Source organism: Aethalodelphis obliquidens, unplaced genomic scaffold, assembly GCF_003676395.1.
Source record: "Aethalodelphis obliquidens isolate GAN/ISIS:26980383/991018 unplaced genomic scaffold, ASM367639v1 scaffold3, whole genome shotgun sequence".
NCBI classification, from domain to species: domain Eukaryota; kingdom Metazoa; phylum Chordata; class Mammalia; order Artiodactyla; family Delphinidae; genus Aethalodelphis; species Aethalodelphis obliquidens.
The window spans coordinates 1,015,911-1,087,999 of NW_020837947.1; the positions used below are offsets into that span (position 1 = coordinate 1,015,911).

The 72,089-nt window shown below is 40.9% G+C and overlaps 1 long non-coding RNA gene across 3 annotated transcripts; it reads left to right on the forward strand.

The window, feature by feature from the left end:
- Positions 1–17,845: 17,845 nt before the first annotated feature.
- LOC113606597 (uncharacterized) lies at positions 17,846–47,736 on the forward strand. Of its 3 annotated transcripts, none has more exons than XR_003427624.1 (4): positions 17,846–18,988; positions 33,061–33,174; positions 45,908–46,012; positions 46,148–47,736. It is a non-coding gene; the product is annotated as an uncharacterized LOC113606597 (long non-coding RNA). The 3 variants fall into 3 exon arrangements; XR_003427622.1 differs by lacking the exons at positions 45,908–46,012; positions 46,148–47,736 and adding exons at positions 33,660–33,804; positions 33,982–35,826 and having other exon boundaries at positions 17,851–18,988; XR_003427621.1 differs by lacking the exons at positions 45,908–46,012; positions 46,148–47,736 and adding an exon at positions 33,982–35,826 and having other exon boundaries at positions 17,872–18,988.
- Positions 47,737–72,089: the final 24,353 nt, after the last annotated feature.

The window sequence follows — 72,089 nt, forward strand, 5'->3', positions numbered from 1 at the left end:
GTGTCTTTGGAAAATTACACAACATGGAAACAATACTGTTAATCACCTAAACTTAATTGACATTTATAGGACATTCCAGCCAAAACTGCAGAATAGATGCTCAATTCTGTTATACATAACATATTCATCAGGCAGTATGGTCACATTCTGGGTTATGAAACAAACCTCAAGACGTAAAAAATGCTTAAAATTGTGCAGAGTACATTCTCTCACTATAATGACGTTGAGTATAAATCAATCACAGAAAGATATCTGAAATTTTTCTAAAAATTTGGAACTAATCCAACATACTTTTAAGTAATTCATGAGCTAAAGAAGCTATGAGAGAAGTTAGAACATATTTTCCAATAAATGGATATAAAACACAAAATTTCAAAAATTGTGAGATACTGCTGAAGAGACACTTACAGGGAAATGTAGAATTTTAAATGATTATAATAAAACCAATGCTTTCCTAAGAAATGATAAAAAGTAGATCAAAGTAAAATCAAATTAAGTAGAACAAAGGAAAAATAAAAGAAAGAGTGGAAAATCAGTTCAATAAAAAATAGATAAACAATAGAAAAATCCATGGAACCAAAAATCTTTGAAAATATCAATAAAATCTATGAAACTCTAGCCAGGCTGAATAAGAAAAAAACAGGAAAAGATACTATTTACTAACATGAGGAGTGAAAACTGAAACATTTCTAAGATCTTACAGACATTAAAAAAATAATAAAGACATTTCAAGTACTATTTTATGGCAACACATTTGGCAAATTATATGAAATAAACATATTCCTTGAAAGCTACAAATTACCAAAACTGACTTAGGAAGAAATAGAAAACCTGTAAAGTCCTTTATACATTAAAAAAAAAAAATATTGTAAACTTTCCACCAAAGTCCATATATATCCTAGCCCATGTAATAAGGTAATAAAAAGGGGGCATATAGATTGGAAAAGAAGTAAAACCATCTTTATTTATAAATGAAATGATCATGCAAATAAAAAATTCTAAAGACTACAAAATAGCTACTAGAATTGATAAGTGAGTTTAGTGGGGTCATAACACACATAGTAGAAGCGCAAAGATCAATTGTATTTCTATATACTACTATGAAAAATAGGAATTTGAAATTGAAGTACTATTTACAACAGGATTCAATATGACATACTTAGGAATGAACTTAAAATATGAACAAGATCTATACACTGAAAAGTACATAGGACTGCCGAGGGGATTAAAGAAGACCGGAATAAATGGAGAGAGAGATGCTGTCCTTGGATGGAAAGACTCAATATTGTTAGAGTGTTAACTTTGCCCATTTTGGTCTATAGACTCAAAGCAATCCTAGTCAAAATTCTGAGAAGATGTTTTTTTTAGAAAACAGCAAGTTGATTTAAAATTTAGGTGTAAATGAAAAGAATCTAGAGTCAATCCTAAAAGAAAAACAAATCTGTGTGCCTCACTCCATCTGAGTTTGAAATTTACTGTAATGACAGTGTAATCAAGATAGTGGAGGGTTAGAAAGAGAATCGCCTCACCAATCAAAGGAGCAGATAGGGTCAGAAAAAGCAATAGACACAAATGGCCATTTGATTTTTAACATGTTTAGCAATACCAGTTGGGAGAAATGACAGTCGTTTCAACAAACGGTTCCAGGACAACTGGATAGAGATATAAGGGAAAAACACCTCGACATCCACTTCATGCCATAAATGAAAGTAAATTAAAAATGGACTGTGGACTTAAGTGCAAAAGCTAAAAGTATAAAACTTCTAGGAGGAATCATAGGAGAAAATATTTGAGACTTTGTGGCAACTTCTTATATAGGAAACAAAAGGTATGTATAGTAGAAGAGAATTTTCATAAACTGGACTTTATAAAATTTAAAAACACTGCTCTTAAAAAAATGAAAAAGAAGCAAAAGGCAAGCCACATACTGGGAAAAAATATATGACAAAGAGTGTGTATTCAGAATATAAAGAGAACACATAACTCAATAATGTGATGAACAAACCAACTTTAAAAGGGGCAAAATATTTGAATAAATACTTTCAAACAAATTGTTAACAAGCACATGCGAATATGTTTAACATCTATGGTTAACAATGAAACTTAGAGCCTCCGTGACCACTGCAGACACAGTAGAACCTATTAGTCTTAAATTTGAAAGACAAATATCTTTTCCGAATATTTTCGGTAATCTAGGTGTGAACCAAGTCTGAAGACAAAGAAGGAGAGGAAATAAGGTAGAAACCAATGTTCATTGCTGCCCACTAGTAGCGGGGCTGGACTAGAGGTCCGCTGTCCCGAATTCAATTCTCACATTCCTCAGTGAAGACTGTTATCCCACTTCACACGTGAGGTGATGTAGGGTTAAGGCCAGCTCTCTTTGGCCAAAAATCCTTGTTTTATCTGTGGTATTGCATGGTCAGTGGGACACACAGCAAGATCACCTGCCACGGGATTCCTGGGTTTCCCTTTCTGGGATCAGGCATCATCCCCACGTTTGTGAGTGGTACTACTAACAGTTCAAGTTTGAAGGGAGGCAGACAAATCCCTACACATCTTTGCGTTCATACGTCTTCTTCAGAAGGAATTCCTTGGAGCGAACATACCTTCAAGCTATGGAAAAGCAATTACCTTCAAGGCAGTGTATTATCTCTCAATCTTTGACAATTTTTGTTTGAACTCTGCTTGTTTGAGGAAAAATACACCATTAATTTTAGCCTGAGCATATAAACCCCAAGATAGTCCAGGGAACTGACAAAGTATCCAGGAAGCTATCAAATATGTTAAAAGAATTGAGTTAAAAATTACTACAGTTTAAAATATGTTGAGAGAAACAGCACATTCCTTTTGCTCTATATTACGTTTAAATCTTTCACACATGGCTTAGTCACAGAATTCTCAGGGCATGTGGGACTAGCCTTATTTTCATGCTGAGGGATTGATGGAGAATTTTTATGTTCAGTTAGGGACCTGAGGTCATGCACTTTCCTGACTCACAAATAATATTTCAATTTGTCATCTAAATGATTACATCTCATATGAACTTGGTAAAGTGGAGCCAACTGAAAACAAGCAATTACTAAAAATAGCTTCTAGTTCCTCACCTAGACAATCTCCTACTTGGAATTAGGGCAATCCTTCCAAACAGCTGGCAGATTGACAAGTGAGGATGCTGTGTCCACCTGAGACCTCCAGAAAGAGAGAGAGAACACCGGAGGTGGTTCTGACAGGTCTATAATTTGCTGACAAAGAAAACTGTAAAGTTTGCGTATTTTCTTTTTGTCCATATTTCTGACCACATCACGCTTCCCCTTGGAAGCTGCCTCCTTCACCTGCTGCAGGCCGTACTATTTCCCCTCTGCTCTCCCAGCCGTGTTGGTAATTACCTTCTTTCATACCGTCCATCCCTCTATTCTTCCTTCCTCCTTTCCTGCCATACTTTGGAGTAACTAGGTATTTCCTTAGGATTACATTTTATCTCCTCTATCGTTGGGTTGTTTTGGCTATAACTCTTCATATTATATTTTAGTATTAGTATAGGATTTATAAATACCAATCCTTAATTTAATAAAATCTACTCTGAATTAATATAATACCACTTTGTTCTCTTATCTTTGTGCTACTGTACATTTTATATATATATATATAATATATATATATTATTGAAGTATACTTGATTTACAATACTGCCTTAGTTTCAGGTGTATAGCAAAGTGATATATAGATACATATATGTGTGTGTGTGTGTGTGTGTGTGTATATATATATATATATATAAAAAACATATATATAAAACCGAATTCAGATTCTTTTCCATTAATACGTATATATAAAACTGAATTCAGATGTTTTTCCCATTTTTTATTATTATATTAATAATAAAATTATCCCTTTGTTTTGTATTATATTATATATATAAAACTGAATTCAGATTCTTAACCATTATAGGTTATTACAAGTTATTGAATATAGTTCCCTGTGCTATAGTAAGTTGTATATTTTAATTCAACATATATCATAAGTTCTACAATGCATTATTATATCACTTTAAAGAATCAGTTTACTTTTAAAGATATTTAGTAAATAAAAGTATTTTATACTTATCCACATTTTTGTAATTTCTAACACTCCTATAAATCCAAATTTCCATTTTCCTTTAGTCTGAAAAAGTTTCTTTAGCAATCATGGCATGCTGGCAGCACATCCTTTCAGCACTTGATCCTGGGAAAATGCCTTTATTCTGCCTTCATTTTGAGGGACATAGAAATCCAGATAGGCGCTTTTCATTTATATCACTTTAAAGATGTCATTCCATTTTCTTGTGGTCTCCACTGTTTCTGATGTAACAGACTCTCAATCTTATCATTATTCATCTCCAGGAAATGGGTTTTTTAAAAAAGATATACTTGCTTTGAACAATTCCTTTTTAAAATAAACCTTTTATTTTAGAAGAGTTATAGATTTACAGAAAAAAGATAACAAAGATAACACAGAGTTCCCATATGCCCCTCACGCAGTTTGTTATTAAAACCTTACATTGGCACGATCAATTTGTCACATCTAACGAATCAGTCTTGATATATTAATATTATTATTAGCTGAAGTCCATCCTTACTTGAGATTTTCTTAGTTTTCCCCTAATATCCTTATTGTTTTCTTGGATCCTATCCAGGAACCATATGACAGGTGGTGGTCGCCTCTCCTTAGCCTTCCTTGGTTATGGCATTTTTCTCTTCCCCTGCCCTGGTGGCCTCTGTCTCAGGTGGGATTTGTTGGGTGTTTTCCTCATGACTGGGGTCAGATGGTGGGGGAGGAGGAAGCCAGGAGTACAGTGCTGTTTCCATCACCAGCATCTGGGTGTACCTCCTCACTGCTGACGTTACCCTTGACAACCTGTCTGAGGTGGTGTCTGTCAGGTGTCTCTACTGTACAGTTACACTTTTTTACCCCCTTTGCATGCTGTGATCTTTGGAAGGATTTCACTGTGTGTAGCCCACACTGAAGGAGTGATGCTACACCTCTTAAAGGGCAGAGTATCTGCATTAAATATTTGATGTTCTGTGCACGTGAGAGGTGCATTTTCCCCCCATTTTAAATTCATTTCATCATTTATTTATCTAAGTATGGTACTTTGGGTTATGATGCAATACCTTTATTTGTTCCTCCAGTTGTTCCAGTTTTAGCCATTGGATGCTCTTCAAGATGGAGCCAATGTCCCTTTAACAGACCTATCTTTGTGCATTTCTGTGACTCACTTCCGTACTCTCTGTCATGACAAGATGCAGCAACCTCCTATGTGTGCTTCTTGCCTCATTCTCAGAAACAGCCATTTCTCCACGGAGACATGGTAGGATTTCCTTGTATCTTCAGTTTGATGGAATTGACCATGGGGTGGCCGGGTTTGGTTTTCTTTGTGTTTCTCCTCTTGTTGTAACAGTTTCTTGTATCTGTGGGTTTATACCTTTTATCACATGTGGGAAAAACTCATGACCAAACCCATATAGGTTATATAGATTTTTATCCTATGTTATCTTCTATGAGTTTTATGGTTTGTGGAGAGTGTAAGGTCTTTGTCAAGATTCATTTTTTTGCAGTTGTTCCAGCACCATTTATTGAAAACTCGATCTTTGCTCCATTGTATTGTCTTTGCTCCTTTGTCAAAGATGAGTTAATTGTATTTGTGTGGCTCTCTGTTCTGTTCATTGTCCTGTTTGTCTGTTCTTCTGCCCACGTCACCTGCCTTGATTACAGGAGATTTAGAGTGAGTCTTGGAGTTGGGTAGCATCAGTCTTCTTAGTTCTTCTCCTTCGACATTGTGTTCTGGGTCTTTAGCCTCCATATACGGAAGGTAGAAGCGGAGATCAAGAACGCAGCTAGAAAGAGCCAGCAGGGCTAGATTTGAGAAAAAGACAGGAAAACAAATGGTGATTTAAAATCTTGTCTGTGGTCTCTCTTTGGTAATTTTGAAAATTTTTAGGAAAGATTTTGATGATCCATCAATTAATTTTTGGTTTTATAACTGTTACATTTTGAATGATACACTTTGGGGAGATTGGGTTTTAGGAGAAATCAGGAAAGCTCTGCTTTATATGAAAACACAAAGATAGAGATGTCCCAGCAACTTATCAAATGAAGACCACGGAACTCTGAAGAATGATGGCTCACCCAGCTTGCCTAACATCACTGGGTGATTGTGTAAGCTAGAAACTGGGTCATCCAGTACAAGGCAAAAGGCACGTAACGTCGACAACATATTCTGCCATGTTTTATCCTAAGGACTGTTATTAGCTGATGTCACTCAATGCTGCCATTTCCATGATTTGTACCAATCCCTTTTTATTTTATGACATTTCTCAGAATAAACAGTATTACCTGCCTTTATTCTTGTTCCAGAAACGTCTCTTCAACATAGTTTTCAGTATGCGATTTCTAAAACACAGATTTGATTATGTCAAATTTTCTCCAGCTTAAAACTCTTAATCAGCAAGTACCCCATTGTGTATAGAAAGTCAGCGTGGCTCTGTGGTCAGGGAGACACGTAGCTTGTTTGAGTCCAAATCCCAGCTCCAACCCTGGGAAACTCAGTCTGGCATGGATTGCCACACTCTTGTCAAAGATTCTTCATCTGCATGATCGTATATTATTGTGAAAATTAAATAAATATATAATATTGGTTTTATTTATAAAATATTCATGATTTATATAAATATAAAAACATACTATCATACATAGATATAAAATGCAAATAAAATATAGATAATATGGACATGAACTATACAGCAATACATATTATGAACATGTGTTTAACATACACGTCACACTATAGTGTCTGATGCATAACACATGCCCAAGGCATGGTAGTGATTACAATTATTAGCATCAAAAGATCTCATCTGCATTACATCTGAGGTCCTAAGTGATCTGGGAACCAATCTCCTTTCCATCAAAATTTTACTGACTTCATTTCCTTTATTTGTGCTCTTCTTACCCTAATCACAACTTGGTTTTGCGCACAGAGCTTCTGTAGAAACGGCGTCCCAGAAGGGAGCTTGGTTCTGCCATCCACGTTGCGCCCCTGTGGGCCTTTCTCTCATTGACTGAACATTCTTACAGGTGAGAAGAGTGGCCACCCAGGGCCCTCCTGTTCCCACGGAGGGTGGCTTTTTCATCTGCCAAATATCAAGTTTTTAAATGGAAGCAAGCTTTTCAGTAGAATATCAATAAAATCCTGCCTCTATCATTATAAGATTGATTTTCTAATGCTTTTCTCATTCTATCTTCAGTCACATCTCCAACCCTAAGCTTTTAGAGATGACTTTATGATGTTGTCTTGGAAAGCCCTTGAGTTCACTTTGAGGTTACATTTCTTATGAAAATGATAATACTGCTGATTGGGGCGGCATTGAGATGATAGTACAACAGAATTTCTGAATCCTGATTTAACTGGGACTTTTGTTCTCCATGACATCTTAGAAGGAGTTGTTTAAAAAAGAGAAAAAATGAATCACAACCCCTCTTTATTTTGAATGGGGTTGGGTGAGAGATCCCAATGGCCTCAGATCCCAGTATTTAGTACTTGCAATCGACCACGTAGAGGGCAGATCTGAATACTCTCAGCTCCAAGCAGGCACATATACAGGTTTGCTCCCATATATTTCCCTTTACTACCTAAACCGTGGTATTAGCGATCACCAGCGATCACCATTGAAAGGATCCAGGTTTGCCAAGGGCCAGGACAGATGCAGACGGAGAGAAGCCTAGGGCTGCTTTCAGCCACCTTGCCTAGAGTTCCAGGGACCACAGCTTTGCACCGAAGCTTAGAGCCCCTGCCCCGGCCAACTCCACTCTGCCCACACCCCCCATGACATCCTGTGGAAGAAGAGAAGGCTCTGAAGAGGAAAAAAGAGAGAATTAGGGTCTCAGAGCATCGTCCTATCCAGAGCACATTCTTGTAATTTTCTAAGGAAAGGGGTGGGGGGAGATCTTCTGTTTTATATATAAAAGAAAAACATAAACATTCTGGATCCCCAGGGAAGGTAAGACAAGAGCGCATGATCTTGGACAGCCTGTTTTGTAGTTCTCTTCACATTTTGGAGTAAAGAAGAGGAGATGGTGATGGGCCAACACTAGGGTCCCTCCCAGCCGTCCACAGACAAGAGTCTCTTGCAGCCAGCACTTTAAACCATGTCTAGGTGCCTTGCCCACGAAGGTATCAAGATGGCCCCATACACGTTCAAATGATAATATAAAAACTGGTTACTTTATAAAACATAGTAGGTGTCTCCTTCCATTATGGAATCACTTATCCCCACAGAGAAATCAGACTTCCACTGGAACACAGCTTCCTCCGTTCTGCTCCCCAGAGGAAATCTCAATATATGGCCCTTTCACTTTTCATTCTGTTCATGCTGAAACCAAAGGCTGAAAGAACAGCCCTTATCTGGTGACTGACTTGTGTAAACTTCCGTTTTAGCCTATGGAACCATTCGTAGGAACCCAGAGAGGGATTTTCTCAACCCCAATGCACTCCCATTTCTCATATTTCCATGGTTCTAGGATCACTCAGTACGGATAAGTATAGCACAGCAATGACCTCACACCCACAGAACTGAGGACACATAAATAACAGAAGTAAATGTGAAGACTGCAGCAACTTTAACCCTAAGCACCGTCCTTGGCTGGCGTCACCAGCGATGCAGCCAGAAACCTCCACCATCCCTCAGCCCTGCCCACTGGATCGTCATGATGTGAATCATTGCTCCCCTTTCTCTGCCATTTCACAGTTCTTTCAAATACACCACAGCATCTTCAAGCCTCCATGCATCAGACATCACAAAGAACAGAGAAACCAGAGACACATTGCCCTTGAAGTGTACCTTCACGTCCACACACTTTTCTGCACCCTGTGCATGCTTTGTCTTCCCTCCTTCCTAGAGGTTAATCTCACTGCGTGGTCTGTGGACCTCATCTCCTCAGTATTCCCTTCCCCTCTGTCTCTCTCTCTCCTCTCTCTTAGTTTCTTTATTTTTTTAATTTTCTAAAAATTTATTTTATTGAAGTACAGTTGATTTACAGTGTTAGGTTAATTTCTGCGGTACAGCAAACTGCTTCAGTTTTACACATATATACGTCCTTTTTCATATTCTTTTCCATTATGGTTTATGCCAGGATATGGAATACAGGTCCCCGTGCTCTACAGTAGGACTTTGTTGTTTATCCATTCTGTATATAATAGTTTGCACCTGCTGACCCCAACCTACCACTCAAACCTTCCCCCCCCCCCCCCCTTGGCAACCACAAGTCTGTTCTCTATGTCTGTGAATCTGTTTCTGTTTCATAGATAAGTTCCTTTGTGTCATATTTTAGATTCCACATATTAGTGATATCATATATTTGTCTTTCTCTGACTGACTTACTTCACTTAGTATGATAATCTCTAGGTCCATCCATGTTGCTGCAAATGGCATGACTTTGTTCTTTTTGATGGCTGTCTCTCACCTTCTCTATATTTATAAAGGCCACATGCAGATGCTGAAATGCCTCCCCTCAGCCCACATCTCCAGTTATCACTCTCCTCCATGCCACCCACCTATCAAGATTTTAAATGGCTTTCAACCTATTAATTTTTTCTTTACTTCTTTGTTTTGTTGTTATTTTACACTGTGGTGAGACACACACAAGACAAAATTTACATCTTAACTATTCTTAAGAGTGTAGTTCAGTGGCATTAAGTACATTCACACTGTTGTGCCCCTATCACCACCATCCGTCTCCAGAATGCTTTCATCTTGTAAAACTGAAACTCTGTCCCCGTTAGACAGGAACTCCCCTTCTCCCCCTCCCCAGATGCTGGCAACCACCGTCTACTTTCTGTCTCTGTTATTTTTACTACTCCAGGGATCGCACGCAAATGGAATCATACAGAATTTGTCTTTTGTGACGGGCTTATTTCACTGAGACTAACGCTCTCACGGCTGATCCGTGTGGTACCGGGTACCAGAATATCCTTCTTCCCACCGCGGAGCAGAGGCTCCGGACGCGCAGGCTCAGCGGCCATGGCGCACGGGCCCAGCCGCTCCGCGGCATGTGGGATCTTCCCGGACTGGGGCCCGAACCCGCGTCCCCTGAATCGGCAGGCGGACTCCCAACCACTGCGCCACCAGGGAAGCCCTATCCTCCTTTTTAAAGTTAAAGAATGTTCCGTTGTATGTACCCACTGCATTCTGTTTATCCATTTCTCTGCTGACGGACACCTAGGTACTTCCACAGTTTAGCTTTTGTGAGTAAAGTCGCTGAGAACATGGGGGCACACATATCTCTTCAAGACGAAGCTTTCAGTGCTTTTGGGTATGTACTCGAAGTGGAATTGCTGGATCATGTGGTAATTCTCTGTAATTTTTGAGAAATCACCATAGTGTTTCCCACACAGTTGTACCATTTTACATCCCCACCAGCAGAGCACAGAGTTCCTCCCACTTCCGTTTCAGTCATTCTGAGCTTGTTTCATACCAGCTACTTAATTGAAACTATCTTGACAGGATTACTTTTCCTACCACTAAATCCAGTTGTCCCTGTTCAGTCCCTGTTTGTCATAATTTCTCACGAATTTTCATTCATTTATAAATATTTATTGAAGGCTTAGTATATGCCAGCCCGTATCTACTTTCTGGGGAAGTAGTAATAAATGAGACAGACAGAAAGAACAAACAAACAAAAAAGAACAAAAAAATAAACCTTGATCTCATTGAGCTGTGTTGATTAAAAATAAAAAAAGTGAAATAGAAAGCATGTATGTTAATTATAAGTGGTAAGAGGAAAATGCAAGGCAGAGACAATGTATAGAAATTGTTGATGAAAAGATATTGAAAGCTTAAATAACTGGTCATGGAGAAATCACTGAAATGACGGCATTTGTGTAAAGACAAAAAGGAAATGTGTGTTAGACTGTACACTTAAGGATGAATTTGTGGAATGCAGCTGATACCTCAATTAAGCTGTTTGAAACAAGTAAGATATAGAAATTTATAGCTGTTATCAGTAGGAAAATAAACAGAAGAATCTTATTTGAGAACAGGGGACATTTTGCCTTATTAGACAAGTTGGTTTTGAGGCCATGGCAGAAAATTAAGGGGAAGGTGCCCAGTGGGGTGCTGGACCCAGGAGAAACCCCTAGACGTGAACAGTATGTGGACACTGCCTGAGACCAGCAGACCACACCCTACTTAACAGCTGCTCTTCTCCCAACATTCAAGATACACATCTCTGAAAGTTTTATTGACTCCTTCAAATCACTAGTTTTTGGTTATCTTATTTATAGTTTACATACTGAAAGATTATAACTTACACTACAAGACTACAATTCTATACTTACAGTGCATTGTTAAATTTAAAGGTAATTTAATTTTCATGAGATGTATAGTCACAGTTACTTAAGTAAATGTCATTCAGGAAGCAACAATGGTAGAGTGTTATTTTGAAAGAAGAACATAGAACACATTCTATATAATTCAAGTTGCTTACGGAGTTTTCAATCTTTTTTACATTTAGTCAAATAGAGCCAACTGTAGAATCAAATTCAAGGCACCGATTTCAGAAATTCAAGTTTCATTTCATTTTAACAAAAATGGGAAGATTTGGTTCAAAGAAAGAGATTTCCAAGGATTTCTGGTCATTAAACATTTCTTATAAAGAGCTTTTTCAAAGACTTAAGAGTAACTTAATCAAGTGCACATGGTTTAACGTTTCTTTGCAAATCCAGTGATTGAAGGAAAAACAATTTTGTGCAGAATGTATTTGCCAGAAACTTTCAAAACCAGGTAAAGATGTATTTTGTTGAAAATGAGAGGGTGCTGGTTTCGTCCATCCCTATCAACAGATACCATTGTTGAAAATAAGTGAGCCAAAGCCCTGGAGGATCTGACACTAGAGCCAGATGTGGATCCTCACACAGGAAGATTTTTTTATGATGTTCCAAAAAACTAACAGTACCACTTTGGTTGCCATCAAACGGAAGCTTTGCAGCTGATGGAGCTCCAGGCCTTTGGAAAGTGGTCCTGGGGTTTGTTCCAGGAGGGATTTGTCTCCTGTGCCCAGGCCCGAAGGCTTGCTGTCATTCGTCTCTAAACTAATATCCTTCCATATTAGCCCAAATCTTTAATCCATCTCTCTCTCTCTCTCTCTCTCTTACACACACACACACACACACACACACACACACACACACGTATTGCCTTTTCTAAATTAAACAAAACTCTGCTTTATTGCATGAACTTATTACATAAACTTGCATGAGCCTAGGATTCTTTAGTAAAATGGGAATAACATCACCGTCCTTCTCTTTTGTTGTGACAGTCGGATCTGTGATGCACCCAGTTCAGAAGAGCAGCTGGAACGAGGTGCCCTCTTTGTAAGTGGCAGGAACCCAAGGGTCTTCAGGGTCACTGCAACCAGCCATGTTTTGGACTCTTTCACGGCATCACCACACTTCTGTGTCTAGTTTATGTGGCAATCCATATTTTTTTCAGTTGTAACAGAAATCCAACCTGAACTAGAATAATAAAAGTAGGATTACAGGACAAGTACAAAGGTAGACGACAGAATTATCGAAAAACCTGAAAGAGTCGGCGCATCTGGCAGCACCGCTGTCAGCAAACTCTCTCCCTGTCTGCCCCACCCCCACCGACAATGTCTCCATATTTTGTCTTTGCTTTTTGCTTTTCTCCCTGTGTCAGCTTCATGCTCTTGTTTATTTCATGGCCACACAGATGCTGGGAGCTCAGGAATATCTTCCTTAGAGAGTTGGGAGGAACATAAAGGAGACTCCTCCCCCGAGAGTCAGACAGGAAGCTCCTGGAAAGAGCTGCCTGGCCTGATGGGGTCACCGTTTCTTCTGGACCAAACATTGTTCTGGGGGACGGAGCACGCGATTCACCCAGACAGTCAGGGTAGACCTAGGCCGGAGCGGGTGGGGGCTGTGAGGGAAGCAGTGCGAGAACCAGGTTGTCAGGAAGGAGCTTAATGTTTTACCAAAGGAAGAAAGGATGTGGTTTCTGGCAAAGTGAGTTTTGTTCACTATGGAAGCACCCCCCCACCAAGAAAAACCCACTAAGCTCCAATTAATACCACTGGGTGTGTGAGTGTGTGTATGTGATTTCACGTAGCCATCCTGTCTTCAAGGCTTTCCAAGCATACTGAGATATGAAAATATTTAAACAAATCATTAGAGTATTTTTAAAAATTAAGATAAATAAATCTTTGTCCAAATGAGGATGATAGTCTGTTCCCAGCTGTAAATGAGCAAAGAGAAAATGTAAAGCTGCCATGGGTTATTCAGATGTTTTTTCAACAAAGAGGTACATTTGCAGACCCCTTGTCCTCAATCATGACCTTCGATTCTTTCCTTAGGGTGCCCAAGTGCGTCAGATTTCACCCCAATCTCGTTTGTTAAAAATGAGATCTCCTCCATCTTCAACCTCCTCTCTCGTTCACTTAGTGATTAAAAATATTTATTTAGCACCCACTGGGTTCTGAGTAGGATTCCAGGAATTGGTACATAGCAAGTAATATTACTCACAGTTTATTCCTTATGGAACAAGGTTGATGGCATGCCTTCTACATGCTGGAAATTACTCCTTCATTGTCCTACAGGCACTATTACATCCTTCATCATTTTCTTTGTTGCGGTTAACGAGGCATTTTTATACTACACTATTAAATTGTTTAAATATTATCTTCCACGGTCAGAATGTTTTCAAACTTCTATTTCCTTTTGGTTGAATATAGTTTTGCTCAATAACGTTTGAGTAGTGCTGGGGATTCTCCGGGCTGCCGTTCTCTGCTTTACTTCATCGCCACAGCACTCCTTACTTCCTAAAATACTATAAACTGTACTTATTCATTACACTGAATGCCCATCTCTTCCACCAGAAAGCGATTTCCATGAGGCAAGGGCTTTGCCTCTCTGTTTGCTTCTCTATCCCCACACCAAGAAAAGTACGTGGCATCCAGCAGGCCCTCAGAGTATATTTGCTGAATTGGGCACAAATAGGACAGGATGTCAGTCTTTGAAGGGCTTCTGCCTAGTTGTGAAAGCAGGACTCTACAGGGTAACAGCAGATGCAAACGCTGCCAGCAGAGGGGTCTCTACTCACACTGGGACCAGAGAGACATGATCATCTCAGCTATTTTCTACATGAAACAGATGGGAGTAAGGTCACGGATTTTGAGTGCCTCATGTCGAAAGTATGTTTTCCTAATAACCACGCTGTCTTTGAAAAGGAAATTGGTTAACTGGCTTTCGTGATTTAACAGAAAGCTGCCTTTCATTATGAACTTAGAAGAGAATAATCAGAAAATGGCCAAATAGGATATTTTTAAAACTCAACCTGTATTGAACAGAAAAATACAGATTTTACTAATGGAAATGCCTTGATTCTGAGGAAGTCTTAGCCTTTTCCCCTTTGCAAGTTTAGGAATGTAGGGCAGGTGGCCAGAGGCAACCTGATTTAAAAGGGTACAGACACGGGGCCCCTGGCACCCAGGTCTGACGAGGTGGATGCTAGAATAAGCTGGTGGAACTGGCAATGAAGCCACATCATCTGCTGGGCCGTGGAGACTGAGGGCCGCCTGCAGACGGCAGGTGAACAAAGGGATAAATTGTAAGTCAGCAAATATTGAGACTAAACTGAGAAGCTTGAGGGCAAGACCTTGACCTCATGCCACACTGCTGGCCCATGGTAAGCGGTCAGCGATGGTTTGCTCATTTGAGTTGAGGTTACCACCTATAGGTGGCTTAGCTTTGTGTTTCTATGAAAGAGTCATCTTGAAAAATGTATCTTGGGATCAGCCTTTCTCACTGAGACAGTTACTAAATTCACTTTGAATTGGATGTTATCTGGCAGGTGTAGAGAGGACACGGGGAAAGTGCCAGCTGGATGGTGAATTTGAAGATCTTGGGTATCCACTGCAGGAAAGTCACCATCACTTCTCCGAAAAACACCAAATTACTCACCAAATACAATTCATGAAGTCCCAAATGAAATATCAAATATTTCATAGTGGTTCTCAAATGCGAATGTGTCAAAAGAATATCCAACAACATTTTAAAAACGCATGTTTCCAAGCACCATTCTAAACACACATGCATTTGCACATCTGCGTGCATGACACACACACGTGCACATGGTCACTTACACATGCATACACACATGCACGTACATGCATGTGGACACACATACGTTTACCTAAACACATATACCCAGATACATACCTAGACATGCGTACGCATGTATGGACACACATATGCACGTATACAAGCATATGTATTTTGTTCTAGTAGGTTCCAAATGGAAATACTTACATCTGTGCGGTCATCCTTAGGCATCCACAGCTGGCGGTCTTAGGAGGCCTGCACCATGAGAAGTGCTGCGGAGGTGGCCCTTGCCCAGTCCTCGGGTTTTGGTGACGGCAAACACAGCAGGAAGCAGTAACATTGTGGACGGTGCAGAGCGTGTCGGCAGCCACCTCGCTGCAGTTTCCTGGCTGCAGGGTGGGCGGTGAGTGTGGAGAAGGGAACCAGCCCTGATGTGTCAGACACAGAGAAGAGATTTACATCCACAAGCTCCGAGATTCACACGGTGACCCTGACGCTGGACACATCCTCTTTGCAGTACAGCCAGGAGAACTGAGGTCCAGGGTGATCAATAGCTCACTCAAGGCCTCACCATCTGCTGGTGGTGGGACTCCTGAGGCTCCAGGCACCGGCCTGCCCAGCCCCTGGCCGCACCCTGGACTGTGCGGGGCTCTGAGCTCAGGCGTTGATTCCAAGCGGGTGGTGCCATCTGGGGATGGGGGGGGGGGGGGGGGGGGGGGGGTGTGGCCCGATCCCAGAAGTGGCTGTACATGTGCATGTGCTTATTTGTCTAGCAGTAAAGTCTAGATTTGTGTCTCCTCTGCACTGCGTATGTCTATCTCAATGATTAAACAAACAAACAGATTTTCCTCAGAATTACACCTGGGAGTTAGAACAAACCAGTTCATTCCTGACAACAAGGCTCCTGGACCACGACCCAGCTTTCGGGCAGAAGCAGCAGTGGACGTCCTGGGGACATGAATGCGGCCCCCAGAGACCCAGTGACTTCACCCTCGTGAAACGCTGGGACATGTGAGCAACCTCTAGCTCCATAAAAACTACACTGAAATGATAACTTCCTAGCTAACGGAGAAGGCCACAACTGGTCGTGAACTGATGATGGGATAAACTGAGAAACAGGCACACAGCAGGAAATGAATTTTCAAAGAAAATTGACAGGAAATGAGAATTGATGGGAAATGAAATCAGTGGATTCTTCTAAAAGTCCATAAAACCTACAGTAGGAAACTGCCGTTCTAATAGTTTTTGAACCAAACCCTAACCCTAACCCTAACCCTAACCTAACCCTAACCCTAACCCTAACCCTAACCCTAACCCTAACCCTAACCCTGTGTAATTCTGTGGTGATTACGTACTTGGGGAATCCCGTGTAATTGTGAGTTCACATTGTCAGACAGGATCTGAGGCACTTTCTTAAGGCAGAAGTCACCATGTTTCTTCCGAGCAGGATCTGGGCAGAGGAGCACAAAACATGACTTGTTATCGAACTTACTAACAAAAATTGCCCTGGAAAAATCACTTCGATAGGATGGTGGCAGCGGCAGGGTCAGTCCCTTCGTCGCCGTAGCTGGAGATTAACTTACATTTATTCCATCCCTCAGTTGCATCTTATATATACAGACAGACTTTGAAAGCAATTCAAGTATGTGTTTATCCTTAGCTCAATCTTGGATGAGTTCTACAATTGTATAGAAAGGAGTTTCTGTGTGTAGATATGAAAAAAATGAAACCAGTTGAAATCCCCTCTGTAAATAAATCCCTCACCAATGTTATTAACAAAAAAAATAAGATCTCCTGTTTCTGGGAAAAACATGATTTGAAATAAGTTGCAGGGGTTTTCAGTGTCCTGGCCATACTCCCTTCTGCTTTCCCCTCCGTAGGAGCATTTTCAGAGTTTGTAATCAATGACTTAGTTTTGTGATCCTTTATCAATGTCCTCTCCACCGCCACAGGTAAGTTCCAGGGATGATGCCTCTCTTGTTCACTGATCATCTCCAAGCCTGGGACAGCACAGGGGCTGTAACAGGAAGTTATCAAATGCTAATTACGGTGCTAAATGAGAGCTTCCTGAGAAGGGTGGATGGCAGTACCCTGGGTGTTATTCAGACCTCCAAGACACAGTGGCCCTGGATCCCAAAGAGCATTTAATTGAGTTAGAAAGAAAAGGTTACTGTGTAGAAGAATAATATACAATACAGAAGAGACTGTGAGTGGGCCTCCACAACGGGGTAGGATGTGGATAGATAGTGGAGAATCCAGGGAAATTTCCAACAAGGGAGCAGCAAAAACAGAAGCAGAACTGGCTTTCTGGAGACAGTGAGATTCCTGTGTGGATTTGGGATGGAAAGTTGACTGCGGTGTGTGTGGTTATGGACAGGTGGGGAAAGGGGGTGGAACAAAACAATGAGCCTACCCTGATGTGGGCGGGTGGGAGACCCCTGGAGGTTTAGGACGAGAGGGTGTCATGACAGATCCAGGGTGGATTTTAGGAAGAAAGTCTCAAATCTGGGAAGTCAAGGTCAGAAACTATGGTGGAAGCGAGGCAAGATCATCTGTTTGGATGACAGCAATCTGAACTGAGAAAAGGAAGTGATGTGAGAGACATTTTAATGGAAGAACTCATATAGTTTGCCATCTGGTGTGGATACTAAAGGAATGAGTACAACCAAGCTGACCTGTAGAACCTTGTGATTTTGAGAATGCTGCTTCCATCCACAGGAGTCTTTGGGCAGGTATCACAGAATGGGTGAACAGCAGGGAAACTCGTGGGCTTGGCTTTAAGGCTATTAGATTTGTGTGAGAATAAAGCTTCCTAGTGAGCTGTTTGGCTGTAAAAAGTCATCTATCTGCTTATCGTCATTATTTTTATTTAGACACATTGCCTGTCAGCTCAGATTTATGTGGCTTAAAGTGTTGTGATCCCATGACACATCAATATACATTTGGGGGAGAAGCTTGTGGGGCTGGTCAGAGCCCTGAGAGTGGACGAGCTTTCGTGGGGAGAACAGATGAGCAGAGAGAAAGAGACCCAAGCTAGAGCCTGAGGGATTCGCGCAGCTCACAAATGGAGAAGTGGGAAATGTGCAGTAAACACACGGTGCTTGTAAAAGCAGACTGAGTTTATATTTGGAAGGATTTACAACAAGAGGATAGAAGTGCTGGACAACTTCACCCAACAACTGGAAACTTGAGAAGGGCTATATTGAGCATGAATTTAGCCCGTGGAAGAGCCATTTGTACACATCTGTGTTAATAGAAAGGAAAGAAAAGGGAAGACATGCTGATTCCAAAAATGTGCAAATAAGCAAAATGTCTAGCTTTGTAGCCCAAGTCTCTCTGTCTCTCTCAGAAGCCAAGGAATGATTAAAGTGTACCGGCAAGTGCATTCAGATGCTGCTAGGAGGATATGGCCTTATTCTTGGTACTGCTGACTTACTAAGAATACCCACTTCAGGGAGCTTTGCCAGTGTGAAGCCAAAGTTTTCTTGGAGCCCAAGATCTGTGTTCACAGCTTGTGACTCAGGAATTGCATTTGCCCCAGAGGAAACACTCATCTGACTCTCTGAAAAAACTCCAATTCACTGGGTGTCATCTGGCCTGAGAGAAGGGGCCCCTCTCCAGATCCAGGTGGCAGCATCTGTCTCACTGTCTCCCCTGGAATGGCCACACCACCCGTGTGAACGTGGATCTAGGAGGGAAATTGTGAGGGAGCATTGCGACTGCCACTTGGTGAGAACAGAAGCCACCGCCCTGAGGCTACTTGGAACTCTGAACCTCAGAATCCGTGATCACGCTTGGCGACTCGTGTTGGGGCCACCCTCACATATGGTCTACCTGGTAAGTTTCCTGGATTGCTGACACATATATTTATGCTGCCCCCACCAGGGGTCCAGAGAGCCAGGACTCAGAGTCCAAACACCAAGCACCTGGATGTTGTGGCCCTTCTCTATGCACCCAGACATATCAGAGATATGTCTAATAATACGAATAACATGACAAAAATGATGTAAATTACAGCTGTGTAATCTCCATTTATAGTACTAGCTTGTCATATTAATGTAAAATTCACCATTTTGTTAAATTTACCACATTCAAATTCACTGATTTGTTTAATTTTCAAAGTGTTCCATGAACTAAGTATTATTTTCTCTATTAAATGAGCAAGTGCCTAGAACAGGGCTTGGCCTCCATAGTTATTAGTATTCATTATATCCTGGCCTGGAGAAATTTGAGTGTTTTCCAAGGAAATTTAGAGTTTAGGTTATTGGAGAAACTTGAGTCTACAGACCCTGGTGTTGACGAGAAGTAAGTCCTAACCACGAGTCTTACTTGCTTTAAGCATAGCAGCAACTCTTTCTGAGACTAATTTTCTGTAATACAGAGATTAAAGATGTTAATCACCTCACTTTGTTGTAAAACTGTAACATAAATGCTTGCAAAACAAAGGCTTTCCTCATTTTCTTTTGCCTCTTACATCAAGATGTTGCACTTGCAACAATTAATGAGCCAATGTTGACACATTTTTCTTAACGGAAGGCCATACTTGATTCAAATGTCAAGCTTTTGCCTGTGGGCTTTCTCTGTCCCAGTTCCCATCTAGGATAGCACATGACACCTGGGGGTGAGAGGCACTCTTGTTTTGATGACTTTGAGAGTTCTGAGATGTATTGTCAGGTGTTTTGCAGAATGCCCTTTTTTGGAATTTGTCCCGTGTTTTTCTCATTGTTGGACAGGGATCACAGTGTTTTGAGAGAAAGCCCTGAGAGGGAAAGTGCTGTTTCCAACACATTTTATCAGAGTTGCATACTTTCAAGGTGATTTATTATTAGTGATGTAAACCTTGATCACCTGACTAAGGGAGTGTCTGTCTGTCAGGTTTCTCACTGGAAGCCTACTAATTTTTGTCTCTCTTTAATGTACTCTTCACGAGAAAGTCCACACTTAAGGAGTGAGGAATGATTTCCTCCTCATTTGAAATTCTTCTGCAGGGAGATTGGCCTCTTCTCTCACCTCTATTTACTTACCCAATCATTGATATCAGCTTGTAGTCATGAACATGTATGCTATGCTTTTAGTTATAATCCGTTACTACTTTCTCTTCTTGCTCAAGTTGTTCTAGATTTATCCACAGGGGTGGAGGGGGTGCTTTCAGCTGTCTCCTGTGCCTGTTCAATGTATTCCTACCAGTGGGGGCTGAGAGACATTGGCCTGTAGTTTCCCTTTCTTGTCATGTCTTAATCTGGCTTTGGTATGAGTGTAGTGCTGACTACAAAGATTGAGTTAGAAAGTAATTCTTCTTTTCCTATTTTTTGGAAAAGAGTGTAGAGAATTGATATAATTTCTTACTCAAAGGATTGGTAGAATTCACCTGTAAAGTTGTCTGGACCTAGGACTTTCTCTGTTGGAAAGTTATTAATTATCAGTTCAGTTTCCTTAATGGATGTGGGTGTATTCAGAACATTTTCCCTTGAAGGTGTTTTGGTAGCTTGTGTCTTTCAAAGTATGGGTCCATTTCATCAAAGTTATAAATGCATAGAATTGCTCACGGTATTCCTCTGCCATCCTCTAATGTCCGTGAGATCTGGTGGTGATGACTACTCTTTCATTTTTGAGATTTGTAATATGTATCCTATCTTTGTTCTTTTTATCTTGGTTAGCCTGGCTAGAATTATATCAATTTTATTGGTCTTTTCAAAGAACCAGTTTTGGCTTATTTGGTTTTCTTTATTTTTATGTTTTCGATTCATTGATTTCTGCATTAATTTCTAAAATTTTGTTTCTTCTGTTTTCTTTATGTCTAAATTGCCTGCCTTTCTCTAATTTTCTAAGATGGAAGTTTAAATTATTGATGTTAGATCTTTCTTTTTTAATAATATACACAGGCAACACTATACATTTTCCTCAAAGTACTGCATTTGCTGAATCCCACAACATTTTATGAAGTGTATATTCATCTTCATTGTTCAAAATTTGTCCTAATATTTCTTGAGACTTCTCATGTAACATATTTATTTAGTAGCATGTTGTTTAATCTCCAGATATTTTCAGACTTCCCAGCTATCTTTCTGTTATTGATTTCTAGGTTAATTCCATATGGTCTGAGAACATGCTTTGCGTAATTGTTATTCTTTTAAATTGGTTTGTGTGTTTATCTTTGTGACTTTACATATGCACTTGAGAAGAATGTATATTCTGCTGTTGTTGGATAAAATATTTTATAAATGTCGATTAGATCAAGTTGAATTATGGTGCTGTTTGGGTCAAATATATCCCACCAATATTCTGCCTGCTTGATCTAATGTAATGGATTGTTATGTCTTCTTGAAAACTTGACCCCTTTATCATTATGTAATGCCCTTTTTTATCCTTGGTAAATGTCCTTGTTCTGAGCTTTGTCTGAATATGATGTAATTACTCCAGCTTTCTTTTGATTATTGTTAGCATGGCATATCTTTCTCCATCCCTTTATCTTAATCTATCTAAGTCTTTATATTTAAAGTTGCATTTCTTGTATACAACATAGAATTGAATTTTGTTTTATTAATCCATTTTAATAATCTCTGTCTTTTAATTAGTGTATTTAGAGCTTTTTTTTAACATCTTTATTGGGGTATAGTTGCTTTACAATGGTGTGTTAGTTTCTGCTTTATAACAAAGAGAATCAGTTATACATATACATATGTTCCCATATCTCTTCCCTCTTGCATCTCCCTCCCTCCCACCCTCCCCATTCCACCCCTCCAGGCGGTCACAAAGCACCGAGCTGATCTCCCTGTGCTATGCGGCTGCTTCCCACTAGCTATCTACCTTATGTTTGGTAGTGTATATATGTCCATGCCTCTCTCTCGCTTTGTCACAGCTCACCCTTCCCCCTCCCCATATCCTCAAGTCCGTTCTCTAGTAGATCTGTGGCTTTATTCCTGTCTTACCCCTAGGTTCTTCATGACATTTTTTTCCCTTAAATTCCATATATATATGTGTTAGCATATGGTATTTGTCTTTCTCTTTCTGACTTACTTCACTCTGTATGACAGACTCTAGGTCTTACTGAGCCATAAAAAGAAACCAAATTGAGCAATTTGTAATGAGGTGGATAGACCTAGAGCTTTAACATTTAAACTGATTATCAATATATTTTAATCAATATTTACCATGTTTTCTATTACTTGTTTTTTTTCTTTCTTTCCCTCTTTTTATGCCTTTTCTGATTTTCATTAAGCATTTATATGATTTTATTTTCTGTCCTCTCTTAACATATCAATGAATACTTCTTTTCTAAATGGTTTTAATGGTTGCCCTAAAGTTTTCAATATGACTTTTTAACTAATCTAAGTACACTATGAATAATAGTATAATGTTTTACATGTAGTGCAAATACCTTAAAACAGTATTTCCAAATGTCTTCCTCCTACCCCCTATGACACAACTGTCATTCATTTCACTTATCCAATATCACTCAACATATTGTTGCTATTATTTGAACAGTTACCTTTCAGACAATAAAGAATAAGAAAAATAAAAGATTGTATTTTACTTTTATTCCATCTCTAATGCTCTTCTTTTCTTTGTGTAGATCCATGTTTTTGTCCTCTATCACTTTCTTCCTTCCTGAAGTGTATTTCTTAACATTTCTTGCAGGGCAGGTCTGCTAGCAATGAATTCCCTTGGTTGTTGTTTGAGGAAGTCCTTATTTGCCCTTAATTCTTGAAAACTAATTTCACTGGATACAGAATTCTAGGTAGGCAAGTTTTTTTCTTTCAACTCTTTAAATATTTCACTCTACTCTTTTCTTGCTTTCATGGTTTCTGACAAGAAGTCCATTGTACTTATTATCCTTCTTTTTTTATAGATAAAGTTTTTATTTGTTTGTTTTGTCCTTACCTCTGCCGTCTTTCAGGCCTTTTTGATTATCTTTAATTTTCTTCAGTTTGAGTATGATGTGCCTTGGTATTAATCATACTTAGTATTCTCTGAGCATCTTAGATCTGTGGTTTAGTTCATGTCATTAACTTTGGAAAATTCTTGACCATTATTACTCCAAATATTTTTTCTGCTCCATATTCTTTTTCTTTCCTTCTAATTTTCTAAATACATACTTGTTAAACTATTTGAAATCATGCTACAACTCTTAAATATTATTTTCTGTGTTTTTAAACCCATTTTTGTATTTGTATACAGTTTTGGAAGTTTTTGTTGACATACCTTCAAGTTCACTGATTCTTTTCTCAGACTTGTCCAGTATACAGATGAATCCATCAAAGGCATTTTTCACTTCTGTTTCACTGTTTGTGATTTCTGGAATTCCCTTACAAATCTTTTTTAGAGTTTACATTTCTCTGTTTATAATCCCCATCCATTCCTGCTCATTGTCACTTTTATCATTAGAGATCTTAGCACATTAATCACATCTATTTTAAATTCCCTCTCTGATAATTCTAAAACATGTGTTATATCTGAGTGTGGCTACAATGCTTACTTTTTCTCTTCAGACTATTTTTTCTTGCCTTTTCACATGGCTTATAATTTTTTGTTATTGTTGAATGTTGAGCATGATAATCTGATAACAGAAACTAAGACAAGCTTTTAGTGTGAGATTTTATGTTAATCTGGTTAGGAGTTGAGCTATGTCTAGTGTTGTATGCCCGATCTTTCCATTTCTTCTAGTTTATATGTGTTTGTCTCCACTGTATACTGTAGGCTTCCCTAAGTACTCCTCCTCAGAGAAAACCTGAGGTTTGCAGCTCTTTCAGCTGTAATTCACTGGAGCCTAACAAGTGGTAGTAAGGTATAGGGGAGGGAAAATACAGAATTATTTTATGTTTTAGAAGGCTTCTGCTCCTGATTTTTGACTTTGCCAAGTATTTATTTGTTTCTTCCATCTTTAGGTAAGGCAGGAAAGTTAGAATGGGCTGGAGTTGGGTTACTGTCCTTTTCTTAGCTCTGAAAAGGCTAATATATATATATATATATATATATATATATATATATATATATATATATGAACTCCATACAAAAATCTAGAGTAATCTCATATCTAATTGAAGATTCAAGAACTAAGGAGAGGAGTACTATAGTTTTTTTCTGTCATTAATAGAAAACCAAAGCCTTCTTAATTTTGTCATGTATTGTAAATATTCAAGGGTCTTTTCAGGACACAGTCTAGCCAAGCATTTACAGAAATATTGACCATTGCACTAAATGTGTGGGAAAGTGACTAAATTTCTCTTGAAGTGCCACTGAGTTCCTGGAGTAAAGGACATTCCTGAGAAGCTCTTAATAGGTGTTCTGTTTATAAGAAGAGGACCTGAATGTGAGCAAGACCGTGTGGATGATGGTCACATTAACTTAGCCCTCAGCCCCTTCTGAGCAGCCTCCTTTCACATGGTTAATAAAGACAATTGCTAAGTACAAGGTCCACATGGGCAACTTTCACCATCTGTTCTCTTCATAGGACAAAAGCCAGGCATGAAACAGACACTGAAAAATATCTGCTGCAAGAACCAAATGGTGAAAGTTAGAGAGTGGGGTAGAAAGAAGAGGCATGGAAAGAGCATAGAGATACTGCCCTCCTTTCTAGAAATAACCAAATATGACAAAATAAAATTATATATTCCCTTTGAATTTTAGAAAAATGGAAATTAGTACTATATTTACTGATTGAATCAAGAAATATGTATGATACAGAATACCTGATATAATTTACTTTCTATGTTTTGAATGAAAACAAGATGAATGGCATTGTTTTCTTAAATGATGAATATGAATACTTGGCAAGCCTCAAAGTGATGGCGTGGTACACCTAACTTTGCCTTCTTAAAAACGTCCTCATTTCTGGTTCAGGTCACACATGTTTGATAGAGGTGGAAGCTCTAATTTACATTCTTTTTGTGTTTTTAATAACTTTTATCCAACCCCAGGGCTCTCACTGCCAGAGGTCCACAGACATTCATATTTCATGTTGCTACATCCCTGGATCCCAAACCCAACACGTGGCTGTTCTCACTCTGCACTCTCCACCCGTCTCCATGTTATCCATTGCCGTGGTCGCAGCTGTGCCCTTTATGCCCTGATCTCCCAAGTCGACATCCCTATCATAATCCTCTGCCAGAGTATCAGAATGCAGCCCTATGCTTCGGTTTCCTTTAATGTACGGTTGAGTTAATAGTATTACCCATCTCTGAGAGCTTTTTGAAAATTCAATAAGCTACTATATGTAAATTACTGGGAAAATCACCAAGCACATAATTAATAACAACAGCTCACAATTTAGTTGCCCCAGCAGCATCTCATGCTCAATATCCCAAATTAAATTAATTGTTATCCTCCAGTGGTTGTGTACCTGAGATGAGTTTCCCATCTCAGCTGGCCATGTGTCCACCCGTAGCATGACCCAGACTGTGAGTCACTCACGAGTTACCATTGGCTACTCCCCTCTCTCCAATCCAATAAATCACCAAGACTTATTAGTTTTGTTTTACAAGTACTTGTTGATTTTATCTCCATATCTCCATCCTTATATCCCCTTGGGTTTCATCATAATGTGCTGGATTACACAATACCTTCCACTGAGTCTCTCCAACCCAATCAAGTCCCTCTCAAAATGTATTTCTATAGATACAGTGCCATGAACTGTCAAAATTACAAGTCTAATTCATTTATTTTCATCTATACCTTTTGCAAATCTCCCATGATCTTCAGGATAGAATAACAACTCATTTGCATGGTAGGAAAGGCCCTTCACGACCTTGACCCAGTCCCTTCCCCACCCCTGACCCTGAACTCCACACTAGCCTCCTCTTATCCAATGTGTACGTGGTTCTTTAACATTTGATGCTTCGTGCTTATTTTCAAATGCATTTTTAATCGCTCTGTCTCCTCTCTCTGCAAAATATCTCTTGCTTTTTCCAAGTCTTTCTAAATTTTTATCAACTTCAATTTTCCCATAACACACACAAAGTTCATTACAGACACAAAGATGGGGGTATGTATTGCAGTCCAGCTAAGCAGATCATTAAAACTGGATACTTTAATATAGAAGAACAGACTTCTTTCCTCTTAGAAGTAAACGTTTTCTAATTTTCTCTTCTACTTGGAATACATCTTCTAACCACGTACCGGATTCTTTGCCTTTTAACCTCCTCTAATATTCTTGTCCCCAATCATTAAAGTTCTATTTTTTTTTTTGCTTACACAGAACATTTTAGCCACCATTTCATCTGATACAACCTCCAGAAAATACTTAGAAAACTTCATAGTCTTAACTAAATGCAGCAATCATGAAAATATTCTAAGAAAATCAGCTCTTTTCCTTAAATATATTCATAAATTACTCCCTTCTCTTTTCTAGGACATAAGAAAATATATTTTATTATTTTATCTCCCAGGATAATGTGATTTACTAAACTATTTAAGGAAGATAGAACAATTTCATCACATAGCTTCTCTTCCAAAGATTCTGGTAGAATAGATCCTGTAAAACAGATGAATAAAGTGGCAAAAACACTTCAGAAACGAAAGCCTTGGTGTGAGAATAGGACATAGTCATACATTGTACAAGCATTTTACAAATATAAAACAAAAGCAACTTAAATGACATAAAAAAACAACACAGAACAAAAATCTAAGAGGAGAAAGCAAGCCAGAGTGGCCCAGAAAGAAAAATACAGCTCAGTGGGAAAATATCCAATTATAGATAACAGCCTCATTTTTTATTCTTAGTGTAAATTCCAATCTAGTTTTTGGACCAAACTTTTGGGAGTGGGTTTGATCCCTCTCCTTGGAACTAGAGCTACTTGCAGATCCATTTTTTAAAAATTGTGTATTCTAAGGGCCATCAGTTTTTAATGAACTTTTGCAAATATTTCATATCTAAAGCACATAGTCATTTTTTAGGACTGGAGTTTGGGAATATATCTGTATGGAATCTTCTTTTCTTTTCATGGTAGTCTTATTAAACTCAATAGAAAAGGACTTTTCCACTTAATTTAGATGTGTGTGTGTGGAGGAGATAGAACATCTCATTAAGAAGTTCTTGAAGACATGCAGGAGTTTGTGATCGTCTATTAAACCTTTGCTGTGTATTACTTCTTCAAAAATGCAGAAGATGAAATAGAAAATTTATCCCCATATCCAGTCCTTTCTAAGAATAATAGGAACACTAAGCTCCTATTAAACTAAGCAAGACTCAGTTTAAATATCTGTATATTGTACTTTCTGAAACATCTGGTAACACAATAATTATATGGGCTTGTGAGTTATAACTCCTTTCATTTTTGCACTAATATTGCCATGTTTATTCTAGTCAAGGAATAGCTCAAAAGCATTTTAAAATAATTTTTCAAAGAGAAATAATTAATTCATCATAGGTAAACATATTTAGAGAAGCAGCATCATTTCAAGAAATACGCCATCAAAGTGTACTATGAATAGAGCTCCAACTATTCTTTAATACAAACATGATTTAACTGAAGAAGAAAACATTGCTGTATTTTGTGTCACTGAAGTGGATTCTCACCAGCTATCATGTACCACATGCTATGGTGTGTAGAAGTGGAGTTTTGAAAGGTGAGTTAGACTTGGCAGACAGAAATGTCAGATTGTATAACGGCACAGGTATGGGAAGCACGATTCACAGATGGATGGATTTGCGCTGGTCCATCCACATCCTATCACCAAATACGTCTTTGTAGAAGTCAGCCCAGATCGTGGGAGGGAGGGGGAGATGTCAGTGACCTCAGAACAGGGTGAAGCAAACTGGCCACACCACGTGATGAAATAATAACCTTGACCTTATCGCCATGGTTGCAACAAATTGAGTTAGCCAACCTCCACTGTCTTGGTAGCTCCTGACAGACTCAGAGTCATCTATGATTGTTTAGCAACTGAACACTCTGTGTTATCACCCACCAACCTCACAGAGTCTGGGGTTAGTAACGCTGTACAGACGGGACAATTCGAAATACCTTCCTTCCTGCTCAGAATCCAGAACATTAAGCATAAAGCAGATGGTTGAAAGCATTGCTACTCCCACAGTTGGTCAATGTTATTACGGAAAATACTTAATGTTAGGTTATATTCTTATTCACGTTCCTTATTGATATTTTAACGTATATCATATGCTGATAATCCTTGATAATGGAAGTAACAAAGAATCAAAGAAAAATTTGTCCAGAGGAAGCACTCCTGATCTATGAAAATATTCACAAGTGGTGGATGCAAGATGGCATTGTTGAATCTTCATAGGTGGTCAGAGAGCCGTGCAAGCTTCCTGGGCACAGAGGCTATGTCCTGCAGTCACGGCAGCAGGAGGATAAAGTTCCTCAAAGAATATTAGACTCTTCAAGGTCAAGGTGAGTGAGTTCAGCCAAGCTGCTAGCAAAGTGGAGATGGTGATATGGACTGGAGCCTGGAAGAGGGCCAAAGGAAATAATAATTTGCTTGTCCTGATAATTATCCCCGGCTCAACCCCAGCTTTCTAGGGGAAAAAAAGGAAAAATAAGAAAAAGAAAAAGGTAGAGAAGCAAGGACTGAAAAACAATTTGCACAGTTTTGCTTATTGTCATGGAGCTTGGGACTGAGGGCCCAGTATGGCCAAATCCCACCTCCTTCTGGATCAATCACACACAGTAAATGTAGACCAGTCCCTCTACTGCGCATCACTATAGGTGTGGAAGAACTGAGGTTGGCCTAAGCAGAGGGGAGCTCGTGCCTATTAAAGAACAGTGTGGTTCTAGTTCAACATGATGTTTGGTGAAGTATGATCACTTCCTCGTTGTATCCAACAGACAGAGAAAAGACCTCACATCCTTTGGAAACAAGCAAGCCAATTAAAACTATTAAAACAATGAGACTATTTCATATTCCAGTTCCCTTCCACATACAATGTCCCACATGTCATAACAAATCATAAGACATACAAAGTAATATGAGGCTTACAAACAAGAGAAAATAAGTAACACAATGGCTTGCTGAGTCCAGAAATTGAGCTAGCAAACAGGACTTTAAAAAGCCATGGTAAGGGGCTTCCCTGGTGACGCAGTGGTTGAGAGTCTGCCTGCCGATGCAGGGGACACAGGTTCGTGACCCGGTCCGGGAGGATCCCACATGCCGTGGAGTGGCTAGGCCCGTGAACCATGGCCGCTGAGCCTGCACTTCCGGACCCTGTGCTCCGCAATGGGAGAGGCCACAACAGTGAGAGGCCCGTGTACAGCAAAAAAAAGAAAAAAAAACCAAAACATGGTAAGGGTGTGGAGAAAAGGGAACCCTCTTGCACTGTTGGTGGGAATGTAAATTGGTGCAGCCACTATGGAAAACAGCATGGAGGTTCCTTAAAAAACTGAAAATAGAACTACCCTATGATTCTGCAATCCCACTCCTAGGCGTATATCTGGAAGAAAACATTAATTCAAGAAGATACATGCACCCCAATGTTCATAGCAGCACTATTTACAATAGCCAGGACAGGGAAGCAACCTAAATGTCCATTGACAGAGGAATGGATACAGAAGATGTGGTACATATATACACTGGAATGCTACTCAGCCATAAAAAAGAATGAAATAATACCACTTGCAGTAACATGGATGGACCTAGAGATTATCATACTAAATAAAGTAAGTCAGACAGAGAAAGACAAATATCATATGATATCACTTATATGTGGAATCTAAAAAAATGGAACAAATGAACTTATTTATAAAACAGAAGCAGACTCACAGATGTAGAAAACAAACTTATGGTTACCAAAGGGGAAAGAGGGGGTGGGGGGGTGGATAAATTAAGAGGTTGGGATTAACACATACACTCTACTGTATATAAAATATATAATCAGCAAGGACCTACTGTAGAGCACAGGGACCTATACTCAATATCTTATAATTTATAATGGAAGATAATGTAAAAAAAGAATATATATACATATATATGTATAATGGAATCACTTTACTGTATACCTGAAACTAACACAACATTGTAAATCAACTGTATTTCAATAAAAATGTTTAAAAAACATTGTAAATCAAGGATTTATAGGGAAGAAGGAAAGACAGAGTGAACAGATGGGAGGAGAGAGCAGAGAAAGGCAGGTTAGGAAATGGGACCAAACAGAAATTCTAAATCACAAAGTTACAATATCTGAAGTAAAAACATACAGTTTGTAGGCTTAACAACAGAATGGAAAATGCTGAATAAAGATGAATAAATTCGAAAAGAGACCTGGATAGAAACAATCTAGACTGAAGCTCAGAAAAAATCCAGATTGATAAAAGCTGACCCAGGGGCCATATGAAGAGGTTTCACATCCATGGTCGGGACATCAGTAAAGGAGGGAGGGATGGGAACAGACAGGCACTTGGAGGAAGAGAGGGCAAAAATGTCCCAAATTTGGTGAAACAAACCCTAGTGGAATATATACAAAGAAATCCACACCTATGCACATCATAACTGTGAGAGATACACAAAAGGAAATCCTAAAAATAGCCTGAGAAAAAATCACTTACACCTAAGGGACCAATGGTGACAGTGACAATGTAAGAATCTCTCTAACATGTTGAAAGAAAGGGGGAAAAGTCAGCTAACTTGGAATCTATTACCAGCAAATTATCCTTCAAAAATGAAGGGGAAAAATGTCTGTTAAGAGGGTCTATTACCAAAGAAATTATTCCTCAAGAATAAAGGAACATAAATAATTTTCAAATAATACAAGCTGAGAGGATATTCTGCCAGTAAATTTGTACTATAAGAAATTATAAAGTTATTTCTTCAGGCAGAAGAGGAATTATAACAGCTGGAAACCTGGATCTTTAGAAAGAAGTCCCGAACTGGTAAATGTATGCATACATATAAAAGACTATTTTTTCTTTTTCTTAATTTTTGAAAAGTAAATCAACTTTAAGATAAAAACTACAACATAGTATGGAGGGGTTTATTTCATACGTGCTCTTAAAATGCATGGAAACTGGGGTAAACATCTTATGTTTTCCAAATTAAAAGGACCAAGACTCATAGTCATGAGGCGAATCCTATAAAATAACTTCCTTTGATTATAATTCTCTTTAATATTTTTACACTTTACATCTCCATTAATAATTTTTCTGTGTCTCTTTCTAAAAGAGTAACATGAATGTTATAGAGAATATGGGTGCATGGAAATGAGTATTTCTAAATACCTGGAATATTTCTAAATACCTGGAATTATTAATTAAAAATGCAGAAAACTCTGTGTCTGGACTGAGTCTGTGGAGCTCACAGGTAATAAATAGCTCCAAGGGATGAAGGTTCACTTGGCAAGACACCCCACAAGGAGAGTCTACACCCCGCCCCGCTTGTCATCGCGGATTCTCAGAAAGGAGAGCTGAGTGAGTGGGTACGGTTTGAGTGGACCTCTTAACTTGGGGTGGAGTTTTCTATTTTGTCCCTTTTATGCACTGGGATCTGAAACTGTATTCCCACTTTCCCAATGGGTAAATATTTTTCTTTCTGGGTCCTAAGGAGTTGACATAACCAAGTGTTGAGGCTGAATTACATCTAAGCATGGTTGTTCTTGTCTTAATTTAATGTGGTGTCTACGTTGCAGACCGTGCTGCGTTAGCAGATATTTTTGAGGCTTCTCTGACATTTTGTCAGAGATTAGGGAAGAGAGAGCACTATGGACTGAATGTTTGTGTCCCCCAAGTTCATATGTTGAAGTTCTAATCCCCAACAAGAAGATATTTGGAAGTGGGGCCTCTGGGAAGTGATGATGGTTGGATGAGGCCATGAGGGTGGGACCCCCGTGATGGGATTTCTGATTTAACAGAAGAGAATGTGAGCACGGCCACTGCAAACCAGGAGGAGGGTTCTCAGCAGACACCACAGCTGCTGGTGCAGACCTGGGGTGCCCAGCCTCCAGAATGATGAGAAATACATGTCTGTTTAAGCCACCCAACTGGTATTTCGCTATGGCAGCCCATACAGACTAGGACAAAAAGCTAGACCACTCTTCTAAGTTTGACTCACTTAAAATGACTCATTTACCATTTCTAACTTGCAAAGTAATTTGTGCTCATTTTAGGATTTGAAAAATGTATAGAAAAAATCAAAAACACCTTCATGCTATCACACTGGTAAAATTCTCAACAAGGTATTGGGGTTACAAGTATGAATATTAATATGTATGTGTGTATATATACATACACAATTATATCACACTGCATATAGAGTTAATATATGTTTTATGTAAAGTATATCATCAATATTTACCATTTAATTAATTTTATTCAAAATACAATTTATATGTGGATATATGATTATTTTATTCTTCCTTATTCTTGGACATTTTCTTACTTTTTCTCATTCTGACCATATTATTTAATATAGTCATGAACACTTGATATTTAAAATACTAAATCTGTTACATTTATTTTACTTACAATTTTAATATTTATTTTATATTGTTTCATATGTATAGCATGTACACGTACAGTTTTTAAAATAAAATAAGAGTCTCTATATACACACTACACAGCTTAATATACAGGATGTTTTCAGTACTTATGAGACCTACTGCTCATCTCTCTGAACACATCCACTTTCCTCCAATCTCTCCTCCACCCAAGTAACAGTTATCCTAATCTTTACATTAATCATGCCTTCTTTTTAAATGATTTTGCTGCATATATATTCTTCCTAAATAATTTATTGTTCAGCTTTCCTGTGTTTTGAATAATGAATAAATGGATGTATACTGTACATATTCTTCTAGAATTTGTTTTTCACTCATTTGGTTTTGATAGTCATCTAAGATGATAAGTGTACCTACAGATTAGAAACTTTCACTGATGTCTAATATTCCTTTTTGTGACTATTCTTCCTTGATATATTATCTGCTGAGGGTACTGAGGATATTCCACTTTTTGCCCTTGTCGACACAGCTGCTGTGCACATTCTTGTAGTGCCTTCCTGGGAACAAGAACAAGAATTCTTCTCAGGTCATGAGATTATTTTCCAAACTGGAGGCTGATCCATTAATAGATCGTTAGATCAATGTAAGTGATGGTGAAATATCCTTTTTGTAAAAGAATAAATAAATTTATTACAAGAGAGGAAATGGGAAGACAGAGAAGGGGATGAGAGGGGCGGGAAAATAAAAAAGAAAAATATCAGCTTGCATCACATAAAATAAGAGAAAAAGGTGTTTTGTGATCTTCCATATTGGATATCTGTGTTCCAGCTTATGATATTAAGTGTATTTCTAACTGTGCCTTATATTAAAAATTGGGGCTTCCCTGGTGGCACAGTGGTTGAGAGTCCGCCTGCCGATGCAGGGGACACGGGTTCATGTCCCGGTCTGGGAGGATCCCACGTGCCACGGAGTGGCTGGGCCCATGAGCCATGGCCACTGAGCCTGCGCGTCCGGAGCCTGTGCTCCGCAATGGGAGAGGCCACAACTGTGAGAGGCCCCTGTACCCAAAAAAAAAAAAAAAAAAAAAAAGTGTTTGAAAGGTGCAACTTGATAGCATGTGTTTTGCAGTGGGACCTCAGGCATCACCAGGACGTGTTGGATTTTGTTGCACAAGTCGTATCGCTGTGTAGCTATGTCACCTTTGCCAGGAGGAGGTGGGGGGAGCTGGCCTTGGATCCTCAACCACCACTTCAAAGTCACGACAGTGAAGCAGGTGACAATGACTGTCTTTCACTGGCTTCCATTTGTTTGCCGGTAGGAGTTCATCTCCCCAGCTCTTGGTTTCTTCATCTGCAATAAGCACACTCACCATATTGCGATCCCTAAAATCTCCCATGAAATGTCTTGATTATAAATACTTTTTAAAGAATCTTCTCGGTTATTCTCATAGGGAAGAGCAAAACGTGAGTTGCTGAAGAGGAGGCACTGCTGTTCACAGCGTGACCTGCAGCTCTGGGGGTGACACCTGGTGCGGAGCAGGAGCTCAAGTCCAGGACTTCTCATTGGTCAATGTTCAGTATACGAATATGAGGTCCTGCCCTGGTGATGACGGTGGTCCCTCGTGAGCCCATTCTTATCCTTATCTGACTAAGTGATAAAAGTGTATAAAACATGCCAGTGGTGGAGTCATGGCTGGAGGTGCCATGCCTAACTCAGCATCAGCACCTTGGGGTTTCTCGTTACCATTTGAAGAGTTTGGGGGACTCATAATATACGGATTCTGTGCCAGATGCCAGGTTGCTTTGGATTTCACCACTAAAATTTGGTCTGGATGTAGAAGAGTGGCCAAATTCAGAAACTCATTTACAAGTGCACTTTTCAAAAGCATCTTGACTTGGGGAGCAGGAGACTGGTACCCAATCAGCACCAGCGTTCAGCGAGATCAAGTTGGATGTATTCTGGTGTCGGTCCTGAATGAGCAGGACATCTCCCTCCTGTCACAATCCACCCTCCTCGGGCTTGGGTTTCTGCAAAGACTAGTCTGCTCTTGGATCTCAACCAAGAGCATGACCCCCAATGCACATGCATTCAAAGTGATCCACTCAAATAGATTTTAAAAGTACAAAGTCATCCAATTCTTTCTAAAAACTCAATGGTCTCAGCTGCCTAGTTGAAAATATGCTTTATTTGTGTCAAACTAGTGTTTCTTATGCATTCTCCTGTGTCCTTGTAAGGGCACCACCAACTTGAACCAAGAGAAGTCCCACAAGTGAGGGTGGAAGACTTGCTGAGAGCTGAAGCCCCTTGGAGACAGGCGCTGGCGGGGCTCCATTCCCCAGCGCCTGCTTTCATCCAGATGGCAGTTTGTCCTCAATGTAATCCAACAGGACACGTCCAATTCCCTTTCTCCACCCCTGAGCTTTTCCAGGGGAAAATGTGATTCTGCCCTGCTTTTAGCAAATTAATGTTCCTGTGCTTTTGCTTTGCTAGTGCATTTGAAAACATATGGACACTTTTGGCCAAAAAGAAGCCATTTCTGATTCATTTGGCTAAAGTGTGAATTTTTCCGAATACAGTAAAAGCCCTGTTATGAAATGCTTTCTTCTATCTTAGAATCCATTAGACCATGAAGCAAACTTTTTCCGTGGATGCACAGTAAGGCATGCGGTTTATTCCCGAGCCCAACTTCTGATCTGTTCTTTGGAGAAGAGCCCTCCACCTGCCCCACTGCCTGGAGGGAATCACTGACCTTTCCCAAGAGGGTCCTGCTCTGTCCTCACTGTGAGGTAAACTGAGGAGCTCCCCAAAAGAAAGCACATAGGAGACAGTGCTCAGGAGCTGGATAGAGAAGTCTGTTTAAGCTGTTTAAGAAATGTGGAGGGATGCTAGGAACGTGTAGGAAGAAGAGGCGAGATGAGACTCCAGGCAGAGTCATCCTGAGTCAGACTGGATGGCGTTTATGGGAGAGAAAAGTAGGGACTTCCTGGGAGAGAAGTAGTAAGGAACCGAGTGACAGTTGGTGATGGCCACCAAACAGGGACTTCACGTTCTGTGTCTGCTGCAGCTGGGCAGGCCCCCATGGAATCCAGGGAGAGTGGGATCTCTAAAATGTTAAATTTCCAAAGCACATCAAAAGTGAAGGAAGGCACGTTAACCTTAAAAGGAACTTACAGAGAGTGGAACCATGATACGGATCAGACTCAGATTGAAATTGTAGGCCTGTCCATTGACAGATGAATGGATAAAGAAGATGTAATACATATGTTCAACAGGATACTACTCAGACATCAAAAAAGAATGAAATAATGCCATTTGCAGCAACATGGATGGACCTAGAGATGATCATACTGAGTGAAGTAAGTCAGACAGAGAAAGACAAATTTCACAGGATATTACTTATATGTGGAATCTAAAAAAATGATACAAATGAACTAATTTACAAAACAGAAACAGGCTCACAGATGTAGAAAATAAACTTATGGTTACCAAAAGGGAAATGTGGGGGAGGGATAAATTAGGAGTCTGGGATTAACATATACACACTACCATATATAAAATAGATAAACAACAAGGACCTACTATATAGCACAAGGAACTATATTCAACACTCTGCAATAACCTATAACAGGAAAAGAATCTGAAAAGGAATAGGTGTATGAATATGTACAGCTAAATCACTTTGCTGCACACCTGAAACTAACACAACATTGTAAATCAACTATACTCCAACATAAAATAAAAAAATTTTTTAAATGTAGGCCTGCCAACAGTGCAGATCAGCTAAGGTCTTCACACCTACCTTGTTACCTCATCCTGGACCCTTTATGCCTCTACATCTGGGTAATTCTAATCAACTTCTCCAATCTCCCTCACCCCTGATTATACAGACAGTTTCTCTGATGTTCTTACTGATGGAATTCTGAGAAATGAAGAGCAGCAGACAAAGCAAATTGGTGTGGAAACTCAGAGAACACAACTCCCTTTGCGTTAACAGCAGATGGAGACAGACCCTCCAAAGACAAGAGGCCCTGGGAAATCAGACACCAGCTGTCAACTGGTTGAGATTTGTGGGAACTTCCTTTGCAGCTAGAGGCAGAATGATTGGAATTAGGCTCTGTGGCTCTAAGCCAGGCTCCCAGGGCCCTACTGCCCCAGGACGACGTGTCTGTGTTGGCACCTGAGACATATCAGGGTAACTGCCTGAGCAGCTACCCGGCTCTGTGTGTGACCGGTCATGGCCAAGTCCCTCCCTGGTGGGAATGGTCAGTTACCAGAGAGAAGGAACATGCTTGGGGTCAGAACAGGTTACCAGCTTGTCCCTGACTTTCCGTCCTGTCGGGTGCTGTCCTCTGGAGGCTGGCACGGTGACCCCCATGTCCCCAAGATCGATCTTCTCTTCCCCTCCCAGCCCCAGGGCCAGGTTGTCCACGTCAGACTGAACCTTCCCCAGAGGGACTGTGCTTTTCAACCCCAGGTTCTACCAATGAGCACAAATCCTAACACGTCTGTTGTGAAGTCAAGGTAACCTGGTGCCAGCTGGATACCACCCGGGTGTCCCACATTTCACAACAAAGCATCCTCTGTAGATGGGGCCATCTTCCAGGCATCCCAGGGCCAGGAGTTTATGCTGAGTCTGTCTCTGGTCACCGCCACTCAATGGTGGGCTGGTCCTCTGTTTGGCTGCTCTGGGTGACACACACCATCCGGCTTCTCAAAGCAAAAGACCAGCGGGCAGCCCAAGCTCTCGAACGTGCATCCAGCCTGGGACGTAGAGCTGGGAGCATCGGATGCCCAGGGGCTGGTGACCCTGTGTCCTCTGCTGTGAGCGGGAGCCGTGACAGCCAGAGAGGATGGTCAGATGCACAGGGCATCCTGGACGGGGCAGCCAGTGGGGTGCCAGCGCCCAGGTGGGCAGAGGAGGGCACCCCTGAGGGCCTGGCTAGATGGGTGGGTGAGGCGGGTGACGAGCACATCCAGGTGTCCACGTGTGGAGACAGCTCAACACCTGATGTCAGGACCACCACAGGGTATGGACAGAGGCCCAAAGAGGGTCCAGCTAGTCTGACGTGAAGGAGGTAAAGCTATATGAGGAGGGCTCGCCCCCCTGTGGCCCCACTGTCACTGAGGCCGCGGGTGCAGCTCCTTCAGCCCGACCTCCCTGAGGGAAGTCTCATCTGAATTATGGTGTCTCACACCTGAGACTAACACGATATTCTAAGTCAATGATGCTGCAATAAAAAGGAGGACACTTGTCACCTTGATCTTGGCTTCTCAACACTGCCCTTCAAGAAGAAAAGTTTGGGCTTCCTGGCGAGAAGGTGGATTCAAGGTGAGGAAGGGAAGCGGTGAGATGAGTCTGCACCATCTCGAGTGGCCATAAAGGCAGGCAGGGGACCAGAGGGGATTGAAGAGCCGGGAGGTGGGCCCAGGGCCCAGCTTAGGCCAGGACACCACCTCCAGCCAATTAAAGAGAGAGTCACAAAGTATGTGTGTCTAAAGCTCATAAAAGAGAGAAGTAAAACAAGTGACTCACTGGGGTAATTAGCAAACATTTATTGTGCACATGGCAAAAAGTCAGTTTGCAGCCTGGGTCAGCTCCCAAAGCTTCTGCCTGCAGGGACGGTCCCGCCAGGGCCTGGACGCGTGACCCAGGCCGAGCCTCCAGCCTGGGTGGAGTCGTGAAGCTGGGGTTCATGGAAGAAAAGGTGTCTGGGGGCAGAGGGCAGAGTGCAGGGAGAAGATGGCTGCACAGGGACTCCAGGACTCAGAGGTTCAGCCTGGACTCTCTGGCCATTAGTGAGAGCTGACATCCACAGCCGGGAGGAGACTGCCTGAAAGATTCCAGGAACAATCTTTCAGATCAGCCAATGCTGGGGATAGGTCTGTCCCCGACAGTCAGAGTGCCTGTCCTTGTACATCCCAGGAGCCTTGGGGGCGTGGGCTTCACCTCACCGGGAGGGCAAAATAGCTCTGGATCAAAGCCCCCTGGATGCCCTCCTCCAGCAAATGTTAAAAGCAAGACCCAAAAAGACCCAGCTGTTTCCAGAGGAGAGCTCAGTAACCCTGTTTTATTGCAAGAATATTTGAAGCAAAAAGAATATTGTGGGTTTTTTTTTAATATTCACAAGTAAAATGTATGGTAATATACAAAGGAAGAGTAAAGTTCAAAGTCCTCATACTGTACCTGAAATGACGTATCAACTAAAGGTGGGCTGCGGTAAGTTAAAAGATACATGGTATAAACCCCAAACAACCACAGAATGACACAACAAAGAGCTAAAAGTGAAAAAGTAAACAAAGAACAAACGTGACACAGAAAAAATAAAGGGTATGATGGTAGATTTAAGCCCGATCCTGTAAAAAGTCACAGTGAATTGCAAAAAGTCACATTAAATTAAGTTAAATGATTTAAACACACCAATTAAAATACAGAGTTTGTCAGATTAGATAAATTTAAAGAGTTAGGTCATCTATCTGCTGCCTACAAGAAACCCACTTTAAACACAATGACACAAAAAATTAAAAATATTTATGCCATGTTGACATTAGTCAAAAGAAGTCTGGGGGGCTTCCCTGGTGGCGCAGTGGTTGAAAGTCCACCTGCCGATGCAGGGGACACGGGTTCGTGCCCCGGTCCGGGGGGATCCCACATGCCGCGGAGCGGCTGGGCCCGTGAGCCATGGCCGCTGAGCCTGCGCGTCCGGAGCCTGTGCTCCGCAACGGGAGAGGCCACAACAGTGAGAGGCCCGCGTACCGCAAAAAAAAAAAAAAAAGCCTGGAGCAGCTGTGTTAATATCACAAGGAGATTTCCGGGCATAGTCCGTTCAGGGGCAGAAAGCAGGTGTCCTAATAATAAAGTTGTCAATTTAACAACACGATGTAAAAGTCCCAAATGTTTAGGTGTCTAATGACAGAGCTTCCAAATATAGTAAGAAGGACTTGGACAGAAAGGGAAAATGGGCCCACAGCATAGTCAAAACCCACTTCAGTACTCATCTGTAATTGATAGAATAAGCCAACAAGAAATCAGCCACAGTAGAGAAGACGGCCAGCTCGTCATGACAGACCTTCATAAAACTCACCTCCCAACAAGGGCACACATTCTATCCACTTGCCAAGGAACATTTACCAAGACTGACCCATGCTCTGAGCAATAAGACAAATCTCAATAAATTTGAGAAGATTTAAATCATACAAGTTTATTCTCTGAAGGAAAAAATATATATATTAACTGAGTTATTAATAGCAGAAAATTAACAGCAGAAAGATACCTAGAAAGATCCCCAAATAGTTGAAAATGAGTAAACGTGTTTCTGAATAACCTGTATGCCAAAGAATAAGTCAAGAAGGAAAACAGGAAATGTTTTCAACTGAATGACAGCACATCATACACAAATCTGCCGGAGGCAGTGATAGATTGGGGTGTTTAGATTGAGAGCACTAGGTACTTCCATTAGAATAAAAGAAAAATCTAAACTAATGACCTCAGCTTCCAGCTTTAGAATCTAAAATCAGGAGGGCAAACAGAACAATAAGCTGAAGGAGGCACAGATCAAAGATCAGAGTGGAAATCAGTGACATAGAAAACAGAAAAGTAATAGAAAACTGAATGAAACAAAAAGCTGATTCATTAAGAATTTCAGTAAAACTGATAACCCTCCAGCCAGGCTGAACAGGAATGATATTGGGATGACCGACACTGGGAATGCCAGAGGCAAAGCACAATGGATTCTACAGATACTAAACATACAACAAGAGACTATTAGGGCTTCCCTGGTGGCGCAGTGGCTGAGTCCGCCTGCCGATGCAGGGGACACAGGTTCATGCCCCGGTCTGGGAAGATCCCACATGCCGTGGAGCGGCTGGGCCCGTGAGCCATGGCCGCTGAGCCTGTGCGTCCAGAGCCTGTGCTCCGCAACGGGAGGGAGAGGCCACAACGGTGAGAGGCCCGCGTACCGCCAAAAAAAAAAGAGACTATTATAACCAACTTTATGCGAATAAATTCAACAAATCAATGAAATTAAAAAAAAAAAAACTCATGAAAGAGCCGTATTACCAAAGCTTACTCAGTAAGAAATAGATAACCTATCACAGAAGTTAAATTTGTATTTAAAAACCTTCCTACAAAGACAATTTCAGGCCCAGATGGCCTTACTGATGAATTCTACCAAACATTTAGGAAACAATATCAACTTTATACAAATGCTTCCTGAAACTTAAGAGGAGGCAATACCCCACCCACCCATTCATACATTGAGGCCAGAGTTGCTTTGATACCAAGACCATTACAATGAAAGAACTTACAGACCAACACTCTTCATGTGAATAAATGCAAAATGCCTGAATACAATTTTAACAATATAAAAAGAACAATGTTATCATGATAAAGTGAAGTTTAGCCCAGGAATACAAGGTTGTTTTAACATGAGTCAATGTAATTCACCTTAGTAAGAAAATAAAATAAGATAAAATTAAATTAAACTAAACTTTAAAAATAAAATAAAATAAAATAATATATATGATTATCTCAATAGATGCAGAGAAAGTATTTGAAAATATTTAACATTCATTCTAATAAACACTCTCAAAAAACTGGGAGTAGAAGAGGACTTTCTCTACTTGATAAAGGACATCTACATAAAATCTGACATAATGCTTATGATGAAAGACTGAACACTTTCCCTGAGGTTCAGAAAAATGGCAAGGACATCTACTCACATCACTTTTATTCAACATTGGACTGAAAGTTCTAACTAGTAAATTAAGGTAAGAAAAGAAATAAATGGCATCCAGACTGGAAAGGAAAAAGCAAAATTGTCTTTATTTGCAGACGAGATATTATCTACGTAGAAAATCCTGTGGAATCCACAAAAATGTTACTATAATAAATGAGCATAAAGAGATTGAAGGATACAAGATAAATATATAAAAATAGTTATAATCTATATATCAGCAACAGACAATCAGAAACTGAAATTGAACATACAGTGTAATTTAGAATAGCATCATCAGTATAAGATACTTAGCGATAAATCTGTAAACAGATATACAGGACGTGTACACTTAAAATTGTAAAAAACATGGCTGAGAGAAATTAGAGAACAAATAAATGAAAAGTCATATCATGTTCATGGTGCTGAAGACTCAACAGTGTTAAATTCTTCCCAAATTAATCTATAGAATCAATGCAATTTTGATCAAAATCCCACGAGGCTTTTATTTATTTATTTTTTAGAAACTGAAAACCTTATTTTAAAGTTTGGGAATGAAAAGTATCTAAATTGGCCAAAAAACATTAAAGGAGAAGAACACAACTGGAAGATTCACATGATTTTTTTTTACATCTTTATTAGAGCATAATTGCTTTACAATGGTGTGTTAGTTTCTGCTGTTATAACAAAGTTAATCAGTTATACATATACGTATGTTCCCATATCTCATCACATGATTTAATTTAAAGTTTACTATGAAGATACAGTAAACAAAACTGTGATGCTGACATGGTTTATACACGTAGAATTACAGTCCAGAAATAGAGCCACATATTTATGACCCACTGATTTTCAAGAAGGATGCAAAGACAATTCAGTGGAGGGAAAAAATAGCCTTTCAACAAATGGTGCTGGAACAATTGGATATCTTATGCAAAAATTAATTTCTATCCATGTCTCATACTATGTTAAAAAAAAAACTCAAAATAGATCATAGACTTAATGTAGAATATAAATTCTAGTAGAAATCATTGGAGAAAATCTTTGTGACCTTGAGTTGGACATAGATATTTAAAGTTGGACAGCAAATGTGTGATCCATAAAAGAAGAGAAATTGATAATCTGGGCATCGTCAAAATGAAGAGCAAAAGCTTGTCAAAAGCCACCACCATTGAGAGGATGAAAACACTAGCCACAGACTGGGAGGAAACATCCACAAATCACACATCTGAGAAAAGGCTCATATTTTAAATGTATAAGGACTCCCCAGACTCAGTAATAAGAAAACAAACAACCAATTGGAAAATGGCCAAAAGACTTGAACAGACATATCACCAACGGAGATATCTGGATGGAAAATAAACAGATGAAAGAAGCCCAGTGTCATTAGCCATTAAGGAAATGCTGCAACCCCAGGAAGGAGATATCCCATCCCTGTCAGCTCACATGAAGATGACTAACCAGGACTGGATTAGTCCTGGTTAGCATGGCAGTCAAGGCCCAGCTAAAGACTGAGAATGGGGCATTTCCTGTTAAATATCAACAAACCCGAGACCCCAAGCCTCTCCAGAAAGCCTCAAGGATGTGAAGAGAAGGACCCCCTTCTTCGCTGTGTCCCCTGCACTCCTGGTGAGGGCTTCCTTTTATTTGAGGTAATAAAACATCCAGTTTTCATTTTCAAAATAACTTCTCAGCTACAAGCCCCAAAGCATCACATCGTAACAACCTGGAGTGAGGAAGCTGCCTAAATTGAGGGATTTTAAAAGCCTTGAAACCGTCGGTGTCTGGGAGGTGCAGAGACAAAGGAGGCCACTCCATTAACAGCCACAGAGGACGGCTGGCCTTTGCACCAGCAGCCTCGTGAAACAGGAGAGACGTGGTCGTGCTCTACAGCTCAGCTGAATGACACGGAGACCACGTGTGCTCACCGTTTCTCTCAGAGGTTGCAGGTAAGTTATTTAAAAATCTCCTTTTCTTAAACTGTTTTCTCTCAAAGAAAAGAATCCCCGGGATCTACTTCAAGTGGCATTTATGGAGGACCCACAGCAAGCCAGGCCTGGGACTGGGAATTTACCACATTAATTAATCATTATAACAAGCTGGGAAGTTCTAAATTTTTGCCTGAATTTCATAAATGAGGAGTCTGAGGGTCAGAGAACTACAGTAATTTATCCAAGATTCCAGAGTGAATCCAAGATAAAACCAGTACTTTCTGACATACGTCAGGACTCTCTCCACGTGCCTTGGGTTCTATATTTAGACTGAGTGGAAAGAGGCCTGGGAAATGCATTAGCCCATCTGGAGGTGAATCTGATACTTTCTCATTTGTCTCAGGGAGTAAGGTGAATGGAATGAGAAGTGGGGCTTCAGGGGAGGGGAGGGAAACCAGAAAACTCTTGGCCTCAACCCCTTCCCCTCTCTTTCCTTTTTCTCCCAGTCCCTTTCTGGAAAGTTTGTTTTTCTCCCAATAAAACTGGAATTCATCACTGTGCATGTATTTAAATATTTTAGTTTGTCTCCTAAAATAAAACTTGGTTCCCACGTATGTACTTAATGGGTATCATCATGTGTCCTCTTCAGAATACTCTGTGGACAGAGTTTCTACTCTATTATGCATGGTCAGGAATTGATTTTCCTAATAAATGCTTCAAAATTTCTTTCCATCATGAAATGTAGTATAAATCAGTGTCTCTTCATCTAATTTTATTTCCCCTTGGGCAAAGAATTTTCACTTCTAACAGTTGAGCTTTTCAAAGAAATTTTTTAATGGACAGATTCTTTTCAAATGTGTATTACTTTTTCTGATAATAGTAACTTGAAACTTTTCCTAAAAAGTATTTCAAAAGTTTCATGAACTCAAGGAAACACTTAGGGAAAATGCAGAGCTTTGAAAAAAATTTTTAAAAAAATCATTCCAATTAAGAGAAATGAAGTTGATACAGAAGACAACTTGGGTGAAACTTGAGGATGTTTTAAGCGAGAGAAGCCAGATACAAAAGACCATATATTGTACGATTACATTTATATGAAATGTGGCTGCTGAGGGCTGGGGGGATGGATGTGGGAGGGGACAGAGAGTATCAGCTTCTTTTAGAATAAAAAAAAAGTCCCAAAGTTATATTATGGTTACGGTTGCACAGACTGAGAATATACTAAAAATATTCATTTGTATGGTATGTACATTGTATCTCAATATTACTATTAAAATATTCAGTTACAGAAAAGATCAGTCCATGTAACTTCAGGAGTTTTGGATTGACTGGAATTTCATGAATGAAATGTAATAAGTAAGATCTATTTAACGAATTTTCACGGATATTTGGGTTTTATATGAGTTTGAGTTGATTTTCTGATGTTTTCCCCATTTTTATCACATCTTCAATAGGTATTAATTCTAGTTCTTAAACTTAATGTGTGACCTTGAGCAAGTTAAGTAACCTTTCAAAGCCTTATATTCTTCACCCCTCCCCCATCACACACATACGCCAATGTACACACACTCACTACCAATACATACATCTTTCTGGGAAAGACTTTTCAGAAAGATAGAAAAGAGAAAAATACATACAACTTGTTGTTACATACAACTCCACAATGAGTGTATGAGGCATGTACACACACGTATGCTATGAAAACTAACCAATACAAGGAAACAACAAAAATGTATGTTGTAGCTTCTTAAGAATCTTCAGGCCTTAAGGTTTCTCCAGGGATGTTCAGAGCACCCAGAGCCCCACACTGATTCTCTGCGGTAAAGGTAGGATCTTGGAAGAGCCAGAACACTAATAGAAGAAAGAGAAATTAAGGGAGAGCCAACCCATGCCACAAAAATCACCCAAATTAATGTCTTTGCGAGAATTACGTGTTGATTGTCAACTCCACACAAGCCCACAGGTTTGTTGAGTAAGAACAGCTAAGTTTATTAGATTTACTAATAAATAAGGAGAAATATCACTTGACAGAGTCTTGGTTTACTATGTCAGAAGTGGAAGGAAAGTGTAGGTTTGAGTGATTGGGATTGGGTAGTTAATGATGAGATAATTTAGGGTTGGTGACACAAGGAAGCAAGTTTTGAGGTAAGTCTTCATACTTGCTGTTTGACAAATGAACTTTTTGCTCAGATTAGCAATATACTGTCCTGATAGAGAGACTTTTGATTGTATTATTGAATTGTTTCTCTTGATAAACTGGTTTACAGAAATTCCTTGAAGCAATCTTAAAGTTGCGTCTAAAATGTCACCTCATGGTTGAGCACAGTTACCTGGGAAACCAACTGACTTGTTACAAGACACTGGTACCAAAAGAGTCTGGATGGTACCCAGAGGAAGTGAGAAAAAATCTAAGAGCTGTTTTGATGGTGTGAATCAGTTAAATTATGAGAATATTAAAATGAGAAATTAGACTCATAACAAGAGTGATTAGGGATGAAAACGTCATACTACAGACAGGAAGGAATATTATAGGCACAATAGTTGAGAGAGACAAGTGTCTGTTAACAGTACAGAAGCTTACACACACAAAAAGTAATGAAAACTCTCAGGAAAACAGAGAATAAAAGTATACACACTGAAGCATGGCCATCTCTAGGTCCAGCCATCTGGAAAATATTTAGTGGCTCTTGGCTGGAAACTACTCACTTTTCTCAATTCTGTTCTTCATCTGAAGGTCTTGGGATAAGTTGTCTTCACCCCAGAATCATCTGTCCTGGTACATTGCTGACAACTTTTGCTGTAAAATTTCCTGATGGGAAGGTGGACAAGGTGATTCAGGGTAAGACCTTATGGCTTTTCACCTGGGAGACCTTACTCCAGGGACCTCTACTCTGGAGTTGAATTGTAGTCATAAGCAATGGATATGGTCCCTTCCAACATGATTCCAAGGCCTGTCCTTTTCTTTCATTCTTAGGAAAGACAAAATCTCCAGGTTCCAGGTCCAGTAGAAGCTTCTTTGGAGCCCAAGGAGAAAAGGCAGCCTCTACCCTTCAGCTACGAAACTGAGTATAATGCATGAATCTTTTGAAGTAACTTACTTTATCTGCCTGAAGTAAGGGAAAGTTGAAAACTGGGGGAATAAACACCTCATGTTAGTGAAACTCGCGTCAGGGTTTATGGCTGCTAGAAGGTGTGAACTCATGGTCATGAGTGTGAAGAGCCTTCATGGAGGAACCTTAGGAGTTCCAGACATTGTGGGTGGTGTGAGCTCTACAGGACCATTGGCCATCTCTGTCCAGGGAAGGTGATAACGTGTCTGTGTAAGTGGCAGTTCTCACTCAGAGCTCTCTGTGACAATCCTGGCAACGATGGGGAGACTGATTTGTTTTCTACGTCGGGAACCTACATAATTGCATTTATTTATATATTTTCCTTTTCTACTGTCCAGGCCACAGACAAGTAAAAGTTCCAATTAGTTCTGAGAAGAACCAAACAATGACCAGGACACAGTCAAAACTCATCATACAGCATAATTACATGGAACCCTGAGGCTTAGGCTCCTGAATGTGTTTCCCATCTTTCAGTTTCACTAGCAATAAACACTTGATCAATAGAGATGTTTTGGCATTGTATTCAGCACATTTCTCACCCATATTGACTGAGTCAAGCGGCCAATCTATCTTTGCTGTAATAGGTAATTTCATGAAAAAAAAAAGTTGCCAGGGTTTTATTTGAGGAACTCTGGCTCCACCCAGTGGCTGGCCTGACAGCCCCGCAAATTGTCCTGTCATTTGCGACCAGATTCTTCTCCATATCTTCTCTTCTAATCTGGAGTCAAGCTGTTGAGTTCTGTTATCATTTGTAATGCAGTTAGATTCATTTGTCTCGGTCTGCGTTCTCTCTTGGGATCCCCTTAAATCCTGGTTGATTGTTTTTTCCACTTTGCATACAATAAATTTTACTTTGGCTTCTCTATGCCTGTTGGCATTTCTCTGGAATTTGACAAATACATAGAGTCATATGTAACCATACAGAATTCCATCACTCTAATCATTTGACTGTGTGGCTTGTTTGTACTGAATCCCTTCCCAAGCCCCGAGAAACCACTGATTTTCCTTCCATCCCTATATTTTTACCTTTTCCAGGATGTCATATAAGTGGAAAACTATAATATGTAGCTTTGGGGGTCTGGCTTCTTTCACTCACCAAGATGGAGCTGGAATTCATCCGTGACCCTTGTGAATCGTCTGCTCACTCCTTTTCACTGCTAAGTCGTGTTCCTCTGTGAAAATAGACCACGGTTCTTTCATCCATTCTCCTTTAAAGGACAACTTAGCTGTCTCCAGCTTGAGGTGTTATAAACCACTTTTTGTGGAAACATAAGTTTTCCATTCACTTAGGTAAAAATCCAGAAGACGGCTTTCTGGACCATATGGTAAGTATATGTTTATCATTATAGGAAACAGCCAGCTGACATCTAAGGTGGCTCTACTATTTTTGCATTGCTGCCAGCAAAGAAGGAGCACTCTTGTGGTTCCACATCCGTACTGGCGCTTGGTATTGTCACTGTAAAAAAACAAAGTAATTTTAGTGATACTTATTGTTGAGAGAGAGAGAACTCTGGATACAAATCCTTTATTAGATATGCAATTTGTAAATAGTTTCTCCAAATCTGTGGCTTGTTTTTTTGTGTTATATTTACAGTGTCTTTTGCAAAGCAAAAGTTTTTAATTTTGACTGAGTCAAATTTAACAAATGTTTCTTTTATGAGTCGTGCTTTTGGTATTGTATCTATAAACTCACCACCCAAACTAAAGTCATACAGATTTTCCTTGAAGTTTTCCTCTAGAAGTTTAATAGGTTTTCATTTTGCATTTAGGTCTATAACTCATTATGAATTAGTGTTCGTATATGGGCCAAGGTATGGATACATTTTTTTTTTTTTGGCATATGAATATCCAAGTGTTCCCACGACATTAATTGAAAAGACTATCTTTCTCGACTGAAATGCCTTTGCAACTTTGCCAAAAGCCACTTGCCAATGTATGTGTGAGTTTACTCCTGGACTCTTTCCTGTTCCATAGATTAATTTGTCCATCACAATGCCAATACCACACTGTATTGATTACTGTAGCTAAATAGTAAGTCTTGAAGTTGGGTCATAGGAGTTGTACAAATGTGATCCTTTACTTGTTTGTTTTTTCCCCAGAATTGCTGTTGTTATTTGTGGTTCCTTTGCTTCCTATGTGAGGTTTAGATTCAGTTTGGTACCTACAGAACAGACTTGCTGGAATTTGACTGATCAACCTGGTGGGAATTGGAAGAACCAACATCTTTAAAATACTGAATTTTCCTATCCACAAAACAGTATATTTCTCCATTTACTGAGATCATTTTTACTTCTTTCATCAGTGTTGTATAGTTTTTAGCATACAGATGCTTCACTTATTTTGTTATATTCATATCTAAGTATTCCATTTGTTTCAGTGCTATTGTAAACAGAATTTTTAAAATTCAAATTCTAAATGTTCATCATGTACATAGAAATATATTTAAATTTTTCTATAAGTTGTTTAACTTACAGGCATAGATATGTTTGTAATAGTACTGGCTTTAGATGTTTCTTATAATCTAACACAAGCATTTAATACTCTAAATTGCCCTCTAACCACTGCTTTACCTACATTCTGCAAATGTTGATATGTTGTATTTTCTTTTAGCCTAAATACTTTAAATTTAGTGTGAGACTTCTCTTTTGACCCACAGGTTATACAGAAGTGGGCTCTTTAATTTCCACATATTCAAGTATTTCCCAAATATATTATTTTTTATTTCCCAATTAATTTTGCTGTGTTCTGAGAATACACTTTTTTGTGTTTTCTATTATTTTACCATTTTTATGTCCTAGAATATCATCTATCTTGGTGAACATTTCAACTTGAGAAAAATGTATGTTGCTGCTGTTATGTGGAATTATCATAAATATAAATAAAGTCAAGTTGTTTAATAGTATATATTAAAAGAACACAGGATAAAAGATTAATGAGCTACTCTTTGGTAAAATTTTCCTAAAGAGGACATAAACAAACATAAATTATGCAGACAGAAAACAATCACAACTGTGAACTTTTATCCTTCAAAAGACATCATTAATGATTATATCAGACTGAGAGAAAATATTTGCAAAACAAATATCTGGCAGAAAGCTTTTGTTTGGAGTATACAAATAGCTTACAATGCAATGGTAACAAAACAAATAATCCGGTTCAAAGCATGGGCAAAGATTTTAAGGGGCACTTCAATAACAGCAAAAAGATTCACAACTGGCGAAGATGCGAATGAAAAGATCCCCAACAGAATTTGTCATTAGAAAAAAGCAGATTAAATCCACAGAGAGAAACCCTTACTCATCAGCCTGAATGCCTAATGTTTAAAGGTGTGACCATATCAAGTGTTGGCAAGGACGGATAGGAACTTGAACCCTTATACATTCCTAGAAGAAGAGTAAAACCATTTTGGAAAACTTTTAGGCAAACTCATAAAATGTTAAAACTACACCTGTCATATGACCCAGTCATTTTACTGCTAGAATTAATACATTTGAAACACAAATTTTTGCAGATAAATGCTCAAAGCACCTATTATTTGTAATAACCAAAACTTGGAAATAATCTAAACATCCATCAACAAGTGATGGACAAGCAACTTGTGCTGTGCTCGGGAAACAGAGCCCCACCCAGCTATGGAAAGGAGCACGTATCGGGTCCATGCCCTGGATGAATCCAACCTGTCATGTGGAGTAAAGGAAGCAAAGTAAGCAAGAGTGTATGCCATGCGACTCCATCTGCATGAGGCTGTTGACGATGAAGCTGTTCTACAGCGACAGCAATCCCATCAACAGTTGCCTGGGACAGAGATCCTGGGAGGTGGCCTCCGGAACACGAGGACTTCAGGGCCAACTGGACATCTTGAGGATAGTGATATCCTCGTGGGTGTACGCATGTATCAACACTTATCGAAGCAGCACTTTGAACATGTGCAACATATTGTACAAAATTTTACCTCCTTAAAGCTGTAGGGACATAAGATGAAATAAAGACTTTGAGTCAAACGAAAGCTGATAAATGTCCTGTCATGAAACTACTTTAGGAAGAAATAGTAAAGGAAATTCTGCAAGTTGGGGAAAAAACCCACAAAATGATCCTAGAGGTAAGCACAGATATTCGGGAAGAAGTGAAGAATGCCAAAAAGTGTAAATGTAAACAAGTATTAACTGTTTAAAACAACTATAATAATGTAGTGTGAGTTTTATAAGGTTTGTATAAGTAAAATCTTATAAGAGCAGTAAATTCAGTTAACTTTTGGAAACATCTTGCATTTTCAAGGAAATATTAAAAGCACTCATTTAAAAATTAATTACTCAAGAATGCATATTGTAATCTCTAGGGTAATTGCTAAAATAATATTAACAAAAAATAATAAAAGCGAAAAATCAATTGATGAAAATAATTGCTTTATCTGAAATAAAACAAGAAAGATGGAACAAAGAAAAACAGATGAGAGGAGTAAAATCATATTGTAAAATGGTAGACTTAAACACAATTATATCAGTAGCAATATTAAATATGAAAACTGAACAATCCAATTAAAATGCAAAGATTCTCTGTATCCAAATAAAGAAAAACACAAGTACCCAACAATGTGTAGATTGCAGGAGGCTCATTTTAAATAAAAGGCTGCAGAGAGATTGAAATGGAATGGATGTAAAGCGGGAGCCGTAAAAACGTCCTCCAAGAGGCAGCTGGTGTAGCTGCATCAGTATGAGAGTGTTGATCTTCATAAATGCAAGATAATATTAAATATTACTAAAGATAAAGGGGACATTTCATAAAGAAAACAGGAAGATAGAAAACTCATAATTTCATGTGCACCTAAATAAGATGGTTAAACAAGGATAAGAGAAAAACTTGACATTGTTAAATGGAGAAAGGAAGTATCCACAAGCATAGTTGAAGATTTTAGTGAATCTCCATCAGAGGCTGACGGAATGAACAGATCACAAAAAAAGTGTGAAAATAGATTTAAAGGACATAATTGAATTTTCTTAATTGACATGTATAGAACAATAGACCCAGCATTGCAGTATAAATGCTCTTTTTCAGATGATCAAGAAACATTTATTAAAACAGGCAGGGCCATAAAGCATGTCTCAACAGATTAAAAATAAATAAATAAGTAAATAAAATTACACAAAGTATGTTTTCCTGCACAAAGCAATCTCACTATAACCCAACAACAGAAAGATAACTAAAATAATTGCACATCACACTTCTATACTATTTAGGAGTAAAAGAAGTATAATGGAAATTAGAAAATATTTTTAATTGAAAGATAAAAAAATATGGCATATCAAAACTTGTGGGATGCAGGTAAGAAGTGTTCAGAGAAAATGTTATAGCTTTTAGTGCATATATTTAACAGGAAGAAAAAATTGCAATAAAAAAGCTAAGCTTCGGGCTTCCCTGGTGGCGCAGTGGTTGAGAGTCCGCCTGCCGATGCAGGGGACGCGGGTTCGTGCCCCGGTCCGGGAAGATCCCACATGCCGCGGAGCGGCTGGGCCCGTGAGCCATGGCCGCTGAGCCTGCGCGTCCGGAGCCTGTGCTCTGCAACGGGAGAGGCCACAACAGTGAGAGGCCCGCGTACAGCTTAAAAAAAAAGAAAGAAAGAAAAGCTAAGCTTCCACCCCTAGAAGCTAGAAAAAGCATGGCAAATTAAACCCAAAGACAGAAGGAAGGAAATTATAAGCTAAGATGAGAAATAAAGAATCTTTTGCATGAGCAGATATGAGTCTGATTTTCCAAAGTCAAATTGTTTCTAGTTGAAGATCAACCAAACTGCTTGTTCATTCACAGGATTGTATGTTCCGAGTACTGGTTAAGCTCTGCACAGAATACAAAGTGCCCAGTCAGCTGGAGAGTTAGAATGAGCACGTTAACAGTTCAGGAGAAGCACAGGAGAATAACAGTTTCAGGGATAAAATCTGAAGGCTCGCAATAACCCCAGGAGCCATGCTGCATGTCCTCTGGCATTCCAGAGCGGATCCGTGTGATGAAGGGCAGGGCTGGGGGGCAGGTGGTTGGGCCCAGCATCCTCTGTGCTGAGAGCAGGTGGCCTCCTGGGCTCCCAGGTGTGCACAGGTGTGACACCTCTACTCCACTCCGCAAGCTGGCTCCCTGTCACTTTCATCTGGCCCTCTGGCCACCGCTGCCTCCATGCCGGGTGGGGAAGATAAACATCACTGTTGCCACTTTAAAGAGGAAGAATCACAGATGGAGACAGGTGTGGTGAATGGTGGTCAGAAGTCCAGGTCAGGACTTAGGGTGCATTTCCTGACCTGTCCTTCTCGTCACAGAGGCCACCACAGGGATAAGCACTTAGGGCTCAGAAGAGGTCAGGAGGCCATGCGCCAGAGAGCATTTACAGGGGATGGTGGAGGATGTGGGCTGGGGCCGGACTGGGCAGTGGAGGGGGTCTCGAGGAAGCGGGTATGGGGCAGCACCGCCCAGAAGCCCCTCATATCGATGCACACAGGACAGAAACCCGGGCAGCGGCTCCTTTGTCACATCTGACCTCCCAAGACATGCACAAAAATTGTTTTTCTTTTGTTTATAAAACTTACTAATTAGGTAAAACTCTCAGCTTTGGTTGTCACACACTTTTCAGCACCAAGTGCCTCCCTCGTGACAACCCGGCCCAAGTGTGTTCTGGCATCCGAGAGGGACTGGACTGCAGCCTGCACATCCCGGGGCGACGGGTCCGCACACCCTCTCCACGGAGGGGAGTGGGGGAGGCTCGGGCAGCGGACCCCACAGGCTGGACCGAGGGCATCCAGGGTCTTTTACAGTGTGTATTTTAACGTCCAGCAGAGGTAACCTGTGCCCACAGAGGAACATCAATCGTGCTTTAATGCGGCAGCGGGTCCTTACTTATTCCAGACGTAACCTCCCCGGGACACCGTGCCAGGCTACAATAACAAGGAATAACCGAGCTCCAGCCCTGTTGTGAAATGCAAATCCTAGATTTTAAAATGTTTTTCAACATAAAGTCATGGGAATGGAAGTTCAAACACCAAAACAAAGTTATATAAGAGGAGTAATAAATTAAAGATGTGCAGAGGCAGTTGCGGCTGGAAAGCATCACCCACAGCCCACGTGGCTCTCTTGTCCACGTGGCCACGTAAGAAAGGCCACCACCACTGTTTATTTAGAATTTATACCATGCATAACGCCACTGCCTCGCAAATCTCTGCTTAGGCATTTTGACAAAAGTTTAGAAAAGCAGAGAGAATTAACCGTTGTAGTTCATTTTTTCATAACTGGCTCAGCAAACAAAAGAAAAACACTGCAAAAGTATTTTGCTGCTGAGGCTACAGTAATTAGGGAAGTTATATAATGCTCACAGTTGTAGCAGTTTTCATGACTCAGGGAGGTAATACCATGAAGGCAATTCATGGACGTCCTGCCAAAGAACACGTACAAACGTTTACCTCCTCTTGTGCCCCAAGATGTGAAACTTAATGGATGCTTTGCAGTGATGACATACTTTGGTTTTATGTTTTATAAAATTCTCAAGTAGCAGTGAAGTAATTTTTTCCAATCCTTGCCCAGATACTATGGGCTGTTTGACCTTGGGCAATTCTCTTCTCCTCTCAAAGCCTCTGTTTACTCATTTCTAAAAAGAAATAATAATAGTGCCTGCCTCATAGGAACGTCGTGAATGTTTATAGAAGTAATACATTGAAAACCATCTGAGTACAGGGCTTTCTAGTGAGATCTGTATTGATTCGTCTTTCTTACAGGTTACAATACCATGTGTGGTCAGCTTTCTTTTTCAGTCACTTTTGTTATAAAGCGGGATACCGGGAATCAAGAGTGTTGAGGTAGGAGGTGATTACTGCAACTTCAAGTAAAATGATCAAGACTTGGGAGTGAAGGACCCCCCTGGTCCTCTTGTGGATGCAGATACTGGCCAGTCCAGATGGAAGGAAGAGCAAACTCAAGGCTTCGGGACAAGCGCATGTTTGGTTAAAGTGTCAGAAAGGGGCTTCCCTGGTGGCGCAGTGGTTGAGAGTCCGCCTGCCGATGCAGGGGACGCGGGTTCGGGCCCCGGTCCGGGAGGGTCCCACATGCCGCGGGGCGGCTGGGCCCGTGAGCCATGGCCTCTGAGCCTGCGCGTCCGGAGCCTGTGCTCTGTGGCGGGAGAGGCCACGACAGTGAGGGGCCCGCAGGCCCGCGTACCACAAAAAAAAAAAAAAGTATCAGAAAGGAGGACCACATGGGTAGGGCAAAAAAGAACAAGGGGCGGGGCATCATGGGAAAAGAGGTAACTTAGCCAAAGAAAAGAGATGGTATGTTCAAAAAAGGTGGTGGGTTTAAGGGAAAGCACTCTACCCCTGGGCATGAAGGGGGAACAGAAGGCACAGTCACAACCCCAGGAGGCCTCGGCTTCTGGTGACTCAGTGGATGGGACCTGTGGTCAGGGGAGGAGCAGCCCTACCCTTGATGTAGAAGGAGGGAGAAAGAACAGGGTCCCATCTTCGCTCTCCCACACCCTGATTTCCTGCTGGTGTCAACTCCCACTCTAACCATAGCAGAAACCAGAGGGCAAGGGACCCTGTAGATAAAGGTCATAAAGGTCAGCCTCCCAGCACACAGTGGATGCAAAGACTGGACAGTTGATCAAGAGCGGCAAACAGAAAACATCCCGTGTTGGAAGCTGAGGTCGTGGGGAGGCTTAGACCGTGCAAAGTCCTGTGGGTCCTGTGGTGGATCTCACTCCAGCCAAGCAGAAGCTGTAGGGGCCCAAGTCTGGGGCCTGAGTGCATCTGACTTGACTATCAGCAAAATCCTCCCGGCTGCTGTGTCGAGAAGACCGAGGACCAGAGGACGGAGCAGTGAGGTCACTGGGAGGCTCTTACAGCTGTGGCGCAGGGGCTTAGTTGCTCCACGGCATGTGGGATCTTCCCATAAGAAGAAAGAAAACAAGTAGAAACCAAATTATAAAATGACAGAGAAGCCCTAACACAGCAATAATTATATTAGAAACAATCACGACATCCAGAGACCCGAGACGGCAAGAAGGCGGCCGTGAGCAGTGAGGATGCACGAGAATTGTCGACTGCAAATTGTATATCCGAAAAAAATTACTTTGAGAAATTACCGGAAATAGAGACATATTCAGATGAAGAAAAAGTGAAAAGAATTTATTGCTAGCATATCCTCAAAGGCTGACTAAAGCAAAATTTTCAATCATAAGGAAAATGATAAAATAAAGAATCTTAAAACCACAGGATGGAAGAAGGAACGATAGAAAGAGCAGAACTATGGGTATTTACGGTATTCCAGCGCCAGCATCATATGTGTGTGTATCTGCTGCTCAGTGATGCTCCAGAAACACCTTTACGCACGTGCATCCTTCCTAGTACTGATGTTTAGTTCCCAAGGACTGAGTACTATGACTCTGAGACGATGCTTCAAAACAACAGCAGCTGTTCTTCCTGGAAAAGCCCGGAGGTGGGAAGACCAGTGGCATGAGCTCTGTCTACCTGTGCGGTTCTGGGGGCGCATGGTGACAGCTTCAGGGTCTGGAGGGGAGAGCTGCTGTTGGTGGAGTCACCATAGATTTGCGTGAGAGAGACATGCTCGCATCTCTTTTGTTAGTGAGAAGTAATACACGAGTGGCCTTTGTTAAAACATAGCATTACTGTTGGGAATAAAAAGACATTCTTAGAGCCCCTGACAAGTTTCTCACGGCAAAGAGCACAGGAGGCGTGCTAGGTCCAGTCTGTGTGCTAAAGGTGCTTGCACGCCTGGGTTCTAAGTAACGACACATGTTGTCCGTTTCTACTCACAACTTGAGAAAACGTCTTGCTAGCTAAGAAGCCAGTTACATGCTGTAGTGAACCAGATGGTTTTATTTACATAACTTACATGGAAACAAGCTAAGAATAGACTTTTTTTGTCATTTGGACATTTGCTTGTGCCTCTTTCCAACTTCTCCTAATGATAATTTTATGATTCATAAGTCAGTGTTCATGGCGGGGTGTGTGTCTGGGTCCTGACAAAACAAAAGAAATTTGTTCCCTGGGCCTTGCACTCTGTTTTTGGGTTCACCCCAAAGCAGAGGGGGTGCTCACATCCCCTTTAGCAGAGAAGACCCCGGAAGCCCCCCTTTGGTGTAGGCACTCTGCCCCCCGGAGCTCAGCGTTTGGGGAAGAGCAGGGGCTCTGGGGGATTAGAGCTAGGATCAGCAAACTTTTTCTGTCAAGGGCCAGGAATATAGATTTCAGGCTTTGTGAGCCATGTAGCCCTAACAAGGGGCTAGATCTACTCTGCTTATGCAAACCCAGTAAGTCTGTGGTCCCAGCCCACCGCCTTCACTAAATCTTCTACAAGCTCAGGGTGCAGGTGGCATGGCTTTTGGATGTCCCGAGAGGGGAGAGGGCTAACACAGCGGTGGGTGGGGTGAGTTTCTGTTCCACTTTGTCACAAAGCCACATGCAGCTCTGAAGCCTGAGTGTTCTGAGCCCCAGCCGTGCGGGGGGAAGCCTGTGGTGTAGACACAACTCGGTTTCCATCAGGATCTACTCCATTACAGGATCTCACACTCCTGACTTGGTCTGGGTTAATCTATATTGTTTCTTTCCTTCTTTATTCCATAAATTTTGCATTCAATAAATATTCATTAAACACTTTCTATTTTTTTAACATCTTTATTGGAGTATAATTGCTTTACAATGGTGTGTTAGTTTCAGCTTTATAACAAAGTGAATCCGTTATACATATACATATGTTCCCATATCTCTTCCCTCTTGCGTCTCCCTCCCTCGCACCCTCCCTATCCCACCCCTCTAGGTGGTCACAAAGCACGAGCTCATCTCCCTGTGCTATTTACACTTTCTATTTTTGATCATTGCTTTACATATTAAAAACAAAAATGAATTAGACATAAACCTTGCCCTCAAGAAATTTCCAGCCTAGTAAAAGGAGACCTATTGGTGTTTAAGTTCAAATAGTGAAAGTTTGGGTAGTAGGAGTAGCTATAACTTCTCAGATCTTTCCACATGTAACCCCACTGTCACTGAATGTGCAAAGCCAATAAAATCTCATGCCAAGCAAAGTATCATTTCTTTTAAGTTAACTTGTTTCTCTCTGAAAGAATCCTGAATTATCTCTATTTTCTCTGGCTCCCAATACATCCATCCCAGATAGTTTGAAATTTAGGAGCCACGTCTCGGTCTAGGTTATTATAGATATATCACTGTTGGTCACTCAGTGATCTCTGAGGACCTGTGCCTTCCTTTGGCCCCAAGGGATACTCTCCTAGAACGTGCTGGGCATGTGTACCCACAGTAAAGGACGTGCTGTAGGGCAAAGGGCACCCACTGGGGGTCAGATTGTCTGGTTTTAATCCTGGCCCTGCCACTATGAATGATCCTGGACCTCTTCGTTAAACCCACCATGACTCAGTTTCCTCATCTGTAAAATGAAGCAATGACACCGACTCAACAGCTGTTTAGGGTCCAGGAAGCACTAGCCAATGTTAGTGATTGGTACCCTGTTCTCTTCACTGGGAACTTCTGTGAGATGCATGTGTGTTGTCTCTTAGCATCTCTCACATTTCCATGGTTTTCCCCTTTTGCACCATGTTTGAAACAAATCCCCAGCATTTTCCAACTCACCGAGTATTCTTTAGTTATGATCATTGATTGAAATAAATGTTAATAATGTAAACACACACACACACACACACACACACACACACATGAAATATCCATCAGGCCCAGAATGTTTTTACAGATGCGTATTCTGCTCATCCTCAGATGTGCAAATAACTCTATACTTATATATAAATTTTTCCAGAAACCAAAAAATGAAGACTACTCCCCAAATCATTAATCTGACGCCAAAATCTTAACACAACCAAGTAACAGTACAAGAAACGAAAATTACCTACAAATCTGATTGATGGATACAGATGCAAAACTACTCAACAAAATATTGAAAACAAAACTCAGAAATATTAATTGAAACATTGAAAACCTATTAGTGTTCTTCAATATTACCATAGTAAGAAAATTAAGGAGAAAGAACTCCATGTGACTAAATTAATAGATGCAAAATAATAATTCAATATTCATTTATGATCTTTAAAATTGGTTAGCAAATAGGAATAGAAGGGAACACTCTTATCTCAGTGAGGAATAGCTTACTGCAATAACGCTTTCAAACATCAGACCTGTGGGGGATGTAAGAAGCATTTCCTTTATAAACCAGGAACAACTCCAGGACACTCCATGTCCCAGACTCTGTGCACGTCCTACCAGCAGAGCCAGAAGTAAAAGGTAGCAGCACTTGGAAGGAAGGCGTTGTCATTGTTCCCAAACTGCCTGATGGGTTACATGGAAAACAAGTAGCTTTGCTTATTTTTCAACAAACACTTCTGTAGTCCTCAATATTTGTCTGGCACTGTTCTAGATGCTCTACTAGGAGAATGTAAAAAAGCTATTGATCACAACATAAAATGTCATTATGTATCCTTGCACCACCAGAAAGAAAAAGTATAACATGAAAATAAAGAAAAACAGCATGTGTAATAGAAAATAAATAAATAAATATAGAAGGTACCTAACAAAAATTCCACAAGAAATAACTGGATAAAATTATAAATTGCTGAGGCATTATATTTTTAAAAAAGCCAACTGAATGGAAAGGTTTACCAGGTTCGTGCACAGAAATAGTCAATATTATGAAGATCTAAAATGTCTGCAAATAATTTATAGATTTAATGCTCTTCTAATCAGAGACCCAGTGGATTCTTTATGAAACTTAACAAAATTGTCTAGGACTCAAAATAAAAAACAAAAGTCTTAAAATCGCTCAAAATGGGGGGAAAAAAGAAAGAAAAAGAAAAGATGAGGAAAATTACCTTGTAAGTTACCAGATTTGATATAGGTCAATACTTCTAAAGCAATGTAATAGTGCATACAGATGGACAGGTAACTTTACGTACAAAATCGGGACCCGAGGGTGATTAAGGGACGGGGGTGTTCGTGTGGAAGTGAAATCACTGCAGCTACTTCGGAAAACAACTTGGCATCGCTCACGGGTGAAGTTGGAGGCCTGGCAGCTCCACTCTTGGGTATCTTGTCTAGAAAATCTCTTGCACATGGGCAAAAGGGGACAGATACACAAATCTTCATAAACATAGAAGAGTAAAATTTTGAAAAATCTCACAAAACAGGAAAATATGTGAGTAGTGATATGTTCGTTGATGTACCTCATATACAAAAATGAAAATAAATAAGCAATATCTATACACCTCAATGTGAGTAAATCTCACAAGCAAAATGTTTACTATTAAAAGCAAGTCACGAACATACAATGTAAGAGTCTACTTTATAAATTTTAAAACATACAAATTAATAACGTATTGTATAAGGCTCCATGCAAATGCAGCAAAATAGAAATAAATGTTTGGGGAGGATAAATACCAGTTCAGGAGGTGATTACTTCTGGAAAGGAGGCCTTGATCTGACAACACTTGTAACATTTATTTAGTTGTTACATTTCTTTCTTAAGCCGGCAGCTAAGTACATGGGCATCTTTTATGTTATTATGTATATACCTTCTTTGAAATGTTTCATTATAATGTACCTTTAAAATAAATACCATTAGTTAGAGGGGCAAGAGGTTCCACTAGTGGGGGAAAAATAACAAATGAGGAATACATACAAACAGGAGATAGAATCTGAAATGAAAAACAAAACTAGGCTACTGTTTTTAACGTATGCTATGAATAGAACTTGATCTCTAAACATGTATTGAAATAATGTCCAAAAGAAATACCACAAAACTAGCAGCGTTTTACTACGGTACAGTAATGATGGTTCTTCTGCTTTTGTTTTCATTTCCATGCTTCTTTATAACTGCATTTCTTAAATATGCTGCTACTAGGCTCTCACTGGCACAAGATGAGAAATAGCCAGCTAAAGCGTCAAGCTAAGCAATTTTTTAAAAAGTTAATCAGACTTCGAAGCGGAGGCCACACCCCCTTTTCCATTCGACGCCCAGGAGAGCTCAGGCCTCATGAGTTCTTACCTCCGCATCTGGTTAAGAGTCAAGCTCACGACGCTCCCTCCCGGGCCTGTGTCTCTCCTCCGTAAACCCACGTGTGGGGTCCGTCTGTGCCTGTACTCCCTTGTTTCCACCCTGCCGCTGCTGCCGGCCAGGGCCTGGCACGCAGTTGGTGCCCACAGTTCCTTACCTAAGGGAACGCCAGCTGACGGAGCTCTGGTCTGGATGGGGGCTGGCACGTGCCAAGCTGCGCGGGAAAGGCCACCATGACACCGCCCAGGGGCACCTCCTCCTTTTCCACCCTCGGGACCCCATCAGGGCAGGAAACGTGACCCAGCCTCTCCAGACAGCCATCTGTCATTCACTCTGCAGCCTCAGAAGAGAGAGCGTTTTGTTGCTTCCATTCCATGAAATGCACAGCAGGTCCTAAGTTCTTAAATGAATATTAATCTAATTTTAAATGCCTGATTCTCCTGAGTATTAAGGAAGGCACATATCTGGAGCTCCCACTGCTAACTGAGCAGCTCCCACTGCTAATAAACTTTAAAGTCTTTTTTCACCAGGTGGCCAGTGATAACACAGACCAAACTGACTCCTGTCACTCCACAGTTTAAAACCTTCAACTCTACAGTTTTTCAACCTTCGAAGTTTTTCAACTTGACCGCTCCCATCCTGGAATCTGTCCTGTGGCTGCAGGCTGGGCAGCCCCTCAAGTTCGGGCTGGGGCACCCGTGAGGCCTGGAAGCTCGGAGCCCACAGCTGCTGTGTGAACTCCCCTTAACTAATGATTCTCTTCCGCCCCCGCGTCATCCCAAGTGAGCTTCTCTACGGCAGAGGGTCGAGAAGGTGCTCTCGTTAGAGGCCTCGTGGCTTCCCTGCACAGTGGGGGTCTCAGGACGGACTCTCCCCCGAGGACTCTTCCTGCCATTGCAGCTCCAGTCTCTTCTGGGGCAGGGCGGACCGGCAGGGCTCTGGGAGGCTGCAGCGGGGCAGGGCACCCTCTGCTTCCACGCGGGAACCCAGAGGGCACGGGCGGCAGGTTGGATCCACAGAATAAAGAGGGCGTTTCCATTCAAGCTGGTTCTCAGCCAGGCAGCTTGCTGACCCCAGATGAACGGTGAGCTCTGACTCTCCCATCAAAACACAGTGCAGTCGAACGCTCTGTCCCTGACCTGTGATGTTAGCCCCATGCGGTGTCCAGGCAGGAAACGCAGGGACAGGAGGTAGAGGGAGGGTGCCGCGGTGGGGAGGTGGGAGGGGGAGGGGAGCAGTGACCGATAACTGGGGTTATGTGATGGCATGTCCTAAAACTGATTTCGGGGACAGCTGCACAACTCTGGAATATACTACAAGCTAATTGTACGCATTAAAAGCGTGCATTTTACAGTATGTGAATGATAGTTCAACAAACTGTTATAAAAAACTTAAGAACAGAACTGCAATGGTTTTGATTAATACTGTTAGTTATTCTTATAGATGTCTAGAAAAGAAGAAAACGTTTGGAAGATATCCTAGTCCTGATGAGAATTTAGGTCCCGGGACCCTGTAAAGTAAAATAGAAAACCAAGCAGAGGGATCTAAAAAGTGACAGAAATGTGAAACCTCTTTCCCTAAATATGAGATATCACCTTTAAGCAGTGAAAACACTGTCCCTGTTGTCCACTGTGGATTGCTCACTGGGGAAAGATACTATTACTTATTGAGGAAGAAATTCATATGTATTCATATACGTGTATAGATAGATTTTAAATTGTTTAAATAAACTAGGAAATCATATCTTTGGTTTATTTAAACACTGAATCTCTACTAAACAGCATCTTAAAATTTTTGAAGCACTCTTTTTAAATTCCTTTTTACAGATTCCTTTTTAATACCTACTTTAATTCCTTTAACACCCTACAAGTCTTACGGCTTCTATGGGAGAGCCTTTTGCATTATACAGACACTAAATTAAAAGACTTCTCTTCATTCCCAGGTAAGGGAGCACACAAATGTCACTAGGACGGCACAGAGGCCCTGGAAGGAGGCAATACCACCAAGACCACTGAAGCAGAAACCCTAGGAAGGAAAACGGCAGAACCTTTGATTGGGCAGCTCTGCTTCCTTACTCCAGGCTGCTTTGTGCTTTTTCCTCAAGGCATCGTGGACCCTTAGACTTTGGCCTTTGTAACATTCCTTATGCCTTGGGTAACACCCTGAGCATTCCCATCGCTGGGCTATGGGCACCCAACATGTCATTGTCACCAGGTGGCTGAGTTCCTTTCTGGTGGAGTAAGGGACAGCTCAGAGCTGGCCATGCAGATACTTCCCGCTTTTGGGAAAATGTCCACTGGTGACGGAAGCCTTCATTCCTCCACAGCATGGCTCAAGATTACACATTTGCCCTAGCATTTAATGACAACCCTTTTATGGGAAAACATTCATTTTGAAACATAGGTTTCAGCCAAAATATATAGACAGTGCACTGTGCTCAGATGTTCTGTTCCTTTATAAGGAAACTCCAGTGGCTCTTTCAGCAACCGAGGGCTTAGTGGTCAGAAGTTTGGTTTGGGACACTTTGTCATTTCCGATGTTGGCAGCTTCCATGAGCCCTTTCAACAGCCCATGGTAAACAACTAGGATTTTGGCCAAAAAAAAGAAGGAAAGAAACAAAATAATTTAATGAAAAAAAGTCCAAACAATGTCATCTTTTGTGGCTGGATGTTTGAGACATCCACATGTAAAGGAATTTTTCCTCTCCTTATACTTTCCCTTTCTCTCCCCCTTTTGTACAGAAGTAGTCTGCACACGCTGCAAGAATGCCCCTTCCCAAAGTGTAAGCCTTCAGAGAACGTAGAAGTTTTTCTGGAAGAGATTAAAAGAAAAGGAGAGTGAAGTTGAATACTAGGAAGTCTTTGAAAAGAGCGCGCTGGCAAAGCAGGGGGAGAGAAAAGACCACTTGCGCCTAGGATCCCCACAAGCCATGGGTGACGGGAGGTCTGAGAACTTGAAATTAGACAGTCCTCTTCTTCCTGGTGTTAGTGAAGGAGTGGAAGCAGGAATATGAGGTGTGTTTAGGAAAAGGAGGGAGAGAGGTACCTTCCCAAATAGTTCTTGGTGTATCTTAGAGGCCAACCCACAGGAGCCAGGCATCTGGGGAGAGTCTGGTTGGCAGGACAGCCTTGGAGCAGCTGCTGAGCTCACATTCCACCCACCTGCCTAGAGCCGTGGTCTTGGGCAGGTCACGTAGAGACCCTACAATATTGAGAAGCATTATCAGCCCTCATCCAGGGAACCACATTTCTACCCAAGTATACCATGAGCATTAAATAAGTTCATCGTTAGAAAGCACTTGGTGCACATATGGTCACCTTATCTTTGATAAAGGAGCAAAGAATATACAATGGAGAAAAGACAGCCTCTTCAATAAGTGATGCTGGAAAACTGGACAGCTACATGTAAAAGAATGAAATTAGAACACTTCCTTACACCATACACAAAAATAAACTCAAAATGGATTAAAGACCTAAATGTAAGACCAGACACTATCAAACTCTTAGAGGAAAACATAGGCAGAACACTCTATGACATAAATCACAGCAAGATCCTTTTTGACCCACCTCCTAGAGTAATGGAAATAAAAACAAAACTAAACAAATGGGACCTAATGAAACTTCAAAGCTTTTGCACAGCAAAGGAAACCATAAACAAGACCAAAAGACAACCCTCAGAATGGGAGAAAATATTTGCAAATGAAGCAACTGACACAGGATTAATCTCCAAAACATACAAGCAGCTCAATATCAAAAACACAAACAACCCAATCGAAAAATGAGCAGAAGACCTAAACAGACATTTCTCCAAAGAAGATATACAGATTGCCAACAAACACATGAAAGGGTGCTCAACATCATTAATCATTAGAGAAATGCAAATCAAGACTGCAGTGAGGTGTCATCTCACACAGGTCAGAATGGCCATCATCAAAAAATCTACAAACAATAACTGCTGGAGAGGGTGTGGAGAAAAGGGAACCCTCTTGCACTGTTGGTGGGCATGTAAATTGATACAGCCACTATGGAGAACAGTATGGAGGTTCCTTAAAAAAACTAAAAATAGAACTACCATATGACCCAGCAGTCCCACTACTGGGCATATACCCTGAGAAAACCATAATTCAAAGAGTCATGTACCACAATGTTCATTGCAGCTCTATTTACAATAGCCAGGACATGGAAGCAACCAAAGTGTCCATCGGTAGATGAATGGATAAAGAAGATGTGGTACACATATACAATGGAATATTACTCAGCCATAAAAAGAAATGAAATTGAGTTATTTGTAGTGAGGTGGATGGACCTAGAGTCTGTCATACAGAGTGAAGTAAGTCAGAAAGAGAAAAACAAATACCATATGCTAACACATATATACGGAATCTAAAAAAAAAAATGGTTCTTATGAACCTAGGGGCAGGACAGGAATAAAGATGCAGACGTAGAGAATGGACTTGAGGACACGGGGAGGGGGAAGGGTAAGCTGGGACGAAGTGAGAGAGTGGCATGGACATATATACACTACCAAACGTAAAATAGATAGCTAGTGGGAAGCAGCCGCATAGCACAGGGAGATCAGCTCCGTGCTCTGTGACCGCCTAGAGGCGTGGGATAGGGAGGGTGGGAGGGAGACGCAACAGGGAGGAGATATGGGGATATATGTATACATATAGCTGATTCAGTTTGTTATACAGCAGAAAGTAACACAACAATGTAAAGCAACTATACTCCAATAAAGATGTTAAAAAATAATAAAAATAAATAAAAAAATAATGTGATAGCAATGAAAAAACTCTATAAATTGTCAATCATGACAATTTTATTTATTTATTTATATTTTTAATTTTTATTAGAGTATAGTTGATATGACAATTATTTTATGTCAGTTATTTTAAAAGACAATTATGAAATAGTAAAAATTTTGAAGTAAAACATACCTGGGTGCTGGTATGGGCACTTCACTTTAATAAGTGAAATTATAGCACAGCTCATGCTGTGTGGTTTGGGGCAAATTACCATATCACTTCAAACTTAGTTTGCTCATCTGTAAAATGAGGATAACAATAGGTACCATCCTAAATAAATTGTTACGGATATGAAATGAGAAAAAGAAAAGAAAAGAAAAGAAAGCACTTGGAATAGTGGCTGAGACCCAGGAAGGGTTGTATAGATATTTGCGCAATACCCTGCTGGTCCTGTGTAAAACTCCTAACGTGAGACACACACCCACCTGGAGGACGTGATGGGTGGGCCACAGCCTCACTGGACTTGGACCTCAGAATCGGCAATGGCGTTTCAGGGGAGGAGGGCAGCCATATTTCCTGCATGCTTCAGTACGCCCCCTGACTGACGGACCTGCAGTCTCACTGAAGATAGGATGGTGATCTCCGAATTATGCTCCAGTCTTTTAATCATGGTGTATGTGTGGGGTGTGGGGTGTATGCATGCATGGTATGTGTGCGTGTGTGTTACATGTCTGTGTGGTGTGTGCATGCGTGCGGACATGTATATGGGAAGGCATATGTATGTGCTTATGCGTGTACCTGTGTGTAAGGCAGAGAGACCCCGTTCTGTTGTAGGTCTTTCCCCCAAGAGACAGGGATACCTATGTTCTCAGATCAACTGAAACTCCACTCAACTTAATTTGGTCGGAATCAATTCACATGTGAGTGTGTGTGTCATGAATCCTTAACCGAAAATGTGAAGAGTTTTGTAATTTTTTCATGCCAGCAGGCAATCAAAAGCAGGAACCCAGTTGAGCTAGCTTTGTTCTTTCCTTTGTTTTGGGCCACCTCTGTGGGTTGGGACCTAACATGTCTCAAGTGTTGCAAAAAAGACAATTCAGCTCCAGGCAGAAGATGGCAGGCAACTGCAGCAATGCTGTCCAGTGCGTCCAGCATGAGATGCACAGCTCCGCTCTGCTGTCTCCATGGAAACCGTCCCCATCGTTCTCCACTGTGCCCTGGGGTCTCCAGTCCATCGAGGACACCGGCCTGGGCAGAAGCAAGGCATGGCAGGGAGGGGGCACAGGCAGGTGGTGAGGATGGTGACTGGGGAACAGGAAGCTGAAAATGTACCAGCTCGCGCATCTTCAGAGCAGCATATAAAATAAATGGGCTTGGGTGCCTGCTTCCACAAGACGGAGATACAGTTGTTTGGTTTCTTAACAAAAGTATTTGAGCTACGTCCTCCTATTTTCCTTACCCACATGTGAGTGTATGTAGTTGTTTTTTCATTGCATTTAAAATACCCTGCTTCTTTGCAAAAATGGTATAAAGTTTGATAGATTTGATCAATAACTTTAATAGTGATCTTCCCATTTCAATTAATGGAACAATTCAAACTTCTAATTCTCTTTAACATGTTGAATTGCCTTGCTAACTATCCTTTTCCATCTTACAGTCTTGCCTGGGTTGCTATTGAACTATTCTTGTAACCCACGTTAAATTAACTGCATCGAACTGAAGATAAAGTGTGTTGTGTGCATTACACCATGTGCTTCATTCTGGAATAAGTGTGGCTCCTGGTTGACGAATTTTTATCAAGAGTAAGTTGTGTTTAACCTTTGCAGAAAAGCAAAGAAGTGGTTAGTATTATAGAAAGAAAGATAGTGACCATGATTAAGAAGGGACCTGGGTATTGACCTGGTGTGGTTCCATAGATGATAAAAATTAAAGAGTATATTTTTGCTTTGTGCCTTTTATGCATATTTCACAACATTTAAAAATGTTTAAAAAAAGAAAGTGAGCTGTTATTGGAAGGGCAGCCGAATTCAAAAATAAGATTGGCATTCCCATGAACTTGAGATGGAGGGGAACCAAGTCGGGGAGTTGAAGCTGAATTTGCCGTCTTACTAAGCTCTCGATCTGGATTGGAAAGAAGATGGACAATGTCGAATGCCAGGTGAAAGGCTGAAGAGATGCATGGTCAGGACTATGGAAGCTTGTCTTCCGGTTTCTAACAGTGCTGGGAGAGCTCTTCTTTCCTGCCTGGGGTTCACCGCCGAGGACTTGCTGCCCGATGTCTGCAGTGTCTTGAGCTGTTTGGGGGGCACAGAAATTGTGGGGTTCTTGGCCTGGAACTCTACCATGGTTGGGCCACTGAAGGGACCTGGATCACCAGCCTTTGGTCTTCTTGAGTAAATAAAAAGTGCCTTTTGCTTTAAAAAAGATCGTTTTCATGAAGTCTCTAAAAATTTTACTAATATTTTTTAATTTTTAAAAATGATTTCCAGAACATCTTCTCACCTGCGAGTTTACATAGTGTGAAAGCTGAACACAGACTGTATTTGTGTAACTTTTGTTTCAAAAAAGTCAGTAGTCAACACAGTTAAACAAAACTTTTTACAGCCATGTTAAGTGTGTGCAGCCGAAAACCTAGATGGCTCTGGAGAAAGAACAACCACTGCAGCACTAAAATTAACACTTTAAAAAATACTGGAATACATGTAATTTAAACTCAGAGGGAAAGAGATATAGTATGGGAGTCAAATTCAAGATGTATGATGGAGGGTGAGGTTTCAACCCCAAAGCCAAGGTCCTGCCTTGTGGGTTCCGTCACATCTGTGATGCACGTTAACATACTTCTGTGGTTTCATGTCCTTGGTTTTCTTTACAATCCTGTTTGGAAGAAATGGATGAACTGATCTGAACTCGCTTCTTTTTTTTTTAACATTTCAAGAAGAGAACTAAAATCTTCCAGCTAGATTTGAAAATTGGAAAAAACTGTTTTATAATTCCTTTTTTAAATGTCAGCATTTTGGAGTTCCACTTGTCTCGGTTTAGATTTAGGCTACAAAAAAATAGATATTGACACTGCAAACAGTTCCACTATTTTGGCTTCTAGGAGCTCAGGTTGTAGGTCAGCCCATCCTGCACCTCCAGGGGCGGATACAGAGATACAGTCACAGCATTCAGGTGCCCTGTCCTTCACCAGCATCTGCGTGGGACCCAGCCCTGTGCTTGGAGTTCATCCACCCGCTAGGGTCTCTCAGGCACAGCAGCACAGGATGGTGAGGGAATTTTCCTTTCTTCCCCCATCTCCATGGGACCCTCAGCACCATCAGAGAGTCACACAGAAGACACTGGGCATGGCAAGCACCCCGCCTCCTGCTGCCTGAAGGAACCTCTTGAGCTTGGCAGTTTGACCTAAGAAAACACGGTGCGGCAACTAGACAAACAGACAAACAAACAGAAGCAGGTGAGGCCCGTTTGTCACTTCAGCCATAGGTCTCATAATTAGGTAAAGTGTCGCAGTCCTTAAAAGGAGAAAGTAAATCTCATAGATCCCACGGTACTGGGATCAATGATTTTTTCTCATAATATTACATGAAATATACCAATAGATAGTTAGATATAAAATCCTTTATTTTAATTCTTATACAACTAGGAAATAAATACAAGTTACAACACCAATACAATTCAAACTGACAATATTAACTTACTGTGATGAGCGATACTGTCTTGCTAAGATTGGCTGGCTGAGCTGTGACGTGGTCCTGAACGGCTGCAGGGCATGTTGTCTTGCACTCTGCCCACCTGTCCCCTCCCGTGCATCCATGCCTCCAGACTCAGACTACTGGTCAACCCCCCCCCCCCCCCCCCCCCCCCATCCCCTGCACACAGCATCACACAGCTTCACACCCACGGAGTGCATTGTGAGTCACAGAAACCCTCTGTCCTCCTCTCCTGTGCTGAGTTACTCTTTGGGTAGTATTGCTGACAATTTGATGACAAATACAAAAAGAAAGGCAAATTGAACAACGACGGCACGGCATTACTTGGATGTAAGTAGTCACATAGGTGTTTTAGAACGTCTTAGACTAATTTTATTAGATAATCTTTGAAGGAAACTTAAAAATTCCTATAGAATACATGATCATCTCTGAGGCTACATCTGTGGAACTCAGTTTGAGAAACTTTGACTTTATCTGGGAATTAGATGATAGCCGTTATGGCTACACCTTCAGCCTCGAGGATGAGCTGGGCTCTTCTCCATAAGCCAGCAGGCCACCCAGGGCCACGTGGGATGAAGATAGGTTTGACAGATAAAGTGCAGGACACCCAGGTAAATTTCAAGTGAAGGTAAGCCATGAAGTTATTATTTGTATAAGCATGTCTCAAAATTATTCATTGCCTCTCCGATATTTAACCAGGCGTCCTGTTTTGTTTGTGTGTGTGTTTGTTTCCTAAATCTGACAATTCTGGGTGCAGAGTCTTTCCAGAGGTCAGGAGGGAAATACCTGATGGGTGATCTGACAATAATTTAACTTTAATGGAAAAATCCCTTAGGCCTCAAATGTCAGTACACACATCTTCCTTTATCTCATGTCAGAGCCAGCCTCAAATAGTATATCCTTCAAACTGCTGCCTACGTCTCATTGACTGCCTGACGAAGCACAAAGAAACATAAGGGGCCACATCTGGCATTTCTAAACTGATCTGTAATTGGTATTTTCCACTCATTCCATCGTTGTAAAATAAATGCCCCGACGAGGAAGTCCTTTGGAAGAGATGTGCGTCAGACGGTGGTGGTTTGCAGAGAGGAGCCCAGATCTGAGCCTGTCCCCGCCATGCACTGCAGTGAAATAAGAGCCTGTGGAGAAGCAGAGCAAACATGTGACGCTGCACATCTAACTGTGCATAATCGTCACCTGAAGTCCAGGGAGACCCACTACCATCTCCATTTTTGCTGATGAAGTAACGGATTCAGAGCAATTAAATAACTTGCGTGCAGAGCACCAGCTCAGGAGCCTTGGAACTGGCGGAAACCCAGCTGTGACTGAGCAGGACCCCAAGGTCTTTCACGGCATCACGCTGCACCTGCTTAGATGTGAATATTAAAATCTACTTTAGTACATTAGTTTTTATTATTGCATATGATTTTCTCATATCATCATCGCAAACGTTTCTTAACACACCCCACAATAAAAGTTCCTGAGGGTAAATAAATTTCTCCATTAGAATGAGGCCTCTTTTTAATGACACAGGATCCCTACTGCTAATTAACCATGGACAATAGGTGAGCACAAGAGGTCACTGAAGTTGGGTAGGATTTGGAATGAAATGCACACGTGTGCGTGAAGAAAACACTGTATAACTCTGTTTGGAAACCCTTCTCTTCACTTTTAAAATAGTCTGAGAAAACGATCCTGGCTCTTTAATAATCGAAAGCAAGGCCCTGGCATCGCTCGGTTGTGAGGTGATAGAAGACGAAAACGGTTGAAAAAATATGCGTTAATTGACGCAGAGCAGCTTTTCACCAGCGGCTGCAAAGCCTGGGGACCTGGCAGAAGGACTCCCGAAGGCCTAGAAATCTCTTGACTGGGAATGTCTGTCTTTGGGAACGGGTCTTCCTCTGATCTGATAACATCCAAACCGTAGGATGTGAAGAAATTCCTCGATTCTGAAAAATACTGTCAAAGGTGGTTTCTATGATTAAAAAGAGTATTCAAGCAGTTACTTAGGAAAAAAATAGAAAGCCCGACAGACATCGATTTGTCTCTTCAGGCCTACTATTGCATATACAGCACATAATCCAGTCTATTCCACCAAAGGCCTGCTGGGACCTTGTCCTGGCCCTGGGGACACAGCTGACTTCTCAGGAATTTGATGTTTCCGCTTTGATATTGGCTATATCGCAAAACAAATGAGGGACAATAAAATGTCTTCTGACTGTATACTCCGCTGGGAGGATTAAGACTGTACACTGAGATCTGCAGTGACCTGGTAGCTGCTTCCTCTGGGGAGGTCAGAGAAGACCTTTCTGGGGGTGACATTTGACCTGACGTCTGCATGGCTGGAAGGAGCCAGTCCATTTCAGGTGATGGGGGAGGGAAGGCCAGGCAGTGAGGAGCATTTGAGAAGAGGTGAGGGTACCAGTGAGGCCTGGAGGTGAGCGACAGAACACACAAGGTAGAGGAGACACGCACTCCCAAAGGCTGGCTGTAGCAGCTATCCTTGGGCTACTCGGAGAGCACAGCAAGGGGAGGGAGTCTCCACGCTGGAATGGGAAGCAAATCCATGAACACACCTGTGCGTGGCTGACGGGGAGAGGATGGCCCTGTCCCTGGACTCCTTGGTAAATACACTGATATCGGAATTCACAGAACAGCTTGTTAGGTTGACTGCAAACACGTGTTGAAGTCCATGCAGTTTTCATGTCCAGGATGGGCTTGCTGGTTCCCATCTCACCTGCATCCTGCCTTGATGGAGCCTTGAACGGCCTGAGGACCCCGCCTGGTGACGGGGGGTCCCGGGGCTGCAGCTGGGTTCGCGCTGCCAGAGTGAGCCCCTGGCCACCCTCCTTCAGGGACACCACTCTGCTGGCCCCTTAGGCTGACCGCTTAGGTGCTCACCGCAGAGGCCAGCCTTGATGAAGGTAGAATTCCATTCTATGAAACATGAAATGGCATCACGCATTCATTTTTATGGATAATTTTGCTACATTCTTGCAAAACCAGACCCCCCAAAGGGGAAAAAACTCTGCTTTTTTTCTGAAAATAAAGCAAGTTAAATAATATATGAGAGGCCTCTGTAATTACTCAGTTGCTCTCTGTTTTATGAAGCCTGTATATTGGATATTGGATAATACAACATATCATGTAATATTGTGTAATATTATATGCATAATATAATGCTGATGTCCAGGGAGTCCAAGTCGTTTGCCGGAGGTCACAGCTCAGGACTCGAAGCAGGTGCTCTGGTCCCCAGGTCTGTGCCTTTGCTGCTGGGATCCCAGGGGCTTCAGA